Here is a 71519-nt window from a genome sequence, read left to right as displayed (position 1 = left end):
AAAAAAATGTACATAAAAATGCCCTCCATATTTATGGGATATTTATGAGTACTCCTATTTTTTCTCAGAGACGCGTTTATGTTATATATGCATTCTTCTAGAATTAGTAATATGACAAGGCATTGATGTTACATGCATTCTTCTAGAATTAGTGTGAGATAAAAAATAGTACTTCCTCCGTCCTAGTTTAAAAGTCACATTTTGTAATAAAAGTCCGTCTCAGTTTAAGAGTCATATTTAGAATTTTTCACATTTGGACATAAAATTTTATCTCATTATTCAACAAAATTACACCCAAATATCATTATTTACATAAAAATAAACCAAAAAAAATGAAAAATCTTTTAAATTCAAAAAGTCAAATCATCTCACTTTCCATCAATTCACTTCATGTATTACACACTTCATCAATTTCTTAAAACTCGTATTGTAACCAATTCTAACTCCTAAACTGGGACGGAGGGAGTGCAACTGCTAGTAATAATTAATTATGAAGTGCCAATTAGTAAATCTAAACTTATGCTTGCGAAGATCAGCCTACGTCAGAGTTGAAATGAAGGGTACATACCTCAGAGTTGAAATGAAGGGTACATACTTTAATTTTGATTCCTTTTCGCTTTTGACTCGTTTATTTGATTTCCACACCTATAGGTAGACATGTATGAGTATGACAATTTATTGTCTAATTATATTACTAGCTTCTACATTAAAGAGCAGTTGTGATAAAGTGTGGTGGTGAAAAAGTGAGAGAGGTGCGAAGCAAAATGAAAAGAAAAATGTATTTTTGGCAGTGTTTTAAAAACTGGATCGGATCGGCTGGTTTGACCGATTGACATGAATTGTATATATAGTTGACATGAATTGTACATATAGTTGATAAAAAAATTTAAAAAAATTTTTAAAAAAAAATTAAAAAAAAAACTTTAAAAAAAAACTTAAAAAAATAAAAAAATAAATTAAAATAAAATAAAATAAAGTATTTATTGAATAAAGTTGATGACATTTGATATGCAGGCTATTGACGATAATACCCCTAGTTGACATAAACTACATGCTTTTGACATTTCACAAATATTCTGGATGAGTGACTGAGATTGCATCTCAATTCTCAATTAGGTTCAAAAATCTCAACCTAACAAGACCTTATATATATATATATATATAGGGGCATGTTAGGGTGCCACCACCCCTTAAAATAACACCATACCACCATTTTTAGCCAATCATTTGTACACGTGGACGAATAATAAGCTGCCACGTGGCAAAAAAAATCTGGAAAAAGACGGGCAGCAATATGTTGGTCTTTGTACAACAATTTTTCTTGAACAGCAATATCCGACCACTATACAGCAATCTATAGATTGTTGTGTAGTGTTTGTAATATTGCTGTGTAACGTTTATAATGTTGTATAAGCGTTGTCACGTTGTCATTTTAAGAGGGGTTGTCATTTTAACACAAACTTATATATATATAGGGGTGTATTCAGATTAAAACCATAATGTATATTAAAACATCAAACCATGTAAAATAGTGTACATTATACACACTAATAATGTACATTTTATTCATGTATAATGTACTGTCAGCATAATGTACGGAATTCATATAATGTAAATGTACATTATTAGTGTGTACAATATTTAGAACAGTACATTATACATGAATAAAATGTACATTATTAGTGTGTATAATGTACATTATTTACATGGTTTGATGTTTTAATATACATTATGGTTTTCATCTGAATACACCCCTATATATATATATATGTGTGTGTATATATATATATATATATATATATAGTTGTAATCAATGTCGAACCCTTCTTAAAGACCGAACTAGAGAACAAATCTAGGCCATAAGATCTAGTTTTTTGATGAGATATGTTGTTGTGTAAAATTTTTTCGCTCTTCATTACAAGCCAATTTTACTTCATTGTATAGGTTTATTACTTCATTCTGTACGTAATGCATTGAAACTACAACATGTTTTTACTTGCTTCAAGTAGGTTTTGAAATGATTCAACATATGCTTCGTTCGAATTCATTGACATGAGTTTTTACTTTATTCACATTAAAAAATGCAATTTATTCAAGTGAATTTATTACTTCATTCAGAAACGTTATTACTTCATTAGATAAGGTTTTTACATCATTCCAGTAGGACTTCAAATGCTTCTACACATACTTCATTCATATAATTTATTATATTATTCCATGTGTTTATTACACCATATCAGCGTCGTAGCGGTGATGATAGATATTGTAGATAGAAAGAACGGCACGCGACGGCAAAACTGCATTTACGTACTAGAATGAAGTAATAATCCTATTATAATGAAGTAAAAACCTACCGGAATGAAGTAATATATTCTGGAATGAAGTTAAATATTCGTAACGTGTTAGTATGACTTATTTACCTTCGGATGAATAATAAAAGACTGGTGATGAAGGAGAAAATAATTTATAAATTTTTGAATCTCATCTGAAATGATTCGAAGCCTAATCGAGTTTTCAGAGATCTATCTAAGAGCTGCGAGAGGAAGGATTGATCGAGAGAATGGAGCGAAATCTTATTGATCAAAATCTGAGAGAGAAACTGTACAACTCTGTTTTTAATATGAAAACCGAAAGAGTAAAGGCAACAAAACAAAATAACAACTCTCTAACGGCTATCTAATCTGACGGCTCAGATACAAGCTCACTAACTAACGCAATCCAACGGTTGCTGAAACACTCGAGCTTGAGATTAGCTCAAGGCTGATTCCTCTCTTTGAATGTGCTGATATTGAGCCATCACAAGTCTAACAAACTCCACCTTGATTGTTCAATCATTAACCTTCTCCAGCTTGCACAAATTCATCATCCTCATGCACAACTGGAACTTTTCTTTTGATAAAGGCTTTGTAAGCATATCCGCAGGGTTCTCTGAAGTATGCACTTTAAACACCTTGACCTTCCCTTTCTCTATTTCTTCTCTGATGAAGTGCAAACGAACATCTATATGTTTACTCTTCTCATGATATACCTGATGCTTAGCCAAACTTAAAGCACTCTGGTTATCACACCCAATACTAACTGCCTCTTGCACCAGACCAAGATCTGCCAACATCCCTTTCAGCCAAAAGCTCTCCTTTACAGCAGAGGTGAGTGAGATATACTCAGCCTCCGTTGTAGATAAAGTCACCACGCTCTGAAGGTTGGACTTCCAACTCACAGCAGATCCAAACATAGTGAAGATATAGTCTGACTGAGACTTTCTGGTGTCTATGCTGCCAGCAAAATCTGAGTCATAGAACCCCATCAAAATATCTCCCTTGTAGCCATCTGCTTTGAATAGAATACCATAATCTGATGCTCCCTTAAGATATATTTAAATCTAGTGGGTGCGAATTCAGGGCCAGCCAAATCCTGGCCGTCCACTCCAACGTTAGCACCAATTGAATCTAAAATTACAATTAGCAAACGTCGTCGTCCCCCTGAATGTGGTTGTTGGCCGGCTTTCCAATCTGCAGACAATCGAGCGGCGGAACGGTGGGCGTGTATAGCTGCCCAAACGTCTGCCAGCAAAAGGGATCATACATATGGTATCCCTCCTGCTGCGGCTTCAGTTGTATGTTCATCAGCGTCACCTCCGTGCACGGCGCATTGTCGCTGCACGAGAAGTGCACCCTAATCATTTTGAGTTAGCCACAGCTTTCTCTTCTGTCTTTCCCTCAAAATATTCATACCCAGAATTTTTCTTGCTGGCCCCAAATCTTTCATCTCAAAGGCTGATCTTAGATCATCCTTCACATCCTGCACATCACACATCCTTTCCCCAGCCACTAACATATCATCAACATACAATAATAGATAGGCAATGGGAACACCTTTTCTTTTTCTGATGTACACACAACCATCATATTTAGATCTGACAAAGCCATTCTTTAACACATAGGCATCAAAAGTCTTATGCCATTGCCTACTAGCCTGCTTCAAACCATAGATACTCTTTTTAAGCATGCAGACCTTGCTCTCATCCCCTGGCTTTATAAAGCCCTCTGGTTGTGACATGTAGATTGTTTCCTCCAGATTTCCATGAAGGAATGCAGTCTTAACATCAAGCTGCTCTAATTCCCAATCTTTCTTAGCTACAAGAGCCAGCAGCATTCGAATTGAAGCATGCTTCACAACAGGTGAAAAAACCTCAGTAAAGTCAATGCCCTCTTCTTGTGTAAATCCTCTTGCCACTAATCTGGCCTTGAACCTTATATGATCAGCCTCATTAGGTGAAGACTCAATCTTCTTTTTGAAGATCCACTTGCTACTCACTACCTTTCTACCATCAGGTTTCTCAACAAGTACCCAAGTCCCATTTTTCAATAAAGACTCAATCTCATCTATCATGGCCTTCATCCAGCTTTCCCATTCCTTGCTGTTCATAGCATCTTTGTAAGTAGCTGGTTCAGAATACTCCACCTCCTCAGCTATACAAAGCGCATAAAAGAGCATTTCAGAATCAGAATACTTAGCAGCTTGCTTTGGGACTCTCCTGGCTCTGTCTCTGGTGAGCATATAGTTTCTCAGATCAACTGGGCTACCTTGAGATGTATCTTGAGATGGTGCTTCATGTTGTATTGGTTCAATATCATCATCTGACTCCCCTGACTCCACCTCGGCTTATTATTATCCATATTAACAGCTTCACTCTCCACTGCCACTTGTTGCCCTTTAAAGAATGGCATCTCAGTCTCTGTGAAAACTACATCTCTACTAACTATAATCTTGTGGTTTCCAGGCTCCACACACCACAGCCTGTACCCTTTAACTCCTGATTGATAGCCCAGCATTACACATCTTAATGCTCTAGCATCAAGCTTCCCTTGCTTCAGGTGGGCAAAAGCCTTGCAGCCAAAAATTCTCAAATGACTATACTTAGGATTTCTCCCATACCATCTCATATCAGGGGTGTCTCCATTGATGCTAGATGAAGGACACATATTTAATAGTTTTACTGCAGTGGAGGCTGCCTCAGCCCAGAACCTTCTTTCCAATCCAGAGGCCAACAACATGCATCGAACCCTCTCAAGAATTGTTCTATTGTACCTCTCTGCCACTCCATTTTGTTGTGGGTTGAGGGGTACAGTCCTATGTCTCTTGATTCCTCTATCTTTACAATAGTTTTCAAATTCTTTAGACAAAAATTCCAGCCCATTGTCTGTTCTAAGGCATTTAAGCTTAACACCTTTCTCCCTTTCCACCTCAACACACCAGTGATCAAAGCACTTAAAAGCCTCTGATTTCTCCTTTAATATGTAAATCCAACACTTTCTAGAGAAATCATCTATTATACTCATGTTATATCTACCTCCCCCTACGGAATTTACAGAGGATGGCCCCCAAAGATCACTATGAGCATAATCTAAAGGTGAGGTGGATGTATGCTTACCTGCTGGATAAGGCAGCTTCTTAGATTTCCCAAGGATACATTCATCACATGGAGTGCTGTGTGAATCATCAACTCCATGAATTATCCCTTTCTTTATCAGTTGCTTTACACTCCCTTCTGCTGGATGCCCAAGCCTCCTATGCCACAAGCTCACAGACTCTGACTTCACAATGTGAACTTCATCCATAGATGTCTTCATCACAGTAGCAGTTAGGTAGTATAAAGTTCCTCTTCTTTCACCAGTCAAGACCACCTTCTTATCCTTCATGACAGTCATGCTTCCATTTGCAGAGGAGAATGTGCAGCCCTTTCTTTCAAGAGATCCAAGGGACACTAAATTTCTTTTCACCTCTGGGATATATCTTACATCACGTAGTTTCTTGATTGACCCATCCTGCATCTTCAGCCTCACGGATCCAATCCCTTTAACATGACACACCACATTATTTCCCAGAATCACAGTGCATGTTCCCTCTTGAATTTCCTCAAACCAATCCAAATGAGGACACATATGGAAGCTGCAGCCAGAATCCATAATCCATGAGCTTCCATCCTTGACCTCCATTATGTTGAGAGCATCTGGAGAATCATTCTCCTCAACACAATCAGTGGAGTTGGCAGTGTTTCCACCACCATTTGCTTGCCTTTTCTTCCATGCATAGCAATCTTTCTTTAGGTGCCCTGGTTTTTTACACCAATGACATGATCTGGTTTCCTTTTGATCATTTGATGAAGATTTTGAGCTTTCTTGATTCTTCTTGGCAAACTTCTTCCCTTTGAACTTCTTGACATTGAGACTCTCTGAAGTAGGATCCTGCACTTTCTCATTTGACTTGTGCAAATCTTTAGCTCTCAAGGCAGACTGCACCTCAAGAAGTGTGATGTTCTTTTCACGTCCATACATGATTGCATCGCGAAGCTGATCATAGGCCTTTGGTAGCGCATTGAGAAGCAAGATTGCTTTGTCTTCATCACCAATTGAGACATCAATATTTTCTAGATCATCCACCGCTTTGTTGAAGTCTTCCAATTGCTCAAGAACACTCCTCTCCTCCAAGAAGCGATAGGAGTAGAGCCGCTGCTTCATATAGAGCCTATTGGCGAGCGACTTCGTCATATAGAGATCTTCCAATTTCTTAAGAATACCAGCCGCGGTGGTCTCCTTCGACACTTCCCGGAGCACCTTATCTCCCAGACTCAGCACAACAGCGCTATGCGCCTTCACCTCAATTTCCGCCTTCTTCACAGTCGCTTTCTCATCAAGAACGACCTTCGGTGTATCCTCGCTCTCAATTTCCAGAGCCGATGAAAGCCCCTGCTGAATTAACAACGCCTTCATCTTCACGCGCCATAAACCGAAGTCGTTCTTCCCTGTAAATTTTTCAGCTTCAAATCTAGAAGCCATTTTTTGATTCTTCGCGAAAAATCAAAATTCAGATCCCTAACCAAGATTCAATCGAATTCCCACAGACGGCGCCAATTGAAATGATTCGAAGCCTAATCGAGTTTTCAGAGATCTATCTAAGAGCTGCGAGAGGAAGGATTGATCGAGAGAATGGAGCGAAATCTTATTGATCAAAATCTGAGAGAGAAACTGTACAACTTTGTTTTTAATATGAAAACCGAAAGAGTAAAGGCAACAAAACAAAATAACAACTCTCTAACGGCTATCTAATCTGACGGCTCAGATACAAGCTCACTAACTAACGCAATCCAACGGTTGCTGAAACACTCGAGCTTGAGATTAGCTCAAGACTGATTCCTCTCTTTGAATGTGCTGATATTGAGCCATCACAAGTCTAACATCATCCATAAAAAACTAGATCTAAAAACCCTAATTTGGTATGGTTCGGTGGTTCGGTCTTTAAGAGTGGGTTTGTGGATAATGGGACTCGAGAGAGTTGTGATCAATGTCGAACCCTTCTTAAAGACCGAACTAGAGACCAAATCTGGGTCATAAGATCTAGTTTTTTGATGAGATATGTTGCTGTGTAAATTTTTTTCGCTCTTCATTACAAGCCAATTTTACTTCATTGTATAGGTTTATTACTTCATTCTGTACGTAATACATTGAAACTACAACATGTTTTTACTTGCTTCAAGTAGGTTTTGAAATGATTCAACATATGTTTCGTTCGAATTCATTGACATGAGTTTTTACTTTATTCACATTAAAAAATGCAATTTATTCAAGTGAATTTATTACTTCATTCAGAAACGTTATTACTTCATTGGATAAGGTTTTTACTTCATTCCAGTAGGACTTCAAATGCTTCTACACATACTTCGTTCATATAATTTATTATATTATTCCATGTGTTTATTACACCATATCAGCGTCGTAGCGGTGGTGATAGATATTGTAGAGAGAAAGAACGGCACACGACGACGAAACTGCATTTACGTACTAAAATGAAGTAATAATCCTATTAGAATGAAGTAAAAACCTACCGGAATGAAGTAATATATTCTGGAATGAAGTTAAATATTCGTAACGTGTTAGTATGACTTATTTACCTTCGGATGAATAAAAATAGACTGGTGATGAAGGAGAAATAATTTATAAATTTGTGAATCTCATCCATAAAAAACTAGAACTAAAAACCCTAATTTGGTATGGTTCGGTGGTTCGGTCTTTAAGAGTGGGTTTGTGGATAATGAGACTCTCTCTCTCTCTCTCTCTCTCTCTCTCTCTCTCTCTCTATATATATATATATATATATATAAACAGTATTCCGGTTCAACCAATGGTTCGACCAGTAAACTGGTTGAACCAGTGAACCAATAACGATGCTGGTTCGCCGGCCGATCCGATTTTTAAAACATTGATTTTTGGGATCCCTTTCCTCGATTTCTTAAAATCATAATTACTGGGGACACACATACGAACCCAAAATTGCATGGCAACTAATCAACTACTCTTTTTTCTTCCACCATAATCAAACTACTAATCTTTTTTAAAAAATTAGAATCTTGTAAATTTCTTTTCTACCCAAATTTACCTATAAATCCGCGTTCGGGCGTTCTCATATTTTTCTACATCCGCAGCCCTTGGACATGTAACATATAGTACTACTATATACGGGGTCATATTCTTATACTTACAGCACCCTAATCTAAAATCAATATCATATCTCCATCCTTAGATTTTAAAATGAGTGGATGAGATTAAATCTTACGAATCTCAATAAATAGTAGACAAAATATCAACGAAATGGTAATATCGTCATTATGTTATCATATGATAATTTTCGTGAATGTTTTTTTATATCAACATAGTGTATTACAAATATCAACAATATAACATAAGAATATCAACACTAGTACAAGAAAATATCAACACATATTTATTGAGATTTTTACATGGTTTTATTGAGATTTTTTATGTATTTATTGATAAAAATCTGGTTATCAACATTTACGGAAACTAAAATAAAAAATATCAAATTTCATCATTCTAACGTCGTCGAAACATATGCAATTGATATCTCGTTGGAATTCTTATAAAATTATCTTTAATTTGATATATTTTTTGCGAAAAAATAATTTAAATCGATAGAGTTACGTAAATTTAAAGTTTTAAGATGATTTTAATAAGAGGGAATTGACATTAATACCCTCTAATTTTATTTAATAATTTTTTTAATTAAAAATATAATTCATCTTGACATTATTCCAACCACCAGATATTCTAATCTAACGGATAAAATTTAGTATTAATTTAAAATTGCTAATAAATTAGCAATTGCACTATATATATACATACACATAATACTTAGTCTATATTAAACAAATGATCATATTGCGTCACTCATTTAAAATAATCACAGAGATAAATTAGTCGGCCATATAAAGAGGAGTCACAAGGAATCATTTTTCGTACTCTCCCAACCACACCACTCAGTTAGATAGAAATTGTAACGTGGTAGTAATTGAAAAAAATTAAAAACATTGTGCAATGATAACTATTTTTCATTCAAATAAGTGGACTGAATTTAGACAAAGAAAGAAAATCGTGACAGAGAATTTCTAAAGATTTTAATTTATTAGATTAGATCCCAAAAGAAAACACAAAATAAAAAAAGTTGATAACCTGTCTCGCCCACCTCCTACTCACCACAAGCCGCTCGCCGGGAGGAGTCGCTTAATAAGAGCATCTCCAATGTCGGCTAGCCAACCGGCTAGTCAATTCGCATCGCTAGCCGGTCGGCTAGCCGAACCATTGCAGCAAGCCAGCCCGAAATCGGCGAAAAAAGCAGCGTGGGCTAGCCGATCGCGTGGCGCTGGCCGATGCGCTGGCGCCATTGTGGCGTGCCGATCGACCAGCGCTATTTTTTAATTTTTTTTTAATTTTTGATGTATTTTTTTAAATGTATTTTTTTATGCATTTTTTTTTATTTATGGATTTTTTTTAATTATGTAATTTTTAAATAGGCACACAGACGACAGGCTAGACCCCCGTTCGGCTAGCGGCAAACTATAACGGATTCAAAGCATACTAACATTTTTTAATGTATTTTTTTAATAAATTAGTGAGGAGTAGAGTGGGGCGGTGGCTCGTGTGTGGAAGCCCGATTTTTTTTTTATGTAATTTTTTTTTTAGTTAATGTAATTTTTTATTTAAATAAAATTAACTAATTTTTCTCATATATGTGTCGTAAATTTAATTCCGTATTTTGTGTTTAATTTTGTAAATGTAGTATTTTTTGCATTATTTTTGTTGCGGCTAGCCCATATGGCTGGCCTAAATCTGATATGTCAGGTGGATTTTTAGTGCTGCTGACGTGGCAGAGAGAGAGAGTGGCTGGCCTATTTGCATTGGAGATGCTCTAATGTGAGAAAAAACTTAAACATACTAAATAGAAATTGTGAATATTCAATTAATATGCCTATAAAAATAAAATAGAGAATATACAATATAAATAGCAATAAAATATGCAAAAGGATGCATGTATTAAATTAGAGATATATGTCCCAAGCCACCAACTCTACCGTTACCATATGTACACGAGGGCCGAAAAACTTCATAACGTTTGGTCTTTCACACTCCCTCCGAGGCTCCGATCCCATGACAACACCGCACCGCTTCCGCCATCCCTCTTCTTTCTGCGGCACAAACTTTGGTGCTTTCAACATATCAAATGTGATTTTTTATGAGAGCTAAGGATGATATTGATTGTTTACATTACAATAATGTATGAATTATAATAAGAAAAATGAATATTTATAATGATGTAATATGTAAATATTAGTATAATATTGCATCGTTTATGATAATATAAACAAATAATCCTTATATGAAAATTTGGAGTATTAAATTTTACCATTAGAAGAATCGAAATTTGCGCTAAATTGCAAAATGAAGATGTTCCATAAATGGACAGCTGACCAATAAGTAAAATCTGTTACGTTTGCACATGCATCACACTACTTGTACATCTTAATAAACCGAGAAATTTTGGATGGTACTAGTTTTTATGCATTCAGTATTTGAAAAACGAAAAGAAAAGGGAGTAATGGAAATGTGGAAGAAAAACATGACAGGAAAGATAAACAAATAAATTGAACAGTTGAGAAAATATAAATTTTTGATATAATACTAATTAATTCTCTTAAAATGTTTTGATACGCATAGGATAAGCCAAGAATCACAATCAATCACGGCCGATCCAAAAGTACCGATATACCCTCCCTATGTCTATAAATAAAATAAAATAAACTCTCATTCTGAAACACCCTCCACAATATGGATTCAAAGCGAACGCTTGTCTCCTTACTCATATTCCTCTTCTTCCTCTTTTTCTTCTTCCTCATCATCATCAAAGAGGAGGCTGGAGTGCGGGTCAAGATGGTCCCCGAGAAAGACGACACCGCCATTGGCGGATGGAAGGCCGTCTCAGTCTTCACCCCCAACTACTTCCACGATGCAGACGACACGCCCCGTTAACCAGTGCCACCGCCGCGAAAGCAAGGTAATAATCGCATTATAATTTATGAAGAAAATGAGTTTTTAATGCTAATTTCCTCTCTAATCTACAGAGATGGTGTCCCATTATTCAAAATCTCCACCGCGGGTGACTGTTCAAGAACTGAATCCCCCGGACAAGCTCGACATGAACTGTTAGATTTGAATTGGTTGTTTTTTCAATTGGGTGTTTTTGTTCAAGTTCATGACTCTGCTCATGTTGTTGTCGTTCATCATGATGCTCGACTGGTTTTGGGAAACAAGGCAGCTGGGCCCCCATAAAAAGAGATGTTAGAAATATAAAACATGTATGTGGAATAGTGGTATATTTTCTATCAATATTGGAATATGTGATATTACTCTCTTTTACCTCCGTAACTTGGCCAAGGTTTACCGAATCCGCGGTTAAAAATGAAACCGTAACCACCGGTTACGGTTGGTTACGGTTTCGAATCGAAACCGTGAGAATTTTTCCGAACCGAAACCGTCGATTTCAGGTTAAAAAATTTTCGAACCGAAACCGTGCCGGAACCGCCAGTTCCGAGCGGTTCAGAACCGGAAACGCGAAAAACCGCCGGAAAACTCTGAAACCAAGTCGGAACCGCAAAAAATCAGCGGTTCGAAACCGTGAAAAACCGTAAAAAAACCGCCAGAAAAACCGCCGGTTTGGAACCGAAACCGGCGTTTTTGGAACCGGAACCGACGGTTCCGAACCGTAACCGTCGGTTCCTGAATCGTGGGCACCTCTACGGCTCCTTTCAATTGGTATACTTCTAATTCGTAAATGTAAAACTAAGTAAAGATTTGCTTGATCGAATTAATGTAATTTCTTAAGTACAACTTTTGAAATCGGCCAATTTGTGAAGATTTAATAGTATTTGCTTATATCACAACTAATGAACACGACGGTCGAATTGTGAAATGACAAATAAATTTGATGTACTAGAGATGAGATCTGAGAAACATATAGCATTATTAATGTTAATAAAATAAAATTTTATTTATCTCCTTATTACCCTTTTATGTAATCAATCATGTGTAGAATTAATTTTTTTTTTTTCAAATCGTCATTTTTTAAATATTATTTGTATATTTTAGAAGATTTTTTAAAAATATTACTTGCTGGATGTAATAGTCTCACATGAAATACTCCATAAGTCCGCAAATATGACAAATTCATATAATGAATTGAAGCCGAGTAGGGTACTGCAGTGGGACCACCAAAGTCCAATATGCCAAAATATATACATAAGTTTATCACTTCTAATTTTCAAATAAGAGAGAGTCTGAGCAAAACTGCTGAAAAAAAAAACTCATAGTTACCTTACCTGATTGAATCAGCGGCTGTAGATGCGGGTGGAAGGAGGAGGCGGGTGGAAGGAGACAAGGAGTTGAATCGTAGAAAAGAGAAAAGAAGGAAAAACGATTTGTGATCTTAACCCTAATTAAAAGTTAAAAACTAAAAAAGTATGTTTTGTAATATATTACTAATAAAAAATTACAATATGACATATTTAAGCCAGCACAGTCAGCAATTATTAAAATTAAAAATTATAAATTATAAAATATTAATATACATATCGGGTATTTCGGGACTATCGGAATTACCCGGTCGAGTATCGGGATACCCGTTACCCGCAAAATCAAATATAATTATACCCGACCCCGACCCCGACCCGTTACCCGATTCCGCCGGGTAACGGGTACCCGATACCCGTCGGATGTCGGGTCGGGTTCGGGATTACCCGTTACCCGCTACCCGTTTTGACACCCCTAGAATTGAATATGTACGAGTATTAATTACTCCAACTTCTTAAACAAGGATGACTTTGATTATGGAAATTATATGTGAAAAATATGGAAAATTAGAAAGGCTGGACCATATTTATCCCACATATTTATCACCTTTTTTCGTAACTAACTCAAATACTTTTGCAATGTGCAGAATGAAAAGCATAAAAAAAAGTTTCATCAATTTATTTTAAAACGAAAAAAATATTAAAAACATACAATTTTAAAATACTAGTTCTAATACTTTAATAAATTTATAGAAATATTAGTATTTTTTTAATTGTTAATTTTTTTTAATCGTCAATCAAACCTTGATAAAAAAAAACAATCATATGTTACAATCGAACCATAGTAAAAAATAATCACATGTTTTTAAATTATCTATTCAGTATTTTAGGGAAATATATTTAATATTTTATCTTTATATTAAAAAATATTAGAATTCTTAATTCAATTCAGTTAAATTATCTATTCAGTATTTTAGGAAAATATATTTAATATTTTATCTTTATATTAAAAAATATTAGAATTCTTAATTCAATTCAGTATATCATGTTACAAATTTAAATTTGATAAGAATATGATATCATAGTACTAATTGAGTTTATAATTTTCATTTTAAGAATTCAATATTTTATTTTAGTTTCCTATATTTCAAACTTTAATATTTTTTTTAGAACGTACGTCGAACCTCAATAAAAAAAATTGATTAATTACATATTTTTAACTCTATCATTTAATATTTTAAATATGTATAGTTAATGCTTAGTAGTATTTTTTTTCTAAAGCATTCACCTATCATGAAATAAATTAGTAGTAGAATACTTTAAAATATACTACTTTATTAATTTGTTGCATATATAGTGGATTGAGTTAATGAGGTCTAATTTTTATAAAGAAAATGAGAAAATTTTAACTGCATAACTTTTTAATATATCATGAAATAAATTAAAATATTAAATAAATAAATAATTGAAAACTAGTTTATTTGAAAAAAAAAAAAAGGTTTATTTATACATTTAATTAAAGTATATGGATGCATATATAGTACATGGAAAGTGTATAATATTGTGGTCATATATTTTTTATTTGTGTATAATTTTTTTATTTTTTTAGAACCATAAATGTAATTAGTGCATACTTTTACTCAAATTTTTAAAAAAATAGGAAGGAATTTCAAATATAAAAATAAAAAATGAGGTTAAAGGCTAATAAGTCTTTTTAACTTGTCCACTTACTATATTTATTATTTTAATATATAATTAATACATCAAATTATTAATAGCCTTATTTTGGTTGTTTATCATTATTATTTTGTAAAACCTAGAGAGAATAAATGAATAGAAAAATATATTTGAGGAAAATAAATATTATCAGAGGAGGAAAAAGATATGTGCTATGTGGATCAAGGAAAGAGACACTCAAAATAAGGCAAATGGCCGACGTGGGAATGAGGCGCTCACAGACGCTTAAATTGGTTGTGCAGCATATCTTTTCTCTCTAAATCACTACTCTTAAATTAAATAGGAGTATATATAAATGATTTTTACTATTTTCGAAAATCAAAACTTAGTAACTTACATTTGCTGAAAGAGAAAGCGCCCAATGATCAGCGGCGGGTCCAGGTGGGGTTGAGTGGGCCGACTCCACCACCGTCCCCGGAATGCCGCTGGGAAGCTCCTTTCATCAGCCTCCGATCCTACGGCATTCACGTCTCCGACCCCACCTCACCCAGTGTGAGATGATGAGACTGATCTGAGGAAAGGAAGAAAATGAGGGAGGGCGGCGATAGTCGAGAAAGAAGAGATGGAGTAAATTCAAAAGAGCCTTTTCCGTTTTTCTTTGAAGAGAGAGAAATGGAAATGAGTTAGTGGCGCATTGGGTGAAGAGAGATAAATAAAACGAAAAGTTTTATGTATTATCTTCCCCATGTAAACTAAAACTAAATAAATTAAAGAGTAAAGGCCAAAACTGGTCCTGAACATATGTCCATTTTACGTTTTTGGTCCTAAACATTATCTTTTGGATTTTGTGGTCCTGAACATATGGAAATTTGATCATTTTGGTCCCCCGTCAACATTTTCGTTAAAAACTAACGGTCAACAGGTTTAATATCGATTTTGACTAAATTAAACTTTTAATTCTAATTTTTTAATCCTTAATTAATTCTCTAGAGATCCGAGGTAACCCGGCGAAATTCGCCATGGAGGACTGGGAGGGCGTGCTGTCGGAGTCTCCCAGCCAGGAACAGGCATTCCTCCGTTATGTCATGGCTGATGTGGACGATCTTGCAATGGGGAATCTCACTAAGTTAGTCCAATTTGGCGGAGGCGCCGCCGCGGGTGTGGTGGATCAAGGGTTCGGCGGGGAGCAATTTGGGGGAAGCAGCTACGCCCTCGCTCCCAATTTTCCCAAATACCAACAGGTCCAGCGTTGAGAAGAATGGTTTGGTTCCCAATCCCATTTCTTCAAACCCTAATTTTAAATTTCCCCCAAATTTGATGAATTCATCTTCGGTTTCAAACAATCTTGGTGCAACAACGCTCCATCATCCGATTGCAGAAAGATGAGAGGAAGGAAGGAAGAAGATGAAATTGAAGTGTAAAAATAATTAGAGAATTAATTAGAGATTAAAAAATCAGAATTAAAAGTTTAATTTGGTCAAAATCGATATTAAACCTGTTGACTGTTAGTTTTTAACGGAAATGTTGACGGATGACCAAAATGATCAAATTTCCATATGTTCAGGACCACAAAATTCAAAAGATAATGTTTAGGACCAAAAACGTAAAATGACCATATGTTCAGAACCAATTTTAGCATTTACTCTAAATTAAAAGCATCAAAAAAGACTGCATAATTTATAAATTGAATTATCTTTGTAGAATGGGCTTTGAAATTTTCTTTCTTTCTTAATTTGTACTCTAGTATTTGTTCTTGAAGGACATTTAAATATATATTCATATCAAATTATATACTAGTATTAGTATGATGTTTGGTAACATTGATCTTCTATGTGTTACCCGGACGCCCATAGTCCGAATTAAATGTAAAGTGTCCATCCCCAATCCGAATCCCATCATGGTCCATGGACCCCCTTTCTTCTCGATAAAAGAGTAATGAGTCCATCCACGTCATGCACCCCCTATTTTTTAGTGGAGTATCTTTGTTGTCACATTTTAAAAGTTCGGACTTCTAATGCCGACCTCCAATCAAATCAACCGTAACTCTATAAACCAATCCCATCGTTACTCTCATTTCCTTCACCAAAGCCCAATAGAATGGCTTCCTTCTCGTCCGCCGTCTTCGCCGTTCTCCTCTTCCTCCTCCACGTCTCGTCCCTGGTCCACGGGCGTCTCATCCCGGCGGACGCCAAGATGTCCCTAGACGGCCGCGGCCATTTCATGCTCCACAAGAAATCAATGGACTACAATCCAGTCGCCAGAGGAAACGCCGTCTCCATCGCCGGCGGCCGCAGCTACATCCCCGGTGGAGACGAGTCCAAGATGTTCATGCTCCACAAGAAATCACTGCACTACAATCCAGTCGCCGGTGGAGACGACACGCTGGCGGCCTCCAAGATGTCCCTAGACGGCCGCGGCCCTTTCATGCACCCCGAGAAGCCACTGTTCTACAACCCCATCGTCGGATCCCCCCAGGGAGGAAACGCCGTCATCCCCAGTGGAGACGACACGTTGGCTGCCCGCTGGTCAGAATCACCACCGCCGCCGTCAGTTGTAATAGAATCAGAGCCTCCATCGAAACCCCGTCCACCAACTTGTTTACCCAGATGTTAATTTTCTAACGAGTATTTTTCGTTTTTACTATTTCTACCGTATTTCTTTGTTTGGTGTGGGAGTTAGTAGTCACCCAAAGCGTATCTGTGTTACGTGTAGGTGCTTATTTTGTGAAAGAATGTTGGACTTATATCTCTTTATTTTTTTTGTTGTAATGTTTTTTTTTTCTTCTTATTGTAATGTTTTGTGGTCCCGGCCCGGCCGTTTTGAGTATGATATATAAACCCAGTTGACCAATTCGTTCCCTCAGTACTACTGAAGATTCCGCCTCTCTCTTGTGTAATCTCTCTTTGATGCTTCACTTGTGTGGCTCAACTCAATTGGTGAGGATGTCGGATCCGAGCCTAAATCAGTCACCATCTCTCTCAGATCTTTAGATCCAGGCTTGATAAGCCGATGGTGCTTATTTGTGTTCTTAGATCTAGTGTTCTACTGCTTGATTTTTTGTTCTGTGACGGATCCAGTTAACCCGCGAGGCTCACGGCTGTGGAGAAGCTATCGGCTTGGATTTTCCCGTTGACGTGCTGGAACAGGTCCAGTGCTGATTCCGGAAACTCACCAGATTCGGCAGCAACTCAGTCTGACTCGGACACCTGTTGCACGGCAAAATCAGGAACGGGGTCAGGTGTGGAGAGATCGTCAGGTATACGGTATAGCCGTATACACTCGAAAATACCTGCTTATAATTAATTACAGTAGTTTTTTACTTTTACTTTTTTTTTACCACGCTTTCCGTCCGTCTTTCATTCACTGTTCTATCATAAAGGTAAAATCAATTCGTTGGAAGATTAGTAAATTATGATGTTTTTCATGAATTTTTATTTATTCGTGAAACTCTGAAGTTGTTCAGCCATTAAACTAGGATTATAAGATTACTTGATCAACCGATTATGATATGTTGTTGTTACTCTTGAAATTGCATTGGCATTTTTAATTACTTTTCGTTGAAATCGTGGCTTGATTCATTGTTTCATTGTGTAGTCGGATTCCGCTTTACTGAAATCTTTCAAATATCATGGTTGGAGATTAATTTTTGTGTCCACACACTAGTGGCTAGCGGGCCAGGTATCAGGGAATCTAAAATTCGGGGAAAATAATCGGGTGCGGTGCATGTTGTTACCTGTTTCGCTACACCTAATGTGATTGAGCATTCAAAATATTTAGGAAAGTTAGAATGAAGTAGTATAACATATGCAGTGATCATGTATGTAGTAAAGTTCATTCTTCCATTGACTATAATTTTTGAGACACTAACAAAAGATACCACATGGGCAGTTACGTGTGAAAGTTTGAAATGAAGTAGTATAACACACGTAGATGTTGTAAGAGCATTCCAAATAGAGCTGACTTGAGCCATCGAGTGGCCACAAAACAAGCCTCCGGAATGGCTGAAAGCCAGGCTGCGCAGCAGTTTTGGCGGCCCATTATTTTCCATTTTTTTCATATTTTTATTTTTATATATAGCTTACCATTTTTTCATATTTTCATCTATCTAGGGACGTGATCAAATGAAAACTCTAAATATTGTACAAACTCAAAACTATGATCTGGACCATTGAAAAATGTCAACAGATAAAAAAAAACATCAACAGTAAAATGTCAACAGAATTTCAACGATAGTCAATGATTGATGTTATGTTGATATTGTGTTGATGTTATGTTGATATTGTGTTGATACTGTGTTGACATTAAAATCTTGAAATTTTACACTGTGTTGATATTTTATTGAAACCGTGTTAAAGCTATGTTGAGGAATTTTGAGTTTATATAATATACAAGTTTGCATTTTATCACTACCCTTTTTATTTATATATATATCCCGTCACTTCTACACACATTCACAAACATAAAGACCTTGGATTTGAAGTGGTGGGGAGAATACATGTCCAAAATTTAGGTTTATGGTTGATAAATAACTTATATAGACACTGGATTTAAAGGCATGATCCCTATTCAGAAAAAAATTTGTATCCAACATCCGTCCTTGAGTTCAAGAAAAACAAAATTTAAAATCTTTTCTATCAATGTTATGACTAAATAGTGGTATAGTTCTAATTCACTGTAAAAGTCCACTAGTCCATGTTTTAGTCAAACGAAAAGGATGTATCAGACGCTTTTCTTTCAATTTTTGATTGACCAATTTGTCGAGATTTAATATTTGCTCAAATTACAACTAATTTGGATTTGTAAAATGACAAATAAATTTGATGTACTAGATGAGATCTGACTCTATAATGACAAACACATAGCATTATATTTTAATGTTAATAAAATAACAAACATTTACTTATCCCCTTTCAAAATCTCTCTTCGGATTATTTTGTGAGTTGAAGTTTTCTTGTTGAAAATTTGTCGTATAGCTCTCCAGTGGTGGTTAAAATGTCACATTTAGCATATACTGTAAAAACAAATAGTAGTACTATATAAATCCGATTTTTAAATTCGGTCATAAATAAAATAAATTAGTCCGCCAAAAAGGGTAACATTCTCCACGTAAACCTATTTTTCAACCAGTTGCGAGATATTTTGTCTATATTCGTTCATTTTCAGTATATAAAGATATTTTTAGCTAGCTGAATAGTACAACTTCACAATATTTATACTCCCCTTTAATGATTATACTACACCCTTTGCTTAATGAGTATACATCACCCTTTGCTTAATGATTATACATTACCCTTTGCCTAATGAGTATACTTTAATGACTACACCCTTTTCTCTACTCTTAATACAATCAACTATTTTACCAAAATTTGTATTGCTCATTTCTCAATTCTCGGACTATTTTATGCATGTATTTTCTCATCCCAACCTCTCTATACAATATATAGATCTCAACACAACTATATTTGAATATTCAATTGAACTCTGAATAAACACAACTATAACTATCATATAATATCCAAGAAGTAGCAATGTCATAAACGTTCGTGAATAGGGGTCTCATTTCTTTCCGGCACGGACTAAAAGAAAGTTAATGGAATAGGGACTTGTACATATTAGTTATAAATGATATGTGAGTTGAATGAGTTAGTGGAATGTGGAGTCTTTTTACCATTTATGATAATTATGAACCGGGACTCCTATTTGCGGACGGACTAAAATGAAAAAACGGGACTCCTATTCATGGACGGAGGAGTAATATACAATGGCGATGACAAGCGACACCGAAGAGATGTACTAGTATTAATTAGACCTAGTGGGATGGAGGGAGTGTAAAAATATCATAGTTTGTTACATATAGGGCCTAAAACTTTTCATTTGCCATTTTGTTCAGAAAACTCTCATTTCACTTTCCCATTTCAAAATTCAACTAGTACCATAATCTGCAAATGTAAAAACTTTCAATTTTTTATCACATCGCATTTAGGTATAAGATGACTAGATGAGAATAGCTTCACTAAGAGCATCCACAGCGGTGGGCTGTTCGTCCGTGCCGCTGAGCACGAGCTCGTCCGTCCGCCTCTGCGAGCTGTCTGTCTGTGCCAGTGGCACGGCACTGCTCTTAGCTAAGAGCACGTCCGTGCCGCTGAGCAGCCCTACGTGGCGTCTTCTTATTGGCCAACGGCATAGCTGTTGGCAAATTCAAATTTTTTTTTTTTTCAAAAATCCATAAATAATTCAAAATAATACCAAAAAAAAAAAAATTGGATTCCCAAAAAATAGAGCCGTTTATGGACGTTTTTTTTGGATTTTTGTGATTTTTTTTATTTTTTATTTTATCCCAAAATCATCTATAAATACACACATTCATCATCCACTTTTCACATCAAATTATCTCTCATTCATACTTTTTCATACTAAATCATCTATATCTTCCTCTCACCCAAACTCTCTCTAAAAAATTCAAAAATTGATATCACCAATCTCATTGCGGAAACGGAGCGCGAAGAACAAGAATATTATGAACAATATCGTGCCGCCTATGAAGCCTATGTCGCCGCCAATACCCCCGCCCCTCCTCCTCAACCAACTAGAGCAAAACGTCGCTACATCCCTTGTGATCGAGAGGGAGCCCATGAAAGGCTTGTTGCCGACTATTTTTCCGACCAACCGCGGTATCCAGAAGATTACTTTCGGCGCCGTTTTCGCATGTCAAAACGGTTGTTTATGCGTATTGTCAACACATTGTCCACCCGCGTTGAATACTTTCAATAAGGTGCAGACGCAACCGGTCGGCAAAGTCTCACGGCGTTGCAAAAGTGTACTTGTGCCATCCGACAACTTGCTACTAGGCAAACGGTTGACCTCTTCGACGAGTATTTGCATGTCGGTGAGTCAACTGAAATCCTATGCCTCAAGAGTTTTTGCGACGGCGTCCGTTCTGCTTTCGGCGAGGAATTCCTTCGGGCACCCACCACCGACGATTGTCAAAGGTTGTTTCATCTTCACGAAACAGTCCACGGTTTTCCCGGTATGCTAGGCAGCATTAACTGCATGCATTGGAAGTGGAAGAATTGCCCGACTGCTTGGAGGGGGAAACACTTAAGCGGCCACAAAGGTGGCGGCCCAACGCTTATCCTTGAAGCGGTCGCCGACTACCGCCTATGGATTTGGCATGCATATTTCGGTGTTGCCGGATCCAACAATGACTTGAACGTGCTATATTCTTCACCACTCTTCGATGATGTTTTGAATGGTGTAGCACCGGCGATCGACTTCACCGTCAACGGAAATGCATACCACATGGGTTACTATCTCGCCGATGGTATCTACCCAAGGTGGTCGACTTTCGTGAAGTCGTTCAGCAATCCACAAGAGCCGAGACGGATTCTTTTTGCGCAGCATCAAGAGTCTGCTCGGAAAGACGTCGAAAGAGCTTTTGGTGTCCTTCAAGGCCGATTCAACATTGTGAAGTCCCCTTCTCGGCTTTGGTACGTTAAGAATATCGCCCACATCATGTACACGTGCATTATCTTGCACAACATGATTATAGCTGACGAAGGACCGAGGGCGGCTAACTTTTACGACGAGGATGAAGCCGGAAGCTCAACCGCGAGGTCTCCCCCACGCCGAGGTGTGCATACGACGGTAACGAGAGGATCGAAAGAAGACACACAATGCGCGATACAAGAGCCCACACTGAGCTACAAAAAGATCTAATCAATCACATTTGGGCGAAATTCGGCAACGAGTAGTGGGTCTTTTTAATTTTATGGATTTTTATTATGTAATTTTTAATTTTTAGGATTTTAATTATGTAATTTTTAATTTTTAGTATTTTAATTATGTAATTTTTAATTTTTAGGATTTTAATTATATAATTTTTAATTATTATATAACTTATAATATTATTCCGGGTATTTTTAATGCATTTTAATATTGTGAAAATGTTTTTATTTAAATTGAATAATAGAATGGTGGGACCCTTGAGCTTGTCCTTAGCTAAGAGCACAACACCCATCCGTGCTCTTAGCTAAGGACAAAAAGTAAAAGTGGGTTCGGGCCCACCTCCGTGCTCTTAGCTAAGAGCACGGATGGGGATGCTCTAAGCATTAGTTGCGTGCGTGTGTGTGAGAGAGAGTGAGAGGGGGGGGGGGGGGTACGTTGAGTCAAAGCTAGCGGCATTTGAATAACAACACCTATCAATTTTATATATCGAGAAGTAATTAGTTTAGTAATTAGTCATAATCTGAAATATGCTTTGAAACATGCTTTCAACATGGATTGACTAAGAAGGCTAATTCGTCATGGATTGATGAAATCAAGGCTACATATATTTGATTAATTTCTTTGATCGTGACTAAGACATAATTTGTCATGATTATTATTTCATCCCCGACTCTATAAATTGCATTATTATAATGAGTGCCACCACCCATTTTACCAATATCCAGAGCACCTTATTGAGAATTTTACTTCCGTCGAAATCGAAGCGAATACTTTTATTTGCTCACATTTCCTCATATATTTTCTTTAGATATCCAATATTTGATTTAGTAAGGTGTGGAAATGTACCAATATATATTCTTTAGTGTTTGAGGCTTAAAAAAGTTTTAACTTTTTTTCAAAAGACCTGACATGTACAAATTCGTCGGAGATTGGCTTTTAAGTGTCGATAGCAGCGACAACAATTAAAATCACGGTTAGTTAAGATTAAGATGAGGAGGCCAAGTTAGAACTTATTTGTTTAGGGTCAAGATTTCTCATTTACATCATGGTAATTCAAATCCTCAATTTCTTAAATGAAAGAAAAATAACGTACTAACTGAGTTGTATTTAATTGTCAAGATAGAACAGATTTAAATGAGTATTAACTCCCCCTATTTTCATTTCGCATTGTTCTGATTAAGAAATGACAGCCAACACATTGAATTATGTGAAACGGCATAAATTTTATGAGCAAAGTTGGGCTATATAAAGACAAACACTTAATAAAATATAAAACTCTTTCTCTCTCATTTAGTTTCTCTCTTGGTAGTTGATGTCTAGTCCAAATTGGATCACTCTTTCGCACTCCACTCTCCATTCATAAATAAGTATGACATTAATCATATACTTAGTAAAAACCAAGCAGTGGATGTCGGAAATTTTTTTGACTTAAATTAACAAATTAAGGAATGCTAGATATCGATCAATAATGTTTTATTCAGACTAAATTGATCACTTGGTAGAGTCAAAATATACAATACTACTACTCCCTCCCTCGTCCCAAGATATTATACCCACTTCATTTAGGTATAGGAATTTAGGGTGTTGTTTAGTACTGTAAGTGGAGTTGATAGTAAAGTAAATTTTTCCATAAATAAAAATGACTCAAATATGTTGGGACACCCAAAATGGTATACGAGTCTAATATCTTGGGACGGAGGGATTACTTTTTATAAAAATCTTAATACTTACTCCATCATTTAAACCACGCAGCTTCCCACTTAGAGATCAACTATTTTTACTTAAATTTGCATTGAACCTTTCTTGGATTATTACTTTCATATGCACCGGAAAGTACATAATACATGTACTTTTCTCATCTTAAATATCACACTGCTGACAATTCTATCATCCCAAATATTTCTGTTTAATATGTTGGAATACAATATAATCAAATGACAAAAAATGTAAGGATCTTATTAGTCGTGTATTGTTGCATTAATTTGTTCGGATATAAATGGAGCCAGACAATACTTAATAATTTGTTTGACATTTGGAATATACATACTCTAAAATTTGAGTATGCTTATTGAACTCTGATTCCACACAACTATCACAAAAATATAAAATCCAAGATTTATATGTCAGAAATTAGACCTGAAAAAGTACAACTACAACAAGAAAGAGTAGAAAGAGACCATGAAGAGTTGTGACAAGAATACATGAGAGTGGAGAGAAATTAGGTAAGAATATACAATGGCAATGACAATCGACACCGAAGAGATGTACTATTAATCAGACCTAGTTGCTAAAAGATCACCAAGCCACTGTGTGTCGACCGCTAAAGAATATGCTACACATACACACATATCACACACCCATGCCAATAATCCCATCTCATACTAACCTATAACAAAATTGTACCCGTTCCCGGCTGGGAAAGAGATGCTCAGCTTGGTGGCTCAGCAAGGAGAAGGGTGTGCCACCACCCGCATGCCACGTTTCTCGCCACATATCCATCCATCGCTACTTGAGAGGGAGTATTCCGATCAATCACGTCACCCAAACCAAGCTGCCCCAACCAAAAACTTAATTAGTATCAAGAATTCAATAGTTTGGAAGATAATGGACAAAATAAGTATGTATACGATAGGTACCTGCCCATATTTGTTCCATCCCCAGCAAAATGTTTTGCCATCCTCTTCATCAACAAAGAGAATGAAACCAATTAGCTTAGCATAAACCAAACCACTTTTTTTGTTGAAAACCATACCAATGCAGAAAATGACTATCAAGTAGCACAACTACTTTACTATATTATTTTGATATCAAACCAATTACTACAAGCCAAGTCCTTTCTGAGTACCCTACTAGATTACTTTGCAATTGACTACTGAGAAACAAAGATTTTCACTAACTCAAGACAACTTTTTGTATTCATCCATGTTGCTGCTATGATGATGACTAAGGACTCTTTCAGTTCCATAAAATGCTTGATAATATACTTCTGCCCTAAAAAGAAAGGAAGAAAATAATGTTTCATCCAAGAGAACTCTTAGTTGTGATGCAAAGATTGACGCACCTGTGACAACTGCACTGTGGCGAGCCCCACAGGACACTGCTTTTACGTTGACGTTTTCCAGACTTGTAGCATCAAGGAGTCGAGGCAACGTCTGTTAGCAATTCCCCAAGAACACAATGTTATCAAGGGGTGTAATTTCTATTTACGTAGGCTATAGAGCACAAGCAGATCTTAACTTCCAGCCACCAAATCATTCTTATTTCATTCCGAAAAAATATCAAAACCCCAGCAATTGAAAAGTGAAAATTAATGTGCATACCTCAGCTTGATCACCACCAGTTCCCAACTGACCGAACTGGTTTCCGCCAAAAGCATAAACATCACCATCAGCAGAAATGCAGATTGTATGCCAAAGTCCCGCTGCTACACCATCTATCTTGATTCCAAGTAAAGAAGACACACAAGTAGGACTAAGCTCATCGTCTGTACTTCCTTGGCCACACTAGTCAAGGATTAGAGAAGATTATGAGGTTCTTACTCAGATAGAGAAACAGTAGACGGTGGTATATAAACTACAGCACAACAGAGAAACATCCATATGAGCCAACGAGACACTACAGTCAAAAGTCTAGTACCCTGGCCAGTGCCTAGCCAAGGATCCAAATTCATCACTATTTGATTCATCACTAGCCAAGGATGCCAGTAACTTATTTGTGAGGGATGGAGAAGATAAAATTCAAGGAATTTTCACTATGGAACTCGAGAAAGTAGAATGTCTATAGTTTTCAGTACCGACTGGAGAGAGGCAGAACAGTTTGGATGAAATGCATTTATTTGGTTTAACCTGCTTCTGGTTCCATTTTATCAAGGTCAAGAAAAGCACGTTGGCCAGGGGGAGCAAAAGTAGAAGGCTTGGTGCTGACAAAAGAAAATGCATCAAACTAGTATACACATTTATTGGAAATCATGATGGAAGACCCAAGTTTAGAGGTAAACAAATTATACTAACTTGTAAGCTTTGTTCTAAGGAATGGATGCAGATAATTAATATATCACCAATTAAATGGTCTTCCTTAACATTTACTTGAAGAATCTTGGTTAAGCAAAGGCTAATATATATTAACATCGAAATCTAACACTCAAGAACAAGCATAATTTACTTATTCTCAAGTCTCACCTGCCCATATAATCCCCAACCAAAAGTTAGCAGTGCACCAGCATCTGTTGAAACAACAATTTACATCAGATAACCAATTTTGATGTTAATACTACAGCTAAATATTCTCTATAAAGTACATCACACAATTGATTGGAAAATGCAGAAAACTGAGGAAATAGGGAGTATCTAGTATTTGAAATACCTGTGATGACTGCACTATGTCTACCTCCACAAGCGATTGCTTTTACATAGTTTCCAGGAACTCGAAATCCCTGGCTATCTGAGCCCATGTTTCCACCAGAGAGGCCTAGAGAACGACCCTTGTTGAAAGATGAATCAATGCAAGGTACAGGATGAGGAGAGGATACCATTCTAATTCGTGATCCCAAACCCAACTGCCCCTCCCCTCCATAGCCCCAACCCCACACTTGTCCCACATCTGCAACTTCGACAAGCAATACAAAATAATAGCTCTGCTGATAAAGGAGCACAATATTGAAATCAAACAATGAACAAAGTGTGTACCTGACAATGCTAAGGTGTGTCGACCACCAGCAGCAACAGATGCAATCCTTACACCTGGGTTAAGAGCTACTAAACAAGGGAAAGCTGAAAGAGTTTCATCACCAGATGAGCTCTCAGCTGAATGCCTGGCTGGTGAAACACGTCTTCTTTTAGAAGTTTCATCAGCCCCTCTACCATCACTGGATTTCGGTCCATGAGAGCGAGGACTTACTGTAATACAGTACTCTGCAATAAGTCAGTATGTGTAACTTGAATTCGGGAATTTGTACATCACTGGCCCAGAGACCATAAAGCAATACCTTGATCAGTCATTTGTGAATCCTTCTCTGTGTTTAAACCAGTGGAAGGATCCCCAATGACCTTGCCAGAAGGTACACATTCTTTCCATCCCCAAGTGTAAACATCCCCAATGACTGCAGTCAACCATTCAATCATCAATGAATTGATAAAAAAAAAAAGTAAAAGTACACGGCTTACAAAACATCTGAATCATGAATATGCCATACTCTAGGAATAGGTATCCGTTTCTATTTACAACTGAGTAAAAAAAATTTAACATCCACTACTATATAACTGCATTTGCTAGCTCAATAAGCTAAGGCTCATATAGGACACTCAATCTCCCTAAGTAGGCTAGTCAAGTTCCTTTTAGTTCAAATTTACTTGATACCTATTTTGCACATGCTTTTATGTGTAAAATAGTTATCAAGTTCTCTTTTTACATAAACGCTTCATCTATACCTGTTGCAGAAACACAATGCGCCCAACCAGCAGCCGCTTTTGCTATTATGGCCTCTTCAGGAAGTGGAAAAGGCTCTGGCATTTCCTTAACAATATCGATGAAAAGAGCAGGTTATAGACAAGGTAATTGCAAAAGCCAAACAGCAAGTAGAAAAAAGTATGTAACTTTCCATTACCCCATGCTTCCCAGATGTCACATAGCTCTGTCCCAAGTCATCAGTCGATCCCCATGTAATGAGCTTCCCTGAGTCTGGAAAAGGCAATGAACTTATAAGTGCTTAAATCTCTCTCAAGTTAAACTCGAAACATAGCAAAATGCACCATATTTCACATTCTTTTAATCACTAATGCATTATGAATAAGACAACTTGGCTCAAGAAGCATAACAAATCTTCAGTAATGTTTTTCCAAAGATAAAAATTAGCATAATTTCACCAAGGAGTACAAAATTACCAAGAATTGAGAATTTCATCTATTTGAAAAAGAAAACAAGAGTGAAAAATAACAGAGCTCTCAAGCAAAAGTCAACCAATAGACCATAAAGCTTTCGATGCAAAATTAACTCATGAGATTAGGAAGAAAACTTCAAATCCAGAATTCCAAAAGGAGAAAGTTGAAGTTTTTTGCAGAAACAAAAGCTCCAAATCACCTGAAATAGCCATTGCGAAACCACAGCCACCGCCACAAACATCCTTCCACGCATTCTCGCCGGGGGGAAGCCGGACCACCACCGGCGACAAAATAGGCGCTCTCTGCGGCAATGCTCCGGGCAAATACCCCCACATATACACCAACTTCTCCTCCATTTTCATACCTTCTTCACCTCCTTCCCCATCAACATTCATTCCTTTACAGCTTTTACTTCTTGGGACTTGAAATTGAATAAATTAATCTTCCTAATTTCAGCAAACAACAAAGAAGAAGGGAAAACCAAAATCGTTGAGACTACAGAGAAATGACAAAGCAGAGCTAAGTTGAGAGGGAAAAGTGCCCTAAAGCAATGGAGAAAAAAAAAAGGGAAAACAGAAAAGAAAAAAGAAAAATGGAGCATATCAATTTCGGGCAGGCAATGGTGACACGTCGGATACTAACGTGGCCTACATTCCACGTGGCTGACTGTGAGCCGCGAGATGCCTGAGCCATTCTCCTCCAGGAGTTGCAGGAAGTTTCTGGAAGGTTGGAACTTGGAAAGGTTTTCATCTTTCAAATATAAAAATGTTATCACAACGTTAATAAAATTAAATTTATAAGCGACCACTTTATGAGATTAATTTATCATTCCATATTAAATACTACTCTTTTATCTCCTACTACTTAATAGATTGACACACTGGATAATGACATATAAATTTAAGAGATGTTGTTTGTGTTGAATGGAGAGAGAGTAAGAGATGGAGTAGTTTTTTATAAAAATTGGAAATGTGACATCTTTTATGAACAAATTAAATGGAAGAAATGTTTTTTTTTCATAAAAGCATTTCATTTATCTGAAAAATGTAAAAAAAATAAATAATTTTAAAATCTAATTTAAGTATGTGTTAATAGGGTTGTTTAATTATTCAATGTTATCCCGTTCATCATTAATCGTTCAAATTTACTACTCTTGTTTGTTTGTAAATAATTGTCTCATTTATTTTTTATTTAGTACTACTATTTTTTACAATGAACCTTGTCAACTAATTTCATTTTATTATAAAATTAATAATATTATGAATAAGATTGCCTTCTTCTAGTTTTTTTGTTCACTTTTTTATTTATTTCTTAAATTTTATTATAAAATTAATAATATTATAGATAAGATCGCCTTCTTCTAGTTTTTATTCACTTTTTTATTTATTTCTTAAAAATGGAGCTAGCTCTAGTGAGCCTCTTGTTTGAAGGATCAAGGATGGAAGGAGTAGTTTATTTACTTAAAACATATGCGCCCCTACTTCAATCACATCTTAGAAATATGAACACAGTTAGCTACAAGCTACTACAACCACTACAACCAATAACATCATGTTATAAAGATCCTTCGATATCAATATTCAATGAGATCAAATTAATTTTAGGGCACTTGTCAACATTATGTGGTGACACATTATATATCTAGTATAATATTCACATTACCAACTTACACTGGTGTTGACTAACATTTTTATCAATTAATGAAAGGAATCTATTTAAGAATTTCCACGACATAGAAGATCGATATAGTTCTCCACCTAACCCACGAGAGAGAATGCATTCTCTCTTTTTTTTAAATCATCCTCTAATAATCTGTATTTTTTAATTTTAAAAAGTTTTTTTCTCCATTAAGATAAAATTCATTTTTCACTAACAATACTTTATTTATTTTTCTTTCTATATCTCTCTTATTTTAGTAATTGTTATAAAATTTGTACCCAACCAAAAGTGCATATTTTTATTGGACGGAAAATTATATATTATTGAATTAAATAGCCAATTAAGATTTTTTAAACTTGTGCAACATAATTAAATTGCAAGGATAATGTGTGGAATATTATTCACATGTATTATTAGCAGCCTGAAAACCATACAATTTACGTGCCTAAAATTAAGCAAGGTCTAAATTCTAATATTAACAAAATGAGTAGAAAAAAAATTGAATTTGGCAACCGTCACTGCCATGTGGCATTGCCTCATTGGACGAGACTGCACATCCTAATCGCTCTGTAAGTCTTGCAGATGGACTATGCAGCAAGATCTGGCTCTCCGTTGCCAATTGCGTCTAATCCTTGGTTTATGGACTGGTTCTCTGCCTACATCGCCACACCTTGGTATGTGCCTTCCTCCTAACTCAAAATCCCAGTGATAAACTAAATTTAAGATCAAATAACATACTAATACTAGTAATCTAAATATTCAGATTTTCATTTGAATAGTCCAAAATAAAAAAGCTTTCATGTTAATAACTTTTTAAAATGTTAGGTGTTTTTTTCAATATATAATCACGTCTAATTGTATATATATACTCTTAAGTCTTAACAAACAATGTAATAGTCATATTTTTTCATTTTGATTTATTAAAAAGATAATCATCTTCCATTTTTTATAACATGCCCACCATTTTTCTCACATTTCTGTCTCTCTTTTCTATTTATTTATTTTCGACTAGTAAAATATTCAACAATCTTTTATATTTCTCTCCTATTTTATCGATTTTGAACTTAAATCGGGCCAGTTTCTCTCCTATTTTATCGATTTTGAACTTAAATCAGGCCAGTTTCCACCAAAATTAGTTAGAGTATAGTAAAACGATGTGACAAATACAAAACAAATTATGTAAATTTACTATTAGAGGACATGAAATTTGTTATGGGCCAACAAAATGATTGGGTCCGATGATATTTTATCGTGGGTCACCCATTTTTGGACGGGTTTACCCGAATCAATCATTAAACCCGTTTCTTAACCACTCAATATTCAAGTGGCTTTCCGGGTACGGATCCGTATAACCACATGTTTAATTTTCAATTATTATCATAAGCTTCCCCAATATATTATTGACACTTCTTGTTATTTAATTTAATGTTATGCCCCCACTAATTAACTAATGTGTTAACTATTTTGGGTTTTTTGTCAAATGTGTTAGGCACCAAGTGCTCTTGTTCTTGCATTGAGAAAAGTGTTACTACTATTTAGTAAATTTGTGGTATTCTTTTTCTCCGTAAAAGAAACGATATATGAATCACAATTTGTTATGGACGAAATCGAATTCTCATAAGGTCAAATATTATTATATTGTGCCCACTTGTGATTGTGGGTGCAATTATTTTCTTTTGAAAAATATGATATGAAGTGGTATTTCATTATGTATGATTCGAAGGTGGGAAGTTATGAAAAGTAGAGTTTTTGAACATGTTGCGTTGTTATTTATTTGATTTAATATGATCAATCCTTATATTTCGGCACTTTTAACTTGTGTTAGTTTTTGCGCCAAAGAAAGAATATTCGGGCAGTGATATAATACCGAAATATGTCGAATATTAGAAGATGTAAAGATTAATTGACAGGTGCAATAAAATACAGAGAAGATAGTATTATGAAAGTGGCGTGTGTTGTGGTCATAATATTCACATTTCGACAATTCCAAAATTGAAAAAATAATTTGATGTTGAAATTATGCCCAATCGAGTAATATCTACTACTATTACACTTTTTAACGTGAGTGATAGTGTGTCACGAATTCAAGAAGTAAATAAAGGCATTGAAAATTTAGGTGTGTATATAATAAAGTTAGGGTGAGGATGTCAATGAGGCCTAGCTCAAGTCACAAACACTAGAAATCGAGCACGAAACACTAAGCATCTATAGCCATCAATATTTTCTGAGCGAAAATCGAAAATATCGATTATTTAAAAAGTACATAAAGAACAGTCGTAACTTCGGAAAATGATATTAATCAGCGACCAATTTCTATCACGACTAAATTCAACATAAATCATTATAAAAAGCACAATATCGTGCTTGGCAAATTACATAATTTCAAGCACAATATGTACTCAGAAAGTTATACGTGAACATGATCCATGCGGTGTTGGTTATTTAACGAGTACCACTATGTTCTTAGAACCTCACTGTGTAGCGCTCCAAAAGTACTCAAAATTTACCAACGAACCTAATATAAAGCATTTTTGCCTACACGCGACTATTTATGTACTTAATAAACACGTCTTTTTTAGTCAGAATCGAGCATAATAGACTCTCCAAAGTGAAAGGTTTTGATCAAAATATATGTTTATAGTATTACATTACAGACTTCTCATCTAGCGTGCGATATAATTACTTAATTCATATGATACATATCATATAAATATATAACAATTGAAGTGAACTATAGATAAAAGAATGAAGTTAAATTAAGTTGCATATTATAAGCTACACCAAAATCAGCATTAGTGTATTATCAACTTTATTATACATTAAGTTATGTGGCTGACAGATGCAATAAATCGTATGGTTGTTAAATCGACAACAAGTAGTTATGATCATTGAATGGCTCCCACCTCAATGTTGGAGAGGAGGTTACACTAAATACGATGGACCCTCCCGCATGGAATTATGCATGACGTCCTCGAGGCTTTATAATACTCCAATGAAATAATCCCTCCATTCATACATCATTTTTGACAATCTCCTAAATTTAAAAAATTATTAATTATACTAAATTTTATATATATTGTCTCATAATTTTAAATTTAGAAAAAAATATGCGTAATATCACATACGTATATACTATATGTACAAAACGTTTGACTATTTAAATGATGTCATAACACATCAAATTAACCAGGTCTTTAGTTTTTACACATTTACATATTATGTTAATAAATCCAGACGTATAAAGTGTCACAAGTTTTCACTGTAAAACAATTAAAAAATGAATTGATCAAATTTGTTGAGCATTAGCTTTTATCTTATTGTCCCATTGACACTTCAAATTTACAATTTTTTTGTATATTTGTTCCCATATCACTTTATTTTATTTGGAAAAGACACTTTTTGTGGACAAACAAAGTAAATCTTTTATCTGCTTGAAATCAATAATTGAGTGGGCCACTATAAAAAGGTTTATTCGTATACAGGCCCATTATCTTTGAAATAAAAGGGCCACGAGGGCCCATCTAAAATGTCAGGAGACGTGATAACTTTGCAAATGGTTTCTGAAAAAAATAAAATCAAACTTTCAGTGTTGAAATATTTTCAAGTTACTAAATTCGAAAAAAATGTTGGTCCTGTAATACCGAAAGAAAGTAGACTATCAATAAAGGGAAAAAAAATTACTATTACACAATATGTTTAAAATATTTTGTGAACAAAAATAACATTTCTATATAAGAATTTCTTAATTATAATTAAAGTTATCCTACAACACACCAAAACTGTAATAACTACCAAACCACTAAACATGTTAAATAATTAATTTCAAGAACACTAAACATGTTTTTAAGTATTTAGATCATGTAAACGTGGTAAAATTCTAATTTTTGTCTTTTTACCATTGAGCTTCCTGATCTAGAAAGTGTTTTTATAAATTTCAGTGTTGTGAAAGACATATGAGACTCATGTGTTTCTCATTTGCTTCTTCTTCACGATCAATTCATGTGAAAGATGTGAGAGACGTATGAGACTCATGTGTTTCTCATTTGCTTCTTCTTCCCAATCAATTCAAGTGAAAAATGCATGAGGCTCATATGTTTCATTAAAGTGAAATCATGTGAGAGTTTTGGTCTTTCTACCATTGAGCTTCTTGATCTAGAAAGTTTTGTTTATAAATTTTAAAGTTGTGAAACACATGAGACTAGTGTTGTTTCTCATTTTCTTCTTCTTCTCCGTCAATTCATGTGAAAGACATATAAGACTAATGTGTTTCTCAGTTGCTTCTTCTTCTCGATCAGTTAAAGTGAAAAACACATGGACTGATGCGTTTCATTTAAGTGAAATCATGCATGTGTCTCTCACAAAGCTAGCATTTATAAAAAAAAATCTCAATATGGAAAGCTCTGTCGTATATTTAACCAGAAATTCACATGTCAAAAACCATCTAACACCTTTTATTATATAAGTTCATCATTTCAATTTCATCCCTCCAAACTCAAAATCTCTATGGTTATGCAACCAAGATTAAATTCTTGAAGCCAAACTCATAATCTCAATAGTTATGCAAAGAAAATAACTATATGCACCATACAAAATCATCACTCCAACTCCAAATTATCATAGTTATATTATAAAATTCACTTAGTTTTTAGTACAAAATCTCTTAATCTCTTCTAATAAAACACAATTAATTAGAAGGGAGGAGGAGGGCATGTTTGAGGAGCCCAAACAACATCATTTGACACCTCCGAGTTGTACAAAGCCGCCGCCGGCTTTGATTGATCCGCCGCCGGAGCCCCCCCTTCGCCGTCCTCGAGGGGCAGCCTCTCGTACACCGCATTCGTGAACGAGGCCGCGATCACCGTCACCGGCACTGATGCCACCAGCGCCCCGACCACCGCACCACCGAGGACCTGCCCCTGCCCGCTGGCAAGGAACACCGTGAGCCGGGTGGCCCCCGGCGGCGACGGCTCGGGCAGGAACGTCCCCGACAACGACAGTATCTCGAACCGCCCCGGCAGGCTTATCACGCCGTCCGGGGCGGCCGGCTGCCGCAGCGTGACGTCCCTGACGGCCCCGCTGCCGCAGACGACCGACACGCCGCAGCGGCGGCGGCGCACGAAGCCCGCGAGGCACTCGTAGACGTCCCTGCCGCTAGCGATCTCGAGGACGTGGCTGCGGAGGGCATTGGGGCTCTCCTTGGCGATGACGACCGGGGCCTTCGGCCGGTTTTTCGACCCCGGGGGCCGCCCGCGAGGGCGGCGTCCGGCGCTCGACGAGGGCTCGCCGGAGACATCAACGCGGCGATCATCGTCGGTTTCTTGGTGGTCGTCTTCGTCGGGGTTGTGATCGCCGGCATTGTCATCTTCGCCGGAGTTTCTGTGGTGGAGAGAAGGCTGCTGCATCGGATTCGCCATTTCTTCCCACCATCTACTGCCCATATCCCTTTTCCTTCAACCCAAAAAATTTTCTCACCTTCCAAGAAAAAAATTAAATTAAAAAAAACCTCAATCAACATTCAACATTCAACATTTATCTCTCTCTCTCCTAATTTGTTGAACTAACAAGCAAATAATTCTTGAATACACCAACATCTACATTGGGCGAAACAACAAATTCTTCAAATTTAATTTTTTCAAATAGAAAAAAGGCTTGAAACCCTTTTTCTTCTATGCTGAGATCTAAAAGAAGAACAATAAAAACTTCAAAACTACCCAAAAACTTCTCAAATCATCCACTACAAAACCCAGAAAGTATTACCAAAAATGGCGAAAGTGAGAGAAAAGAGAAGAAACAGAGAGGCCCACCTCAAGAAATGGAGATCTAAGCCCCAAATAAAGAAACCCCTTTTCAGATAAACACAGAGAACAAACCCTAATGTTTGACTAGCAAAATAGTAACTCAAACTGGCAGTTTAATCGACTAAACAGTGTAAGAGAAAAGGTACCTCAAGAGATTCAGTTGGTACGAAGCTAGGGTTTGGATCAGATCCTTTGCTTCTTTGCTCCTCTCTTTCTATCTCTGAGAATTGGACAGGGAGTACCGTACGGTGTGAGTTCTGAAGTCGAGGTTTTTAACGAATTGATGTACAGTAATAAATTTTTCTGAGGATTTGGTGAATTTCTCCCACTCTCTGGTTTATCTATTTTAACGTCAAAGTGAAGCTTGAACACAAACAAAAACAAGCATCTTAAATAGAGAAAATTTGTTCCACAATGTTTTGTGGGATTCTTTCTAGACACGGTCCAATATAAATGTATGTACATTTCGATTATAGTTATAACTAATAAATTTAAATTCTAACTAATTTGTTAAGAGCCGTTCAGTTAAATAGATTATTTTTCTATTTATGTGGGTTATGCTTATATTTTCTTTCAATTTTGTTGGATGTCATTAAAGGAAGTGTTATGTTGGATAGATAATAAATTAAATAGATTTAGTGTTATGAATATTGTTTGGTTGACTGAATCTAACTAGCTATTTAATTTTAGGATTGTGCCGAATAGTTATGATTTATGAGTACGTGGAAAAATTGGAGTATTAGAGCATCTCCAACCATTTCATTAAACTCAAACCCATTTTAGTGTAAATTTCACATTAAATATTGATCTTACTCCAATCATTTATATTAAATTCAAACCTAAAAGAATATTTTCTATATTATGCTTTTTTACTCACAAAATTTGAGAATTTTTTAGGTTTTGGTTTAGTGTAAACCTAAAGATATGTATTTTTTTCTCAAAAACCAAAAATAGGATTGGTTTTTGAGTACTATTGGAGCTAAATACCTATCCCATTTTAGGTTTTAGTGTACCATTGGAGATGGTCTTAGAACATCTCTAACCATTTCACTAAACTCAAACCTATTTTAGTGTAAATGTTATACTAAATATTGATTTTACTCCAACCATTTACACTAAACTCAACCCAAAAGAATATTCCTCACCCACTAACTTTTTATACTTTTCAATCATGCCTATATAGTTTACCTAAATTACATACTAACCCCATGACACTTTGTCAATATCTTAAATTAAATTAAATAATACAAGATAAGATTTATTAATTAATATAACTAAATATGAAATGCATAGTATCATTTTAATTACTAATATTTAACTATTTTTTGTTATATTTAATAGCATATTTGGTTTGAATAATATTAATTAATTAATAAATAATTGATTCCATGTATTTAATTAGTAATGTACGTATAATATTTAACTACCTAATAAAATAATTGATTCCATAGATTTATATATAACATCAGTCATTTAATCTATCTAATAAGTATCTAAAAACATTTGATTAGGTTAGTAAAATAAATAACGGCTCATGTTAGTAAAATAATTAAAAATAAATTAATTATTTCGAATAATCTATGACTAATATGGGTCAGCCCACTATTTAATAACTAATCAAATATTAATAAGATAAGATTAGGTTATTATTTCACATCTTCTTCTTCACGCCGCTGCATTGTAAGTTTTTCAATCTCTGTATTTTAATTTCTCTTTCTTCTCTTCTTCTATTTTGATAAATATGAATTGATTTGGACTTAAATGCAATAACTCAAACTATAAAAAGTGTTTTTGGTATACTTTTAGTGCAAACCTAAAGATATGTATTTTTTCTTCAAAAACCTATTATAGGATTGGTTTTGCAGTACTGTTTGAAACAAAGATTGTCTTAGGTAATTTCAAATAAGAATTTAAAGTCAATTAATTTGCCCATAAGTAATCGAACTCTTTTCCTCAAAGATTGAAACAACTTAAGGCATGATTTGGTTTTATTGTTATACTCTATGATTTATGTATACAACAAGTTGCAAATTTCAGCTTAGTACAGTGGAAATTCTTAATTGATTTTTTAAGTAGTTAGACCACTATGAAGTGAACTCAAGCTAACATACATGTATTGTTAACAAATCAGATTTCAGATAATCGATTATGGCCTTTCCGCCAATCAAACGGTGGATTAATGGGAGCAAACTTTTTTAGAATGAAGTGGATTAATATGTGTCTGTATATAGTCAATTTCTCCAAATAATAAAGTGTAGATAGGGATGTCAATTCAACCCGAGATCTATGGGCCGGCCCGAACAACCCGGTAAAATGAGCGGGTTAGGGTTGTAATTTTATTGTCCGAATACAAAACGGGCTAAACGGGTTGGCCCGAATGGGTTGGCGGGTTTAACAGGTTGGCCCGAACGGGTTGCGGGTCAGCCCGATGGGTTGTAACTTTAATTAAAAATTATTAAGTTTTAGGGTTTTTTTTTTATATTTTTGAATCCTCAATATTTCTACATAATCATTAGTTTTATTCAATTTTCATTCTATATTTTTCCACTCGATTCCACAATATCAGCTTTCAAGTTCCACCTCAACTCATTATTCCACCGTCCCATCATTTGCCACTAGTGTCTTACCATCACCAAAGCCAATCAAGACAAAATTAAGAAATAACTCATCAAAATCTTAATATATTTATCATTTTAATAATGATTCATGTAAGATATGATTTGTAATTTTCACAAAGAATAAGTTACGAACAATGTCAAAATAATGACACGAACACAAGTTTTAATTTATGTAGTAGTTGATCGAGACGAAATGCTTCTCTCCAAGTATTATTATAGAATATTATGAAAATATGAAGATTTTATATGATTCTAACTAAAAAGAAAAAAAGTATTTAAAATTTTAAATCATTTTATAGAAGAAAATTTCGATACAAGAAATTATTTTCGGAAGCTTTTAGGCCGAATAGCGCGATGGGTTAGCCCAAAACCCAGCGGTTTAGGGTTAGGGTTGAAAACTTATAACCCGAAAAATCCATAACCCGAATAGCCCGCACCCAAATAGCCCGGCAACCCGAGTGGGTTGGCCCAAACCCGAACGGGTTAACCCGATTGACATCCCTAAGTGTAGGTATTCAATTAATTGTAATTTCGTTTATCTTATTCATTTGCACTTTATGTACTTATATTAGTACTGATTTATAGTATATGATATTTGAGAGATTCTCAATTTGGTGCTTTTCATGTGGGTATTTATTTGTTTAATTTGGTAAGGTATATGTCATGTATGTATAATGTATGAATGTTTGTTCTCACTAAATCACATTTTTAGAGCATTTTTTATTCAACTTTTGAATGTTTTGACTTCGTGCCAAGCCTAATCCACTCACCAGAATATCAACTTTAAGCCTATTTAGTTTTTAGGGTTCCCATACACTTCATAAACAAACAACAACTTGATTTTATTTATGTTAACTTTTGGTTCATTGTTAACTATTAATATTATAAGTAGCTAGTAGTATAACTTAATCAATTGTGATTAAAAGCAGTGGCGATTTTGGTCTCATGGAATGTTTTTATTGTTTAAAATTTGTGTGCTTAGTATTAATTAACTAACATATATACTGGCTTCTGTGCTTATGTTTTCCAGAGTTGAACTCATAAAATATTATTAAAAAAAAAGTCTCTAATAATTTTGTCTTTTATAAATAATATTTTTCAAAAATGTTACGAACTTACGAATACCAGTACTCCATTAAGTATCTTTAATGGAGTGACCGACCATATTGTATGGATTGTATCAATATATTGAACCATTTAATTGGCTTCATAGTTAGTTATATAGGGGTGCGTTAAAATGATCACACATTTTAAATTAACATCATACCACCATTTTTAGCCAATTATTTGTACATGTGGACGAATAATCAACTGTCATGTGACAATCATAGAAAATGCAAGTAAATTTTCTCGCTCAGCAATATCCAATACGCTAGACAGCAATTTACAATAATTTTTTCTCGGCTAGCAATCTCTAACACGCTAGACAATAATCTATAGATTGTTGTCTTGCGTTTATACTATCGTTGTGCAGCATTTATAATATTGTTGGATACGTGATGGTGTCATAATGTCACTTTAATACAAACCTAGTTATTTATCAATAAAAAGCAAAATTTCTAACCCAAGACAGCCGGTTCATTTCTTATTTTATGAAATTTATTTCATTTTATTTATTTATTTTCTATTTTGCTCTATGGTAATCGGAAATATGCTACTAATAAAATCAAGAAAATTCTTTTAAATTGTTATACAAGTAATTAATTACGAACCAATAACGATCATCGTCACTTAAGAATCAAAAAAATAAAAGGTTGAATTCAGCATGTCCTCGTTATAAACATTTAAGAGAGGGGACACTTTTAAGCCTTTACCAATATTTTTCTATATTATATTTGTGAAGTTACTTCAAAATGTTCATTATCTAACTCTTGTCGAATCGATGCCTACAAAATTACAAAAATAATGGAGCTTCTGAGATCTGACCTAACCAAAACCAAAATATATTGGAAAATACTAATTATGATTTCATTAAATCTCATCAAACTGTATTAGCATAAAAAATAAACCCCAATATGGGTGTGTAGTTTAATTTACAATAAGATTGTTAATTGTATAAGTATGTTAGATCCTCAAATACAAAATAAATCCCCTCTGCTACACTATCATTCAGTCAAAAGGTGTGTGGCCCAATATAGTCTTCCAAGTTCCAATTATCTACAGATCTAGGTGTGAAAGTAATATATTTTGGAAGCTAAGCTAACCTCAAATTGTTATAGTCTCCGAATTTCCACACCTCCGAATCCTAATTCTCATCGTTCGATGTCTTAAATTTCCATCTATGTCACAACAATGTCTCCTTGGGCTCTGCATATTCACAATTTGCATCATCAGCAACTAAATCAAATAGCAAAAGTGCAACACACACACAAACCAAACTAAGATGCTCACTAAATTTATGACAATTAGAGTTTCAAACACAAGTTTTCAAGCTTCAAATCACTCCCAGCAAATGTAAACATAGCATAGCCGGCTCGACTCAGAATGATAAGTTAACCTTTCATCCGGGTGATATGCTAGCTTACACGATAAATTAGTACATAGAGCCGGTAAAGCGCGTCTTTTTTGTAGTGTAACTATTTTTAAAATGATTAGTTAATTAACAATTTAACAAATCAACTAATAGACCATAGTTATGGTGCAATTTTCCATTATCAAAATATAAGTACTAACCTGATCCCACTCTTGCTGCTCCATTTTGGGCGCCAAGACTGTCACATTTTCGATTGCCATCGCACGGTTGAAGTCCTTGTTACATCCACTACTCATCACCCGATCCCCGGCCTTTCTGTAAGCCGTGATCGTCCCCTCACTTCCCTCCTCCTCAGCTGAGCTGAGAAAGAAGACAGCGGGCCGTTTGCAGGGATCGCTGCTCAGAGGCCGCGTGTTGAACGTGAAGGGCCCGCTGCTGAAAGTCCTCCATGTCTTGAATGTCTGCTGAGGCATCTCGAGCTCCTTGGCTGTCAACAAAGCGGGGAATATCTGCACCGCGTAGCCCCATGAGACGGAGACGGACCAATTGTGGTTGCGGTGGTAGCAGAAGCATTGCTGGAGAGTTCTGGGAGGATCGGCCTCGTAGGCTTTCATCAGGGCGGTCACGGACTCAAACTGGGTGTGGTTCGGGAGCAACGGCTGGATGGAGTCGAGATGGTGGAGGGAGACGAGAGGCGCCAGGGGATGTGCTGCTAGGAACCCGAAAGGATCCCCTCTTATGTCGGTCTGAATGAATTAGAAACCAATGATTTAAAAACTGGACCGGTAAGTAAACATACAAGCTACTAGTTTATGGTTCAACCGATCTGACTACTTGTCGGGTTAAAATAGTGTAGAAAAGATATAACTAAAACATATATATATGGGTCTTGAATCTTAATATCAAAATGCAACTAGTCAGGTTTACGAATAAGTTCAAATATGAAACAATAAACAAACACATTTATGAATGTGGAACCTACATTCCACTAACTTTTTCCACTTACTTTTCTTCACATTTCTTAAAGTCCGTGCCAAGTCAAACTTAGACAATATTCCGTGGACGGAAGGAGTAGAGAGTAACAAATTTAGTAAACAAAATAAGTTCAAATATGAAACAATAAACAAAAACTTTTATCAAGCATTAAATTGAAATTATGATATCAAAAAATATGATTTTCTTGCTCTATGCCGAGGGCTTGCAACTAAGAGGAGGACAATGCACATGAAAGAGTAGGATATAGAACATTTAGAGAGCACTAATTAAGATGTTCAACTGCGGCATGTTCATGATTGAACCGGGTCGATTTTTCCGGTTCATAGTGGTTAAACAATCCGAAGGTTTTTATGTGTAAATTGGATCCAACAATGCGGCGATTCATGGCTAAACCAATAGAATCCATGCCAAAATTTTATAACAGTACTAGTCCAAGCATTTTTAACTATGATATAGTAGGGTTGTTCACTGATCAAAGTTAATATGACAAAGATATGGATTTAGGCCATGATATATGAGACACAAGTTTTCATTTTTCTATTCAAGGGTAAAAACATAGTACTACTATCTTGCATAAAATATACTCCAAGACATTCCAACCATGTAGACTAATTGAACCTTTTATTCACAATCATTTGGTTTCGCATTTAGGCTACACTAGTGGATATGAAAAAGTGGTTTTCTAGTCAGAGAGAGATCATCATTATATTTGCTAAATATTCGTTTAATTTATTGTCTGGAATAAGAACAAACCAACTTCAAGAAAACACTTGTTTTAAGAATTTTTAATTAACAGAGACAAATACATCAATTTTCGACACGTCTCCGAAATTAATACTCTCTCTGTCCCGGCTAAGATGACACATTGCTTAGCCGGCACGGGATTTTAGTAGTTATTGGTTAAAATGTTTAATTGGAGAGAGAGAATGTGGGTGTAGGTATTAAAGTAGAGAAATGAAGATAGATGAATATTTTAATAGGAGTGAGAAAAAGTGGTTGAGTGTATTAATTGGAGAGAGAAAGTTTAAAAAGGAAATGTGTCGTCTTAGTTGGGACAAACTAAAAAGGAAAACGTGTCATCTTAAGCGGGTCGAAGGGAGGGAGTAGTATTGAATTAATAATCCAATTTAAATTCCCACCGCTCTCTACCATATCACTACCTAATTATTGAAAACTTTCGAATTAGAATACCTTTTTAAAATATTTTTTCATACACTATTCATAACTTCTTGTTTAAATAACAAACAACAAAATCAAGCCGAAAGAAGCCGGCCGGTTAAAGAAATGGGAATACACGTGGCGGTAGCCCAGATGAGTTGGATTTTACAGCCATGTGACGGCAGCAAAACCCACCACCAGCTGCCATTGATCCCGCCACGTGTCCTCCTACAGTTGAGACACCAAACACACGACCAATCGAAAGCAACCAAGTTTATTTCCTAGGCATCTTAAAAGCTGCTCGTGAGTCTTGATAATTTGACCCACCGATCAACAATTAATATTTCTGGTCAAAAATCATGCCTTTAAAATATTCTAATTAAATCCACCTAAGCATAACAAATTCATTTAACAAAAATAAAGAAACGCACCTGATGAAAACCGGGTTCGCGGGTCAGCCCGACTCCGAGCTCCCCTACGCACGCCCAAACCCGCTGATCCGACCCGTAAAAGTAATGGTACCGGTCGAGGCACCCGTCCATAGCCGCGGCGAGCTCCGCCGCCAGCGGATAGCTCACGGCGAACCCCCCGCCGCCGAACGCCATTTCGTACGAATGCTCCACGTCCTGCTCCACGCTCTCCGAGTTCCCCCCGACGTACACCATCCGCCGGTGATCGTGCCTCCCTAGCACCGCCGCCAGATTCTCCGGAAAAAACACCGTGTCGTCGTCCCCCATCACGAACCACCTCACCCCGGGCAACCCGACCCGGTAAAGATCCGCCACGACCCGGGCCATCCTCACCGCCGACTCCGGCCCCTTCGTCCGCCGGAACCGCCGCCACTCCGACGAGACCCGGCGCTCTACACCCGACCCGGCCGACCCGGCCGGGTCCCTCTCTAGGAAGACGTAGCCGCGGGTCGAGCCGGGTTTCCACCAGAGATCCGAGTAGCGCGCCCGGTTCGCCCAGGTGGCGGTCGACCCGCCAATGCCGAAGGCGAGGTGGGAGACGTTGGTGGGGGTGTCGTCGGAGCCGAATTGGGCCGGGTCGGGTCGGGCGAACAATTCGGGTTGGGTCGGGTCGTGGATCGCGGAGTATGCGGCGAGGGAGATGGAGAGGATTGAGATTACGGCCACCGCGGCCTTTAACGACGTCGTTAGAGCATCACCGGTCTTCTCTTTAGGTATCAATTTGAGAGCTTTAAATGGATCTTGACCCGGTTTGACGGACGCCGGGCACATTTCTATAGTTAGAAAGTGTGGTTTTGAGAGAGAGAGTTAAGGAGGATTTATTGATGGAGAGGTAAGAAAAACGTATGGTTGCAATGGAAATTAATGGTTTTTAAAGAGGGGAGATTTGACATGTGTATTTGTTAATCTTGAAAGAACAAATGATGCAAATTCGTAGGGGATGATTCACATAACAACGTGACTAAATTTTGTGTATATTGTGTCAAGAAAAAGTTATGTGACTAAATTTTGTGTATATTGTGTCAAGAAAAAGTTTGATGGATTAAGAGGATCAAATTTGAATTCGTGGGTCATGGTCATAGATTTGGGACTTGGATTCACAATATATGAATTTCCATATGTGTGTATTAACTTATTATTCTCATTATTATGTACATTGACATGTACATAATGCATTTATTCATATTTTTCCTCCTTGTATACATATTCTTATGTAATTTAGGACTCATAGTCATTATTTTCATTGTAGAATATGAACTGGAGGTGAAATCAGAGATTGGACGAAGAAATCAAACGAAAAACAGAGTTAGAAGTTGTAATTGTATTGAGCAATTGAGAAATATACAAATATTGTGATTTAATTAACTACTTTTAAAAGTTAGGATTGATGCCAATTAAACATTATGATTTAAAACTAAATAACAATTATCCCTTTTAATTTATCTCATTCTTTGGCTCAAATAATTTATTGTATAAAAAAAGAATTTACTTTTCCTTAATTAAATAGCAAAAGACCAAGTGAGAATGATTCGTGTAATGGTTTAAAGGGTTTGGAAGTAACTGCTCACCAAAACTTACCTGTCTCAAATTTAATTGGTACTAATGTCCTTGAAACATCCAAGTAAACTAAACAAGATTTTAGCTGTCATTTTGTCATGGAAGATATCTTGTCTAAGTCACTATGTCAACAAAAAATATAGTTGAGTCGTCAAATAGCATATAAACATAAGTACATAGAAAAACACAAAATTTACATAATACATGCTCTTTCTGTCCCATAAAAATATGTGAGTTTTTCATTTCCGTCCGTCCAATAAAAATATATGCATTTCATTTTTGAAAAGTTATATCAATTTAATAATATAGGTCTCACTATCCACTAACACTACTTTAACTATCATTCTCCTCTTCTTTCTTACTTTATCATTATCGTTCTCCCCCACTCTCTTACTTTAACTACCATTCCCCTCATCTCTCGTGCCATATCTAATGTTTATATTTTTATGGGACGAAGGGAGTACGGTACATTTTTGTCTTGATATGGTACAACATCAAATTTCAATCTACGTATGATTATGCAAATGTATTCCTTAATAAATTTTAGGATTATTGAAAGTTTTTGAATCGTCGTGTATTTAATATGGATTTTTTTTAAAATGCAAAAATTATTGCAATTTAATTTGTGAGATGGTGGTAACCTGTGTGTGCGTAATTTTGTAATTTAATTAGGGTTTATTCGGCTCAAATCAATAATTAGAAATATACTCTCAAATGTACTCAATTTTAATATTACTTCCATCCGTGGAGCAAAAAAGAACTGATTTGGGCCAACAATATATATAATTATATACTGGATCACACTTTGTTAAAAATATGAAGGACCTGAGGCCCAAAACACAACCACTTCTTAAGGATTAAAGAAGGAATAAATTATTTTATTTTAGTTACATTATAAATATTACTCCCTCCATCCCATAGTAGATGTCACACTTGAAAGATGACATGAAATTTTAAGAGATATTATTTTGTGTGTTAAGTGGTGAGGGAAAAATATAATTTTATAATTGATTTGAGAAGGAATTTTTTTTTTCAAAAGAGGAAATATGACATCTTTTATGAAACAAACTAAAAAAAAAAGGTGACGTCTACTATGTAACGGAGGGAGTATGTACTATTCAATTTTTTCTCACTACCATTCCACATTTGAAGTCTAAGGACGTCTTCTTCTTGTGATAGGAGATTTTATTCCACGGACGAAAACTATATACAAAATTGACTATTGTTCGGAAACTCAAAACTAGTATAGTAGGGTAGCGTTCAATTTTCCAGATAAAATAATTTCAAGATATAATCTAGAATTGAGTTATGAGATTATTTTAGTCATAAGAGATTAGTTATGACTAATTATCTCATGATTATCCATCTATCATTGAATTGTGAAATGAATCTTATTAACTAAACATACTATATATATAATCCCGGAATACAATCTTGCAGACCATACACCCCATTGGTAAACTTAGATTTTGTCAAATGGATTGAGCCGAATTAATCTGGCCCTTACCAGACTCGGGTCAGACAGCTTGGGACAATCTTGGCCCAAGCCCACTATCAAAACGGGCTAGAATTGTGTTATGCATGTAGGCATGTACAGTTGAGAGAGAGAAGAGAGAAGATGCAGCTTAAGATCCACGTCACGAAGAGACGCGTGTCGAGTGATATTCTCAAGACCGTCCAACGACGTTGACATGTGGTCCCTTACGTGTCTCAATCTCCACACCCTACGTACTCTCTCTCTCTACCTTACATCTTCCCACTCTCTCACCAATCAATTCCTTCCTTTTTCATGTCCTTTTTTATTTTAATTTGGAAATCAACTATAACTTCGATTAAACTCATTTCTATTTTTTCAAATCTAGTGTTTTTTTCCAGGATAGTACTATTAATTAATAAGCTAAATTTCGACGTTTTCTATATCAAACAATATAACTTGAACTGGTCAATAGCCACTGAATTCAATTCATACACAATTTAAAAATCACACAACAAATAAGGATACTAAAATAGCAGTAACAAGATCTCGCCACGTGTTGACAATCCTCGTAGAAAGGAAACACCTTTTCCCCCAAATAAAGAAAATTTGCCAAAAATATAAATTAAAAGAAAAGTGAATAAACAAACCACGGGCCGTGCTTCGACCCACATGCGTGTCAGTAAAGAAAGGGCCCCCACCTCTCCCCTACGTGCTCCCCTCCCATTCGCCCACGTGTATCAGCATCTCAAATCCGCTACACGTGTCTCCTTGATCGACGGCCCAGATCTCTCCTCTCGCATTCAGCGTCTCTACGTCACACCAACTGTGAGTGTCGGATCATTCATTTTCCCTCTCCTGCCCTAGACGGTGACGGGCAGCTGCCCGCCCAATCAACTACTTGTATAATGTGCTTCCCTCTCTCTCTCTCGTCTCCTTTTATGCTTCTCTTTGCTCTCTTCTCCAATTCCAATTTTTTTTTATAATCTTCGATCTCGATTTCTATCAATTTTGTGATTTTCCAGTGTTGAGCTTTTAGGAATATTGATTTTATTTAATTTGTGATTTGTGATTTGGATGGATGGCTGGTATGTGCTGTGAAGTGAATTTAGCTGAGACGGAGACGACCGCCCCGGTGCAACCGGCCTCGAGGTCTGCGAGGCGGAGGGGGGTGGAAATCCATCAATTTAAGTTCGATTCCGCGGTGGCGCCGCCGCTCGCCGGCGCTGGAAAGAGAAAGCGTCAGAAATTCGATGCTGTTGTTCCGGTTTTGCCACCTAGAGAGTGTGAGATTCGGAGTGATCAGCTCGCCGGCGAGGCGGAGCCGGAGGCGAAGCAGCTGCGTGTATCGGTGAAGCCGACGGCAGCGGCGATTGAGACGGAGGTGGCTCCGGATTATCCGAAGTTCGGGATGACGTCCGTTTGTGGACGGAGACGAGATATGGAAGACGCTGTCGCGATTCACCCCTCTTTTAGCGGTCCAAACCCTAATTTCCCCGACGGAATGCATTTCTTCGGCGTCTACGACGGCCACGGCTGCTCGCATGTGAGTTTCAACTTTCAATCAACTCACGCTTTAGATTCGTTGATTTTGGTTGATTACTGAATCGGATTCGTTTGGTTGCAGGTGGCCACAACGTGCCGAGATCGGATGCACGAGATCGTGAAGGAGGAGCTCGAGGCCGCAGGCTCGTCGTCGTGGGAGCGAACCATGAGCGAAAGCTTCTTAAAAATGGACAAGGAAGTCGGTAGCTGCAGCAGCGGACGAGACGGCGCCTGCTGCGCCTCCGCCTGCCGCTGCGAGCTCCAGACTCCGCAGTGCGACGCCGTCGGATCCACCGCCGTGGTCGCCGTCGTCACTCCGGATAAGATCGTCGTTTCGAACTGCGGCGACTCCCGCGCCGTGCTCTGCCGCAACGGCGTCGCGATTCCTCTCTCCGTCGATCATAAGGTTCGATTATCCCCAAATCTAAATTCAATACACTCAATTAATCAAATTCGTAACTAATTTCTGTAATTACTTCTCTTTCAGCCGGATCGGCCAGATGAACTCAACCGGATCCAGGAAGCCGGCGGCCGCGTCATTTTCTGGGATGGACCTCGAGTTCTCGGAGTTTTAGCCATGTCTCGCGCAATAGGTACTAAAACACACAACATCAAACCCTAATTACTCAAATCGGATAATTAATCTCGAATAAATCCGTTAATTCGCTTTGATTTTGTGTTCAGGTGATAATTATCTGAAGCCGTTCGTGATATCGGAGCCGGAGGTGACGATCACGGAGAGGACGGCGGAGGACGAGTGCCTGATTCTGGCGAGCGACGGGCTGTGGGATGTGGTGTCGAACGAGACGGCGTGCGGGGTGGCGCGTATGTGCCTGCAGTCGCGGAAGCCGCCGTCGCCGCCGAGGTCGCCGGGGAGCGATATGACCGTTACGGCGGCGGGGGAGAGCTCCGATAAAGGCTGCTCCGACGCGTCAATTCTGTTGACGAAACTGGCCCTGGCCCGCCACAGCACTGATAACGTGAGCGTGGTGGTGGTGGACTTGAGGAAAAGCTGTTGAAAAATAATGGCGATGGGCTTTTTCGTAATTTCATCTCCCATTGGATGAAGCTAGTGGCATATAAGTAGGTGACGTTGCTGTATACGTGGTATAATGATAATCAAAGGGCGTTATTATATGGAATATTATGATATTAATATATGATTTTCAAGGATTAGTTTTTAGTAAATAGCTATTTTATTTGAGTTGTTTCAAGAATGTAATGATCCAGCTGATCAAATTCAGCTTTTCTCGAAATGATACTGTAATATTTTACTGCATCTTATTCAAGTTGTGACTAGATAATTTTTAATAATGTGCTTGTTTTCCTAGTATTGAGCATGACAGCTGGGAAATGTATAAAGTATTATAGTCGTATGATTCTTCGGGATTTTTATTCGGATTTGGATTTGTGAAGAAAAACAGAAGATATTTTTTAGAATTAAACGTATCATTTTCCTATTAAATTCTTGACAGCATATAATTATTTGAAAACGAAGGCATTCATGTACTAAGTTTAAATCTATTTAATAGAGGATTGATACAAATACTAGTATATTTCGTAGAGATCTATCTTCATGGAATTATTATTTCGATATTGCATTGATTAAATGTTAAATGGATATCAACTTGGATGTGAATATTGCGTGTGGATAAAATCATGAATTATTATGTCAAATCACAATAATTCCGACATAAGTTGTCTTCACCAAGCAAATAAACAAAATGTGTTGGTGTAAATGGAAATCGAACACTCAATGTGAATTTCTAGATTTATAATCATGATTTTAGTTTCACATTTAGTCGATTGCTCACAAAGTTCCTGTTTGGAATAATTTTTTTAGTGACTAAGACCTGTATAAAAGATATAGAGACTCATTACAATTGATGTTATTCAACCATATTTTAATTTGTCATAATTTAATTCGAATAAAATCAATTCATTTGTTAATGATTTAGTAAATACTACTCCCTCCCTCCTGCAATTGAAGTCATATTTGATTATAGGCTGAGTTTTGAAAAATGGCAAGAAAGTAGATTGAATAAATTAGTGGAATATAAGGTCCACTTATATACTAGTTTTATAATAAAATGTGAGTAAAATAAGTTAATAGAATATGTGACCTACTTACCCTTTATAGTAAAGGTGAAATCTTACTCTTATTTTATGATGCACCAAAATGGCAAAACGAGATTCTTATTGTGGAACGAGCAGTGGCGGATGGAGGTCGTAACAAGAGGGTTCGAATGACCCCCCATTTTTTTTTATTTAGTACTATTATGTGTATATATATATATATATATATATATATATATTTATATATATATATATATAATTTTAATTTTATATTAAAATGTACCCCTATTTCTAGGGTGGCGAAACGGGTAGCAGGTAATTCCCGATACCGATAAAAGCGGGTATCAGGGCGGGTGCGGGTAGTATAATCTTAGAATTGCGGGCATCGGGTATACCTGATACACCCGCAATACTCGATAATTTTGTAAATTAGGATTCATTTTAGATTTTAGAAGCACACACATGACACATACATACATACATATGCGTTTGTAGTTTGTTGATCTATAGCAGTTGGGCGCTTGGATTCACAGCAAACACACTTATACATATATTCGTTGTACCACAACATTCGTAGTACATACAAAAAATGGCAGTTTCGGGTCGGGTACTCTCTGCGTTAAGTGCGAGATACATGACTCGGGTATCGGGACAAGGTATGTGGCTGAAATCGGGTGTGGGTACCCGCAAATTCCGGTGCGGATACCCGCGGGTACCCGTTTCGCCACCCCTACCTACTCATATTCGACTACTCCTATTCAGCTATGAAAGGAGTTAATAAAAGCTAAAAAATCAATTTAATTCTAACTAAAATTCCAAAAACCTAGCCGCTTAGCCGCCCATTCCCAATTAGCTTCTGTTGGAATAAATCCTCTCACCGGCAGGCACCGCTAAGCCGCTGACGCACCGCACCGCACCACCCCGCTTCTGTTATATAATGATTTATCATATGACTCGTACCTATGAATAAAAATTCTTGGATCGGCCACTGGGAACGAGGGGAGTATAATTTATGCAAATTTTCATAATTATTATACTTGAGTCAAATTATCATCTCTCATTGAATAATTTTCTTATCTATTTGAAATAAACATAAAGTTGTAATCATATAGAGGTTTAAAAAGTCAATAAGATCATTTATTCTAATTAATTCAAATTAAAATTCATGAAATTATTATTTTATGGATGATACCGTATAAAAACATCTTTATTCTTTTAATATATTAGAATAGGTGAGCACTAGGACGCATCCTTAATTAAAATGTTAACATATATTTAATCATATACTGCCATGTGGCACGAAAAATGCAATATTGTATAACAAAAAATGCAACACACATTTGTCAAGTTGTACATGCATTTCCGCATATTGCATTTTAGTTATAGGCAAATTGCATTTTATATTGTTAAGTTTTGCATTTTCACATAAATTGCATTTTATATTGTTAAGTTTTGCATTTTCATATATATAAATGCAATCCGTCTAGATATAAAATACAAATTAAACAGTCAATATCTAAAATGCAAAACTCAATAATAAAAAATGCAATTTGCATATAAAAAAAATACAATATGCCGAAATTCATTTATAGCTTCTACAAATTTGTATTGCATTTTTCTGTATACAATATTGTATTTTTCATGCCACGTGACAGCACGTAGCACTTTAAAATTAGTTAGCATATTATTATATTCCTATTACAGTTATTTTTCTTATCATTATACTCCAAATCCTGAAATAGAAGCACCCATTTTACTAAACTTTTCAACTAGTTAAGGAAAAAACTACTCCATAATATAATGATAAATAATGCAAGAGACAAATTAGGAGTATTAAAATCAACCAATAGCATTAGCCCAACAATCACAAACTTTCGACAATAAACTAATTAGTCAAAATCGCTGCACAATGAGGCCAAATCTCCCCATCCTAAATAAATTAGCAAGAAAAGATGCATCTAATGGTGGGTTAGTAGTGATGCCACGTGTTAATCAAACAATACCGACCATTTTGTGTCTTAATTTATTAATCAGCCTTAGCTTCCCATGTTTAATCAACTTTGTAATATTGTTTAGTAGAAGCTCAAAGTCGAGGTGTCGGAAAAAAATAATATTATTACTTTGTCATTATTTAATAGAAAAGCGTTGTACGATAGTCCAACTTTTAGTTAGGCAACAACCAAAATATATTCATTCCTAATCAATTGATGGCGACAAAACAGCTAAGCGATTCATTGTTTATTTCATTTAGGGTGTATTAGGTCCGGATTAGTGTGTTAATCTCAGCCCAACAGTGTTAATATGACTATAAATATGATGGACGTGATTATTTTGAAAGGAAGTTTGGAATAGTAAAATTTATCTCACTCCAGTTGTACGTGATTTCACACTTTTTGGAGTATCTTTCTTCCTCGATCAATCTGAAACATGGTGGTGACGATCGGCTAAACCCTAGTCGCATCATCCCTTCTCTCTTCCTCACCATTTCTTCCCCGATTAATCTAAAATGTGGTGGATTGTTGAATTGTGGATTGATTTGGGATTATGGTGGATGGTATGATATATTGGTTGGATATTTGAAATTATACTCCACCAAACAGTCCCTATTGTTATTATATTGATTATGATTTTTTAATTATGTATGAAAAAAAACTATGAAGAAATTTAAATTAAAAATTAAAATACACATAGGCGAGCAGGCGAGCTGATAATTTATAATCTTCTATCTGAAGCCTTTTAAATAATTGCCTCCAAAGTTTTAGGTTCCAGACGATCTAAGTAGGGCAGCACAAATATTTCACGTATGATCGATGATAATTACTTCTGCATATTACTCCCTTTGTTCCTTTATAGTTGAGATGAAACTTTTCGATACGTAGTTTAAGAAAGAAATATTGAATGTGTTAAATAAATTGATAAAAAAATAAGAAAGATAAAAAAGGTAGAGAGAATAGAGTAAAAAAAAGAATAGGTAGAGAAAATAAAGTGAAAGAGAGTAAAATAAGAAAGATGAAAATGTTACTACTATATATAGAAATGACTCAACTACTATGAGAGAACTTCTTAAAATGGAAAAATGACTCAACTACTATGAGAGAACTTCTTAAAATGGAAAAATGACTCAACTACGAGTGAACGGAGGGAAACAGAGGGAGTACTGTTTTGTAGTCGAATTATGTCAAACTTATTTAAGTATCGGAGAAGTTAAGCACTACTATTATGGATGATTCATGATTATATATATGTTTGATTAGAAAGTAATTTCTGATTTACGGAACTAAAATTATGTTTATTAAATGTATTCAACAATTTAAACATAGTATAATAGTATGATATTAGCCGTTAAGTATAAAATATCATTTCAGAGAAGTGCAATAATGTGAGTAGTAGCTCGGTCAAAAATAGCTAATTACGTAGTAGTATAAGAGTGATTTTAAATATCTATCGCCCTATATTAACAACCATCCAAAATAACACCCAACTGTTAGTATTTAATTTTGTTAGGTCAACAAGAATGCACATTTTAGTGATAAATATCCAAATGATTAGATTTTTCTATTCCGTTCGTCCCAAAATAAGCAATTCACATTCTTTTTTTGGGGCGTCCCAAAATAAATGAGTCATTTACTTATTTGGCATTCTTTCTCTTACTTTTTCTATCTACTTTATTAACTCTCTTAGAGCATCCACAATAGCGGCTAGCCGATTCGCGTCGCTAGCCGGTTGGCTAGCCGAACTATTGCAACCGGCCAACTAAGAATCGGCGAGAAAATCGGCGTGGGCTAGCCGATTTGAGGGCGCTGGCCGATGCAATGGCCGCCATTGTGGCGTGCCGATCGACCAGCGATCGGCCACCGATCGGCCGCCATTGTGGCAGGGAGGGATGCAGCCCGGGATGCAGGGGCCACCGGGGGGGGCACGGTCTATCGTCCCTCTCTTGATTTTTTGACGGCTTCATCTCACACGTCGACCCAAGTGGAGACACAGTTCACTGGCGATGACCTTTTGTCATTGCATGAGATGGAGATCGATCTCGGGGAGCCGAACACTCCCGTTCCAATGGGTCGGGCTGCGCCGAAGAAGAAGAAGGCCAAGGGGAAGGGCAAGGTGGTCGGCGAGTCGTCGCAGCCCGCTGTTGACGACACTCCCACGCGGAGGAAGTGGACGGAGGATGAGTACGCCGGCGTGGCCAAGGGATGGTTTTCGGTTTGCGACGATCCGGTGGTTGCGAACAACCAGCGGGTCGTCAACATGTGGGCGAAGATTAGAGCAGCCTACAGGAGGAACTGCCCACACGGGAAGGACTACAGCGGGGAGAAGTGCCGGAAGGGGTGGGAACGATCAGGGCCGCGATCGGCCGATTTTCGGGGTTGTACGCCAACGCCCTCCGCCAGCTGACTAGTGGGCAGAATGAGGAGGACGCCCGGAGGATAGCGGAGAGTCAGTTCCCCTTGCCGGGGAAGTATAAGGAGTTCACCTTCTGGGAATGCTATGTGTTGCTGAAGGACTCCGAGAAGTTCCGGGCGGGGTGCGACGCTGGGTGGCCGAAGAAGCAGAGGCTGAACTATTCCGGCGACTACAGCGGCAGCAGCGGCAGATCCCACGACCTCCCCCCGGATGCTGAGGAGTTTCCGTCCCCTCCATCCTCTATTCGTCGCCCTCGCCCGGTTGGCCAAAGGCGGGCGCAACGGGCAGCGAGGAGAGGATCCCCCCTATCGCCCCAGGAGGTCATCTCGGCACTCGCCCCCCACGCGCGTACACCTTACTCTCGCGTGCAAAAACGGAGGAACGGATGTTCGCGGTCTTCCAAGAGTGGAAGGCCGCAACCGACCCCACGGAGAAGAGGTTTCTCTACTCGATGCTCGAGAACATGCGGGTGGATTTGGATACCTCGAGGGCACTGGTGGGGGGTTCAGACGCGGGCTCAGATACCCCACGTGGCGGCGGCGAAAATAAAAAAAGGCTTCCACACACGAGCCCCGCCACTCTCTACTCCTCGTCGTTGCCGCCGCCATCCTCGCCGCCGCCACGCGGGGTATCTGAGCCCGCGTCTGAACCCCCCACCAGTGCCCTCGAGGTATCCAAATCCACCCGCATGTTCTCGAGCATCGAGTAGAGAAACCTCTTCTCCGTGGGGTTTTATTTTAATGAAATGAATGATTTTTCCTGTATACGTCTCGTAAATTTCATTCCGTAATTTAATCGTAAATTTAATTCCGTAAATGTAGTTGTTTTTGAATTATTTTTATTGCGGCTGGCCTATTTGAGTAAATGCTGACGTGGCAGGTGGAATTTTAGTGCTGCTGACATGGCAGGGAGAGAGAGTGGCTGGCCTATGGCTGACCTATTCTTATTGGATGCTCTTACTTATAATTCACTTTCTATTTTACTAATAAAATTTCATTTCTTAAATTCCGTGCTGAAAAGTTTTAGTTCACTTATCTTGGGACGGAGGGAGTATGATGTTTTCCGATTAGTGAACTTTTACATCATAATATGTGACCAATTAATAAAACTGTGCTTTCATTAAGAAAAGAAAAGACATACAAGAAAGTATAAGTTTCTACCAAAATTATTTTTCATTTGTAAACCTACATGAGAATAACCTTGGTCCTATTTCTGTTGGACATAATGAGTATTATTAATAGAGAATATATATTTATTTTCAATTTTTAGAATTGCATGTGGTACACAATAATAAAAATATCAAAACCTTATATCGTACGCATGCGGGACATGCATTTGCACTGCATCTCGCCGTGATTAAATCAAGTCCTTATGTATAAAATTCGATTTAAATAAATTTTATAATTAAATTAGTTTAATTTTTAATAAATGGAATAAAAAAATTTGATTTTACAAAATATTCCCACTGTAACTGAGTCAATTCATTTTTGGATTGTCTTACTCCAATTGAGTCATTTTTTTGGCAAAAGTAACACATCTCATTTCTCTTACTTTATTATTTCATCCGTTCGCCATTAGGAGTCTCATTTCTTGGCGGCACGGGATTTAAGAAATGTTAGAAAAGTGGGTGAAAAAAGTCCGTGGAATGGGGGTCTCACTTGTATATATATTAATTTTAAATGAAATATATGAGTGAAATGAGTTAGAAGAAGGTAAGACCATATTACCATTTATGATAAAAGTGAACCGGGACTCCTATTCGCGGACGGACTAAAATGGAAAAACATGACTTCCATTCGCGGACGGGGGGAGTATATCTCTTAACCTCTCCACTTTATTCTATTTCCATTTTATTTTCTCTCTATTTAATCCAATTAACTCAATTTTTTTAATTTTCAAGCTCAAAAGAAATATCTCTACTACAAATGAACTCTATTTCCATTTTATTTTCTCTATATTTAATCCAATTAATTCAATTTTCTTAATTTTCAAGCTCAAAAAAATGTCTCTGCTACAAATGAACGAAAAAAATATTATTAAAGAAAAACACAGCCAAAATATTTTGGCAACTCGCATGTAACGTGAATGGCAACCACAAATTGGACGAGAAGGTGAAGGCAAGTGGCGACCCAGTTCGCCCTCTTTCGATACGTCATGCACCGCCCGCTCGTCACATCATGCTCCCGCCACTCGCAACGGATCCTCCTTGTAGCCTCGTCCCATCAAAAAATGCCCTCCCACTGTGCATTGATGATGCTCTTTTACTTTTGTAGAAACTCACATGTTTCAGGCGTACGTCAACACCTGAGGGCACTTATGAGAATTTACACGCCAGTGCACACAAGCACGGCGTGCTCCGCCAACACTTGAGGGCACCTATGAGAATTTACACGCCAGTGCACATAAGCACGGCGTGCTCCGCCGTCTACTTAGGCGGCGATCGTGCACCACGTGGCGCGTTGCGGATGCTCTAACGTGGAAATGCGGTTGATGCTTGGGTTGACAAAGAGACGTATAAAAATATATTTGGGACCCATTTTGATACGAAATCCATTTCTCCAACTTTAGCTGGCAGCGACAACTCATAATCATCAAAACTAGAACAACCAACATAGGTCATTAGGTGGGTGCGCCCTCATCTTTAGCTATTTGGTGCACCGCGATTGCGACCTCTCTCATCGCGCCACGTCGCCGTGTTCCATAGTGACGAGATTGCCCCTGTCGCTCTCCTTAGCTGTTACGGATCGCGACGCCTAATTTTGGATTAGAAGATTTGAATATTTCCTAATTCGGATATTTTAATCATTATATAATGGAAAAAGAAAAAGAAAAAATAGAAGTCCAACTTCCTTTTTTTAATACGAGTTTGATCACGTGATTTTTAATTTCATCTCTCTTATAATAGAATTGCTTGATTGGATTTGAGGAGATATGTGGTTGTACCTAAATACGTATGACAATTTATACAATTATAAAGTTTCTTTATTCATGACTCGAAACAATAGCCAAGTGTATTGATTTTAGGTTTTTATTGTATAAAGACTCAACAATAAAACTTTTTTCAAGCACTTTATTAGTTTTAAGTCATTGTAAATATAAACTAAAATACAATGAAGTGAAACGTTTTTTTTAAGTGGAACAATCAGAGTGTTAGAAGTGATTATTCTTATGCTTTAAAGTGAGATTAATCGACTCAAATCACTCGGATTTGGACCAATTCGCTTGGCTATCGAGCTATCCAGGTTGATTTTTTTTTTCATATTAAAATTATCAATCTCTAACTATAAATTTTTGGATTGTCGGTTAATCCATACAGACAACTAAGTTAGAAAGTAGAAAAAAAAATTATTATATATATATTTTTTATCATTCTATATTTATAGCACGAGAGTATTTGATGCTTCACCAATTCAATCAGAATCCTCTAGTTTTTAATTTATTGAAGTCAATCCGAATTTTTGACATCAATCGATATCCCTATAATGCAATCTTGATAGGGATTGTAGTTAAAATAACTCACAATTTATGTGAACATAAAAAATGATTAATCCTCTACCTAGCTATTAAAATAGAATTTCCAAGTCGAGGAGATATTTTTGGTTGGCTTTCAATCTTTAAATGAATATTATTTGACATTGACACGTGTAAAAAAGACTTAATCAAGAACAAATGAAATGGATGCTGATTCAAAAAGAAGTCGCCAACACGTGGCGTCAATACACGTAATTGGATTGGTAAGATGAACCTACCTCACAACTCCCTTTGAATTTCTTAATTTAACGGCCAACTTCATGCACTCTATAATTTAAATATATTGAATTGAAAATAATTTTAAAATAATTTTAAATTAGTACTCTTTCAAACCTATTAAGTTATAGTACTAGTAACATATTTATACACCATACAACACAAATATAATACACAAACGGCACACACTACACGCAGGCGCACACAAAACACAATACATACACCACTTCATGCGCACCGAACTCAAAATAAATACTCCCTCCATCCCTTAAAAGAATGAGTTATTTCTATTTTAGTCAGTCCCTAAAATATAGTATAAACTTTTAAATTTTGGGACTCCAACTACACTATTGATAATGTAAACCTTACTCTCCATTAACACTATTTACATTATTATTTCTCTTATCTCTTTTACTTGATCAATTATGCATTAAAACTCGTACATAACTAATGTTTATAATTTTCAAAAACGAAGAAAGTAGAAATTAATATTGAGTTGGATAACGTATGGTATAAATTAAAAAATTATCATTTCACGTCTTAGTCATTTTTTTTATTCATGAAACAAAAATTGAAACTGAAATACACAATATTTCACTTTCGTAACATTGCAACTAAAACACAATTCAATTCTAAACACAACTTACAATCCAATAATCAAAATACAAGAGCTGCATGGGCCAATGTGAATGGCCCAATAGCCTCAACGTAGCTATATGGGCCTTCGAATAATGATCAATCAATACAACTTGGCCCACTAACACTTACTATAATATTTAAATGATTACTACTACTAACTTTCATTTTTATCGTATTATGAACTATGAATTAATCATGTTCAGTACATTAAAAGGATTAGGAAAACTTCGGTTTTTTTCCAAAATAAAATGGCCGAAAATATATCATTAGGTGCGACAAATCTAGACAAAATGTACACCTTATTAAATGAAATTTCTAACAATAGACATAAAGATAAACAAAAATTTTATATTTAATGCGCCCATAATTACTTTGAAACACTAATTGGAGTGATAATAATTAAAGTTAAGGGAATACAAGAACCAAATAACAGCAACAAATTAAATTTAAAAAATAAAAAAAGGAAAAATGAAACCACAGACTTTTTAGCTATATGTTACAAAGGAGTTGAGCTATGCATATTGCAATATTACTGATTCTGAAGAAAAAAGCAACCGCTTATACCATTCCTTGATGCTCGCAGAGTAACTTCTTTGCAGACGATACCTTTAGTTACTGCGGCCGTGGACCGGTCCCGGAATGTACAACCACTACCTATGATGCCCTGCTTCCTCAGGCGCGTAGGAGGCGCTTATCACATGTCAAGATCCTATAACTGGCATGAGGTCCTTCGGAGGTGTCCCTCATCGATACGTGCCAACCCAGAGCTTTTCCAGTCTCTTGAAGTTCATCCATAATACCGAGGGAATCGCGAATGTACACGTGCCCACCAGGCCTCAGAATTCGGTCCATCTCTAGCATGATGGTTGAGACATTGCATCTGCTCAAAAGAACCACAAAAACTCATGTGACAAGCTAAAGGAAATTAAGTGTCTAGCTAAAGTCCCGTTCTCTACGAAAACCTACGATTCTAAATCAAGAAAGAACCACCCACTTGAGCAGCCAGAAGAATATTAGTATCATAACTAAAGCAGAAGTGTGAAGGAGTACCTTTTTCGTTCAACTGAGAAAAGTCCAGCAGCGTGAATTAAGTCGTAGGTTCTTGGGTATGTGTCAAATGGTTCGCACCTGAAAAGTTGTGTTTTGGTCATGCATTGTTTTTTCCGGTGTACACAAGATACAAGAAGCTTCTAGATACAACAATCCATCCATTCCTCAGAAAATTTGCATTTATAGGCATATCATGTGTTAAGATAACATTGTTGAGTTCATACCAGTCATGCATAACTCCAATAAGACCACGGTCATATATGACGGGCAATGTATTAGGTCCACTAACAGGAATAACATTGAGCACCCAGCAATCCAGTTTGTTTTCAATCAGTGCTGCTGCGAAACTACATTAAAGAGAGGAATTAGCTTTGTGTTGGATTTTATAATGGACATCACAATATATACATTGCTACTTCAGTATTCTAGTTATCAAGTCAGAAACAGCACCACAAAACAAATAGCTAGAAAATACAAGTGCATAAAACTCACCCTCCAAAGCCGGCCCTCATGTCTAGTACATTCCTAAGTTTGAACTTGCCCCAATGCAAAGCGCGTACATAACCCTGAATTATTTCTTTCCAATATCTTGATTCTGCCCTGAAAAGTTCTTTCCTGGATATATAAGCATCAATTTGTACGCTCTGAAGCCTGTCCGGAGGAGTCTGTAAGCGTTCCGGCCAGGCTGTGATGTTTGACCCATATCCTTCCTCAGGTAAACGTGATATGCATGCCTTCAAATCAACGTACCTACAATGATATTTAGAAGGAAAACTCTTGAGATCCAAAGATAAATTCCCCTTACAGCTCTTCTAAAAAGCAAATTAGTACTAGTATATTACTATCAACCACATCTAACTAGTAAATGCTCAAATAAGTAAAACATAATTTGTAATCGTATTGCAATGTCTGAAGTGGACCTTGTGGTGTAACTAACAATCGAATCTCAAGAACATCAGCCTTTCTTCATCTAATTGCTGCAAATTTCAGTCACTTGATTTCACATAGACAAATAACAGAAATATGATGCTTCTCACTAGTGGCTTCACATCAAGATGAAACCATGTGCACTCCCATTTTCGTAACTCATATCAATATTCACACATCAGCTACTCAATCAGACTGTGAAACTACTAAAAATACAGCATGATCTCAACATGCTCCATTAAATCAGCAAACTACTCAGAAATGCATCACATGATTAAGCTATCGATATAACCAGCATAACATGTGAACCTATAACAGTCAGTTACATTGACCGTTGTCGGATGATAAAATTTCTTGGACAGATGTGTACAAAAAAAATAAAAAAAATCGACTAAAGAAGACGCCTACCAAACTTTATCGGGATCATCATCGGGAGCACACAATGGTGGCAGTGTTCCTTCTTCACGGCTCAAATAGCAGCTGTTATTTAATGGTTTCTGCCATATGGCAATGTAACCCTCCTTCTTCACAAGTGTCCAACAAAGTCGAGTTGTAAGATTAACCATCTCTGAAAGTAACAAAAGACAAATTTTAATTACTTAATAAATTGTTTCCAGAGGTCTTGCTTATATTTAGGTGGCCAGAACATTATAAAATGAACTGCAGAGCCTCTCTCCAACACTCTTAGTAATCAACCACAGTTACAAGAAACAAAACACTATTTAAGCAAAATATTTGGAAACCAAGTGTTCTAAGCTTATTTAAAAGAAATTACCTTCCCATTGTTCTTCAAGGGCTGCTTCATGTTTATAAACGGGTTGTGCGGCCCAAGCAAAATAACCACCTGCTCGGAGCATTCTATTGATCTCAAGTAGCAGAATCCCATCTATAGAGCGGCATAACGCAAGAGAAGGTAACCATGATTTAGCAAGGGTCATCTATCAGAGAAAGTTCTGATTTTCACAGACTAATCAAATAAAAGTAAATATTTAGAAAGACAAATGTCTGATATAGATAAGTAGATGTAGTAGTACAAGTGCAACATCAAGTTTTTAAGTAGTGTAGTGCTAAAGAAAGTATCACAAATAATTCACCAGAGGCCCAAACTTAACACTTTTCACCATTAGGACTGTTAATTATTCACATGAAATCAAAATAAATTACTACAAAATTTTCAGATTTCATGGACAATATACATAACTTTCCTGTGGAGTTCCTAAAATTAGATTTTATAATTTGAAAACTCATAAACACCTTTTGCAATTCAAATATGTAAAGATGAGAACTTGAAAAGAGTTAATTAAAGCAACGGCATAGTTTTTTAGATATAAAATCATACCATCCCGAGTCCAGTTGATTCTACACCTTGAACAGTGTATCAGATCAAATGCTTGACTTGGATAAAGCAAGCGCCTTGTTGCAAATGCTGCAACCATTGCTGGCACTCCACGTTCAAGTGCAAATTGTATCTGGTTCTCATGAACATCTTTTGGGGCCACAGAGAGGGTGAGAACATTCCGTGAGAGTAAATAAGCACCAAAGCTCGCAACACCACAACCAACATCCAGAGCAACCCGAGTATGTCGACCAAATGCAATTTCAGGGAGCATCTACACAGTTTTAGTCTCACGTAAGATACCAAAACGCACCACATATTCCCTTTTAATTCAAAAGCTACATTTAAAGACGGTAACAACAGAAACCTTTTCGAATTGATCCAAATATTGATCAGCTCCGTGAATGAACTGCGTCCCACCTCCAGGAAACTTGAATTTGTCCTTGTCAATGGCGATCCAATTCTGGCCTCCTTTATCCTCAGCTAAACGAGCATGTGGAACATTGCTAAACCAAACCTGCATAATATACACCAATATATGATCCACCAAATGTTCATGACTGTGTTTCAAACTTGTAAACTTTTGACATGCTCTAACATGAACTCGCCAATGCCAACTCCGCCCAACCAATCGTAAAAGGCAAAAGAAATAGGAGCTTGATAAAACTGATCAAGAATCACGCTTTCACAACAGAATTACAACCCAATCATATAACTATGGTTAGCTTAACTTCAAAAACATGATGACAATGCCATTACCCAAAAGCCAACACCAAAATATCAAAATCTGATGCTATAAACCGAAACAGCTGATTCAAGCAACGGAAAATGTTACCTCATCACGGCTTCTGGGCCATGGGATTGGAGTTCTGTAGCCTTTAGGAGCAGGGACAATACAATTCAAGCCCTTCCCCTCTTCAGGGCAATGCCGCTCAAATCTCTCCCCTTTCTCCGTCGAATCCAGCTGCTTAATCGCCTCCTCATTGTCCAAACAAGGTATATACTCCCTCATACTCGCCGCACACAGCGGGAACTTCTTCACCCTAACCCTAACCTCATCCCCTTTCCCATCGCTCTCCAAACCCTCACTCTCATTCTTCTTCGACCAATTCTCCACCAATTCCGGGTCATACTCCCCCACCTCAAAATCATCCGTCATCTTACCATTCTCATCCACCACCCCCATCTTCTCCACCGCCGGCGGAGGCGGAGGAGGATCCGCGGCCGCTTGCTGCGGCTCAATCTGGCTATTCTCCGTCGGCGGCGATGATGAGGCGGTTTCATTCACAACTGAAGAGACATCGAAGGCTTTGCCGAGGTTGGGAGAGAGTCCAACCGCGGCGGAGCCTGAATCCTGCTGAGGGGTGAAGAAAAGGAGCTGCTGCGCTGAGCCGTCGGAGAAATGCTTGCCTACGTAGAAGAAAACGACTGAAATGAGTAGAAACCCTGAGATTCGGATCAGCGCGGCGGATTTGCAGAGATCGGAAATTCCGCCGCCGCCGCTGGCAGTAATCCCCTTCATTGTGAGGAAATCGCTAGATCCCAAAGCTGTGTGAAATTGTGTCGGTGTGAGTGTGTGAGAGAGAGTGAGAGTTAGTATATCAACAAGGAAATGCGGCTAATTATGTGTGGATTGGAAATTGGAAAGAGGAAGAGTGAGGAGGAAGTGAAGTGAGAGAAGCGGCGCTCTGGCATCAATGCCGCCGGAGCTTCGCGATTTCTGATTTGATTTCTGTGGCAAATCGATATTCAATTTCGAGATTTTATATTATGCATGAATAAATTCATTCTCATATAATTACGTCTTAATATAAATATAATTAGGTCGCTTTAGCCAAATTATTGCCATTGTTGAATGCTTTCTCATTCTCTTAATCTTTATTTTTTTTCCTTTTACTCCGCAAAATTATGGTCAAACTCTCAAACTACTAAGTAATTTACCGCTAAATTCATAAAATCTTGCAAATTATCGAAATTTTATTGTGATTTTATAATCAAACTATTCACTTATTCTGATTTTACAATCAAAATTAAGCCATATAGTTTAGTACTAGTACTAATTTATAGGTGAATTTGAAAGTTGTTACGCAAATATTTTTATATAAAACTGATATTCACGTTTCCACTATTTTTTTTTTACCCGATTTTATTTATAAAGTAAAATAATTCTTAAAACCTGTGTTAAATTGAAAATGGATCATTAAATTATGGATGGGGAAAATATTCCATATCATAAAACAAAAAATAATTCCATCGAGCATATAAAATAAAATCTTCTGGTCTTTTTATTAAGTAACAAACAAGTTTGAGGAGCTCATTAGCTCTAAGTATGCTTATAAGTTTTCACAAAATGTTGTAATAGTAATCTCTTGAATTTTTTTTTATAGGGAAAATTAATATTTAATCTTATATGTGGATCTCTAATTTTCATTAGAGCACTTAAATGGAATAATGTATTTATATAAGTATAATTTAATCCAGCATTTAAATGGAGAATATTTTATTGTGTCCCCCCAATTAATTTAGATAGATTCTTTTGGTTTAAGAACAACTATATGCATAATTTGACAATACACATTTCTCTACATTTTACTATGAGAAACGCAAATTTATTTTCTTAAGAAACATATATTATTGGTATATTTACTCAAACTAGTATTCTCATAGCTGTACTGCTGTATCAATTACAAATAACCAAACAAATGGCACAAACTCAACAAGATTAAAAAAAGAGGTTCGCTGAAGTAGACAGCTCCCAATTTTGTTAAAGATATGCTTAATAACAGAAGCAGTATCAAAGAATTTATATAATAAATAGTAAGACAGTATTTCCCCCAAATAAAGTAATAGTATTCCCCTTGAATTTTGCTTATTTCAAGCAAGAAAATAATTTTAATTGGGAGCTAAAAAGCATAAAATAAAGGCAGAATAGCATCGTAGATCATACTATAAAATAGAAGAAAAAAGATCACCATTAATTAACAAAAACACATTTCACTGTTCAAAGCTCCTTCATGTAACAATGGAGAAACTCAGTGTGTATACATTCAAATATTGAAAAACAAACGTACTTCCATCCAAGTTCTTCCACATCAAAATTTCCTCCTCCTGTAGAAAATAATAAGAACTTATAAATTCACAAGTTCAGCTATCTTTGAAAGACGGAAAACTACATCGGAGGGAGGAATCAGTGCACAGCGAGTATTAAGGGGATAACTGCGTGAGTGAATTCTTGACCAAAGCAAACCCAGACAGCAATATAAGAAACAGACGGAAAACAGAATCACACGAGGGAACACGAGAAATTTCATGACTATCAATTCGAGGCTCCTTACACTTTGTTAAAATAACCTTAAACAGTACAAACATCTTACTTTAAAAGCTCACAAACTACCTGAGATTCAAATGTACTGACAATTAAACTCAATTCTTTCGATTTCCTTCCCAAGGGAAGTGTTTGAGTAAACTCGATTCTTCCAGGAAGAATATTGAAACCACAGAATTCGCATTTCATTCATAGCACAGAGAGATGAATACTCAAACAACTATGTTTCTAAACAGAAGAAGCACACTTACAACATCTCTCAGGCAGCTAGAAAGAAAGATCTCATGCATAGATTCATTCAAGTAATTGGTCATTTAGAAACAGAGTACGAGACGATTTAGCCAACTGCATACCTTCCATTAAGTCAGAATTCGGCTCCAAAATAATCGTCTCAACACAGGTGCAACATTTCCAGCGAAAGACCTGTCAACAAATCAATGAAAAACTGAATCAAAATCGTATATACAGCAAATGAGTATTCCATCATTTGAGGAACAGGAAGTCAACTAACCTCATGAACACCACTCCCGGGCATTCTGGAACATGCGTAGCCACGGGCTTGGGCCTTTCTTGTCCACGTTCCAGCTCTTGGGATACCAAGGATACTGCCACATCAAGAAGCAGCGTTCTGGATGAGGCATCATTGCAAGATGCCTGCCATCTGGGGAACAAATTGCTGCCACGCCTAAAGGAGAACCATTCACGTTGAAAGGATACACTTCCGTGGGCTTCCCATTGTCGTCACAATATTTCACGGGGACCAGGCTTGATTCAAGTACACTGTTAAAAATGTCATCATCCGGGAAATAAGCTCTTCCCTCCCCATGAGCAGCCCATACACCTAATGTACTGCCCTCCATTCCTTTGAACATCAAAGCTGGTGAATTCTCAATCTTCACACTTGAGAAACGACATTCAAACCGTCCTGATTCATTGTGTATGAACCTCGGTTGTGATGGATCCCCATTCTCCCCAAGAACACCTCCAACTTTGGGCCCTGGAACCCACCCTAAAAGTGCCATGAGCTGACACCCATTGCAAACACCTAAACTGAAAGTGTCTGGCCGCTCATAGAATTCTTGAAATTGAGCAAGTAGAGGCTTGTTGAATCTTATAGAAGCTGCCCAACCTTTTGCCGAATCTAGTACATCGGCGTAGCTAAATCCTCCAACAAAGGCAATACCTCGGAAATCATTCAATGAGATGCCTCCATTAAGAAGGTCAGACATAGTGACATCCCAAGGTTCAAAACCTGAGGCATGGAAAGCAGCAGACATTTCCCTGTCACCATTGCTCCCTTCTTCACGAATGATAGCTACCTTTGGTTTTGAAGTAGCATTCATGTATTTCTCATCTGTATATGATGGAGTGAAGGACAGACGCCATGAAGGCTCATGGCGACTTTTGAGGCCTTCTTTCTCAAGTTCCACACAAGATGCCAATCTTTGCAATTTTTCTAACTCGAAGCTGGTTTCTTCCCACAAGTCCCGAAGCTCGGACGTTTTTTCAGTCAACTGAGAGATACCATCAATCTTTAGCTCAACTATGGGTGAGGATGTGACTTCACCAATGATCACAGAAGATACTCCAGCACCCGCAAGTTTTTCCGTCACCACACCTACACTTGTTTTGCTGACCTCAATTATGACGCCAAGCTCTTCGGCGAAGAGTGTTTCAAATACACTACAACTCTCAGGAGTAGTCAAATCCAAGTAAATGCCACAGTTCCCAGCAAATGCCATCTCAAGAACACTTACTAGCAATCCTCCATCACTGATATCATGACCAGCCGAAATCAAGCCTTCCTCAATCAAGTTTTGCACTGCATTGAACACACTTTTGAGGTAAGGGACATCATCAAGATCGGGGCACTCATCCCCAACTTGGCCATATACTTGTGCCAGAGCTGACCCACCGAGGCGCCGCTTTCCTTTTGCCAAATCAATGTGGAGGAGAAGACCATCATCACCAAGCTTCAAATCTGGTGTCACAGTTTTAGTTATGTCTGGACAAGTGACATAAGTACTGATAACTAGATTTCCAGGAGCCTTAACAACTTCTTCAGATGAACGGGCTGCCATAGAAAGACTATCCTTTCCACCATCAATAGCAATGCCAAGTTCAATCATTGCTTCTTCAAGAGCTATGGCAGCATCATACATGGCTGCCCCTTCACCGTCCAACTTAGCTGCATACATCCAATTGCCACTCGCCTTCACATCAGAGAGAGAAGTGACCTTAGCCCAAACAAGATTTGTCAAAGCTTCTCCAACGGCTAGCCTTGCCATAGCTCCTGGATTAAGAAGACCTTTGATTGGCTGCTCCCCAATTGAACAAGCACCTCCTGTAATGCCAGTATAGCTCTGAGAAATTACTGCAACGTCAGAAAGTGTAATCTGAAGTGGACCCACAGTTTGCTGCTGTGCAACAAGGCCTGTCACACACCTATCAACTTTGGTAGTCAGGAATCGTTTCGAAGCAATAGAAGGAAGCCTTAATACCCTTTTCAAAGAATCCATAACAGCTATCCCTGGAGCAATATCAAGTGGCTCGAGAGCATTAGCAACTCGGTGAAATTCAAAAGTTTTCTGGGGCATGTCACCAAGCACCTTCTCGAGCTCAAGATCCACAGCAGGGGGTGGAGAAGGTAGTCCATTTGAGTTGCATTTTTCCATAGCTAAACCATCCACAAGGGTGATCCGCCCTTCACCACTAATTGATCCAAGGACTGCCATTGATACTCTCTCTCTTTTACATATAGACTGTAAAAGGTCACGGCTCTCAGGATTCACCAAAATAGCATCTTGCTCCTGGTACTCAGCACCCCATATCTCCAAAACTGACATAGTGTAATCACCTACTACCACTGCCCTGATATCGATGGTAGCACCCTTTGGATATATAATTTCTTTGACGACATTACAATTTCCCCCGGCACCCTGATCATGAATGCTAATGATAGGATTGTCCTCTCCCATTTCAATACAAGCACGGACAACTCGATATAACTTTTGTGCCATCTCTGCATCTCCACGTTGCACAGCATTGAAATCCAGCTCAGCATCATTTTGGCCACTAACCATGCTGGATGCAGCACCACCACCCATTCCAATACGGTAGGCTGGCCCTCCAATCTTGACAACTAGCATACCGATTTCAGGCTCCCCCTTGGTGATGTGGCTGTGATCAATCTGCCCAATGCCTGCACTGAACATTATTGGCTTCAACCATTCTCGTCTTTCCCCATTTGGCAGCCTCATTCCAAAAGTCCTGGTATAACCCTGAATCAATGGTTCACCAAACTTGTTACCATAATCCGAAGCACCATTACTGGCATCAATGAGAATCTTCAGCGGGGAAGCCAAGTTTGATGGATATGTGAATGATGAATCCTCCCATGGAGCATATGAGCCTTCAATATTCAGATTCCCAACACAGTAACCAGCTGTAGATGCCACAACATATGAGCCCCTCCCAGTTGCATGCGTATCTCTAATCCTGCCTCCAGCACCTGTCTCGGCACCAGGGTAAGGAGCCACGGCACATGGGAAGTTGTGGGTCTCAGCAGTAAACAGGATATCAAGGTCACGAGCACTCATGTCCAGCGGGCATGTCAAACCTGGGTGGATTGGCCGCAACTGATTCACAGGAAACCCTCTGATTGCACTGGAGTTGTCCTTGAAGCCAATAACTGAATTGTTCGGGTTCGCTTTCAAAGTGCTCTTAACAATTTGCATAAGAGTCCTATCCACTGGTTGCCCATCTATAACAATCTTTCCAGTAAAGAACCAATGCCTGCTATGTTCACTGTTAGACTGAGCAATATCAAATAACTCAACATTCGTCGGATTTCGCTTGATGTCATCCATGAAGAGCTTGGTGTAATACTGCAAATCTTGCTCATCAAAGGCCAAACCCATTTCTTCATTTATTTCCTCCAATGCCTTCCGCCCCTTCTCCATCACAGGTATATAACAGATTTCCTCAGGGGCCACTCCTCTTTCAAAAGATGTGAGCTTTTGATCATAAATACACTCCGTCATTCTGTCATGCACCAATGCAGCAACTTCATTAATCTGACTCTCTACCAACGAAGCACCAGGGGCGAGGTACAGCAAGTATCTCCTTGATCTCTCCAATCTGCTTATTTCTGTCAAACCGCAAGCTCGGCAAATTGAAACGGCGTTGGAAGACCATGCAGTGGTGAAAGACAACCGAGGGCCAACTTCTACAATAACAGCACTTGCATTTGTTCTGGTCTCTTCATCAAGAAAACTCTGAGTCCCCAAATTCTCAGGCTCATAGGTTTCCCCCAAGAGCCATCTCAGAACTGAATGCTTGTCACTGGGAAGATCTCCTTCTACACCAATATTATAACACTGCTCTGTTTTCAGCCCTACAATTTGGTTCGAAACTTTCGTCTGAATCAATTTCAGAAGCTCAGCAGCCTCATTATCCTGTAGTAAAGGAACTCGGTAGAAATGCACAACCTTCGCAGCAACCCTCTGAACCTTTTCCAGTTCTGCGCTCACTGAATTGTCTACATCCCTTGAGATCACTGCTTTGACCTTCACTTGCCTTGACACACGGGAAATTCTAACAGAAGGAGGCTGCTTTCCCGGAAACCTTCCCCAGAGTAAGCAGTTTGCTTGCCTAAAGGAATGTTTAGGCAAAACCAATTTCTGCCTGTATGCACCCTGCCGAGATAAAACACATGCACTTGTAACTAATCAGTCAAAAAAACAAGTAAATTTAGCTAAAACTTATGAGTAATATTGAAGTGAACAAACATACCTGTGCAAATCCGGCTGCTGTAATTTCAAAAGCGGCAGCCATTGCTCCTGTCCCGGAACTATAATCACAAGAAACAAAAAAAAAAAAAAAAAAATTGCTATTAAATCCACCAAACACCTTACACAACCCTAAACTAAGCAAAGACGATATTAATTAGTAAACAAGCTCCTGAGACCATACCTTTTTCACAGTTTCCAGCAGTGCAACGACCGAAATATGAGCGACGGCGGCAGACTGCCCCTAAAAGGGAGGCGGCGGCGGCGTTGGGAGCAACAGAGGGCAGCGGCTATGCTAAAGAAAAAAGAAGACAAGAGTGCGGCGTCAACACAACAGACACATTATTTATACAAAAAGAAAAAGGTAATGTTCTCTATTGATTATTAAAACATTATTTCCACTAATCCATCAATCTATCAATAAATGAAACACAAGTTTTGGAAAAATTTAGCTGCCATTCAGGCGGGAAATCTTTTTCTGGTGAATGAAGAAACAAAATTTGATGTGTTAGCAAAAGAGTGAAAAACTAACTTATTTAGATTTTTTTCAAAAATTGAGCTAGAGTGTTCCAAATTTTTATCTTTTTAGTATTCAGTTGCAGACGAGAAGAAGAGCTCTGCAAACAGCCAATCACTAGTTATAGGTCATAACTATTTGGACTTTGTGAATTGTAAGCTTCACGTAATCCACTCCAGTTCCAGCTCATAATATTTGGAGAAGTCTCCAAATTACTATGAAATACCCCAAATTACTTTAATCTTTCAGTTCAAATTAAGCATACAAGAGGAATGACATATAGTATATGAAATTTTACCAGTTTTTCGGAATGGATGTGAAGCTTCAAGCTTTTCAATATTCTTCAATGGAGGATGGAGAAGGAGGGCTGAAGGGAAGAGAGAGTGGCGTGAACGCTGGAGAGGGAGAAGGTAAGTGTGACGGAGAATTAAGAATGGAGAAATTCTAGGGTTTTTTTGTTTTTCATTACTTTTTATTTCTTTTCAGATTAGTACTAGGACTATATCATATCAATAAATTTATTAATATTAAAATGCGGCTGATGATTTTTGTTAAACACTACTACATCCGTTCCATAGTAGTGGAGAAAACTTTTCGGCACAAAGATTAAGAAAAATTGTGTTAGGTGAGTTAAGTAAAGAGATAATAAAGTGGAAAATGAAAAAGATAGAGAGATGAAGAGAGAAAAAAAAGTAAGAGAGAGTAAAGTAAGTGTGGATAAATGTGTTGATTTTTACTGAAAAAGAAAATGACTCTATTAGTACTATGGAATGGACGAAAATGGAAAAACGCCCATATGAGAACGGAGGGAGTACTAAAATTAACTATAGTTAAAAACTTTTAAAAATGAAGTACTCAGCAGATTTTGAAGTCTGCTCCAAGTCATGGAGAGGGGTGGGCAAAAATTGAATCTTTTATAGGCAACCTTTTTCATGTACAGTTTATTTCTAAAGAAAATTCAAGAATAAAAATGGTTATTACGAAC

The 71519-nt window shown here is 37.1% G+C and overlaps 5 protein-coding genes and 1 pseudogene across 10 annotated transcripts; 1 reads left to right on the top strand and 5 right to left on the bottom strand.

The window, feature by feature from the left end:
- Positions 1-24197: 24197 nt before the first annotated feature.
- LOC125201609 (Regulator of chromosome condensation (RCC1) family protein) lies at positions 24198-28546 on the bottom strand. Of its 3 annotated transcripts, none has more exons than XM_048099787.2 (11): positions 28172-28546; positions 27699-27772; positions 27523-27607; positions 27081-27194; positions 26782-27006; positions 26459-26701; positions 26275-26318; positions 25417-25599; positions 25158-25248; positions 24733-24776; positions 24198-24647 (listed from the first exon to the last, which is right to left on the bottom strand). In XM_048099787.2, the coding sequence occupies exons 1-11, from the start codon at positions 28365-28367 to the stop codon at positions 24525-24527; spliced, it is 1422 nt and encodes a 473-aa protein (XP_047955744.1). In that variant the 5' UTR covers positions 28368-28546; the 3' UTR covers positions 24198-24524. The 3 variants fall into 3 exon arrangements, with proteins under 3 accessions (XP_047955744.1, XP_047955746.1, XP_047955747.1); XM_048099789.2 differs by having other exon boundaries at positions 26782-26991; positions 28172-28545; XM_048099790.2 differs by having other exon boundaries at positions 26459-26695; positions 26782-26991; positions 28172-28545.
- A 5680-nt stretch (positions 28547-34226) lies between these two features.
- Positions 34227-35830, bottom strand: LOC148932087 (AT-hook motif nuclear-localized protein 23 pseudogene; annotated as a pseudogene). 2 transcript variants are annotated; one of them, XR_016135522.1, is made up of 2 exons: positions 35576-35830; positions 34227-35103 (listed from the first exon to the last, which is right to left on the bottom strand). The product of XR_016135522.1 is annotated as an AT-hook motif nuclear-localized protein 23 pseudogene, transcript variant X1 (transcript). The 2 variants fall into 2 exon arrangements; XR_016135523.1 differs by having other exon boundaries at positions 34227-35079.
- A 4208-nt stretch (positions 35831-40038) lies between these two features.
- LOC125213132 (uncharacterized) lies at positions 40039-44225 on the bottom strand. The gene is made up of 3 exons (XM_048113506.2): positions 43106-44225; positions 40721-41266; positions 40039-40354 (listed from the first exon to the last, which is right to left on the bottom strand). Exons 1-3 carry the CDS (start codon positions 43913-43915, stop codon positions 40253-40255), a joined length of 1458 nt encoding a protein of 485 aa, XP_047969463.1. The 5' UTR covers positions 43916-44225; the 3' UTR covers positions 40039-40252.
- Positions 44226-47097: 2872 nt separating this feature from the next.
- PP2CA (protein phosphatase 2CA) lies at positions 47098-48999 on the top strand. Its single transcript, XM_048098649.2, has 4 exons — positions 47098-47721; positions 47803-48126; positions 48208-48313; positions 48405-48999. Exons 1-4 carry the CDS (start codon positions 47257-47259, stop codon positions 48737-48739), a joined length of 1230 nt encoding a protein of 409 aa, XP_047954606.1. The 5' UTR covers positions 47098-47256; the 3' UTR covers positions 48740-48999.
- A 9918-nt stretch (positions 49000-58917) lies between these two features.
- On the bottom strand, positions 58918-63650 carry LOC125200992 (putative methyltransferase PMT11). The gene is made up of 9 exons (XM_048098849.2): positions 62738-63650; positions 62270-62419; positions 61906-62176; positions 61342-61452; positions 60975-61134; positions 60132-60389; positions 59864-59986; positions 59640-59717; positions 58918-59469 (listed from the first exon to the last, which is right to left on the bottom strand). Exons 1-9 carry the CDS (start codon positions 63422-63424, stop codon positions 59262-59264), a joined length of 2046 nt encoding a protein of 681 aa, XP_047954806.1. The 5' UTR covers positions 63425-63650; the 3' UTR covers positions 58918-59261.
- Positions 63651-64856: 1206 nt separating this feature from the next.
- Positions 64857-71003, bottom strand: LOC125202714 (putative phosphoribosylformylglycinamidine synthase, chloroplastic/mitochondrial). 2 transcript variants are annotated; one of them, XM_048101160.2, is made up of 6 exons: positions 70833-71003; positions 70202-70312; positions 70022-70079; positions 65739-69924; positions 65581-65650; positions 64857-65010 (listed from the first exon to the last, which is right to left on the bottom strand). In XM_048101160.2, the coding sequence occupies exons 3-4, from the start codon at positions 70061-70063 to the stop codon at positions 65740-65742; spliced, it is 4227 nt and encodes a 1408-aa protein (XP_047957117.1). In that variant the 5' UTR covers positions 70064-70079; positions 70202-70312; positions 70833-71003; the 3' UTR covers positions 64857-65010; positions 65581-65650; position 65739. The 2 variants fall into 2 exon arrangements, with proteins under 2 accessions (XP_047957117.1, XP_088920543.1); XM_089064417.1 differs by having other exon boundaries at positions 70202-70307.
- Positions 71004-71519: the final 516 nt, after the last annotated feature.

Source organism: Salvia hispanica, chromosome 2, assembly GCF_029641045.1.
Source record: "Salvia hispanica isolate PSC_SH4W2 chromosome 2, Shi_PSC_v1, whole genome shotgun sequence".
NCBI classification, from domain to species: domain Eukaryota; kingdom Viridiplantae; phylum Streptophyta; class Magnoliopsida; order Lamiales; family Lamiaceae; genus Salvia; species Salvia hispanica.
The sequence above is the reverse complement of the archived record's forward strand: the minus strand, read 5'-3'. Positions and strand labels throughout refer to the sequence as shown.

What these genes read in the sequence shown, in the direction of transcription:
- LOC125201609 (XM_048099787.2), bottom strand. Translation starts at nt 28,367, where the DNA reads ATGAATGTTGATGGGGAAGGAGGTGAAGAAGGTATGAAAATGGAGGAG. An exon ending in TGACATCTGGGAAGCATGGG is followed by an intron (nt 27,608 to 27,698) that starts GTAATGGAAAGT and finishes GATATTGTTAAG; the next exon opens with GAAATGCCAGAGCCTTTTCC. An exon ending in TTCACAAATGACTGATCAAG is followed by an intron (nt 27,007 to 27,080) that starts GTATTGCTTTAT and finishes GACTTATTGCAG; the next exon opens with AGTACTGTATTACAGTAAGT.
- LOC125213132 (XM_048113506.2), bottom strand. Translation starts at nt 43,915, where the DNA reads ATGTGCCCGGCGTCCGTCAAACCGGGTCAAGATCCATTTAAAGCTCTC. An exon ending in GCGAACCCGGTTTTCATCAG is followed by an intron (nt 41,267 to 43,105) that starts GTGCGTTTCTTT and finishes TAATTCATTCAG; the next exon opens with ACCGACATAAGAGGGGATCC. An exon ending in AGCAGCAAGAGTGGGATCAG is followed by an intron (nt 40,355 to 40,720) that starts GTTAGTACTTAT and finishes GTGAATATGCAG; the next exon opens with AGCCCAAGGAGACATTGTTG.
- PP2CA (XM_048098649.2), top strand. Translation starts at nt 47,257, where the DNA reads ATGGCTGGTATGTGCTGTGAAGTGAATTTAGCTGAGACGGAGACGACC. An exon ending in ACGGCCACGGCTGCTCGCAT is followed by an intron (nt 47,722 to 47,802) that starts GTGAGTTTCAAC and finishes GTTTGGTTGCAG; the next exon opens with GTGGCCACAACGTGCCGAGA. An exon ending in CTCTCTCCGTCGATCATAAG is followed by an intron (nt 48,127 to 48,207) that starts GTTCGATTATCC and finishes CTTCTCTTTCAG; the next exon opens with CCGGATCGGCCAGATGAACT.
- LOC125200992 (XM_048098849.2), bottom strand. Translation starts at nt 63,424, where the DNA reads ATGAAGGGGATTACTGCCAGCGGCGGCGGCGGAATTTCCGATCTCTGC. An exon ending in AATCAACTGGACTCGGGATG is followed by an intron (nt 61,453 to 61,905) that starts GTATGATTTTAT and finishes GCCGCTCTATAG; the next exon opens with ATGGGATTCTGCTACTTGAG. An exon ending in GATGATCCCGATAAAGTTTG is followed by an intron (nt 60,390 to 60,974) that starts GTAGGCGTCTTC and finishes ATATCATTGTAG; the next exon opens with GTACGTTGATTTGAAGGCAT.
- LOC125202714 (XM_048101160.2), bottom strand. Translation starts at nt 70,063, where the DNA reads ATGGCTGCCGCTTTTGAAATTACAGCAGCCGGATTTGCACAG. An exon ending in CAGCAGCCGGATTTGCACAG is followed by an intron (nt 69,925 to 70,021) that starts GTATGTTTGTTC and finishes TTATCTCGGCAG; the next exon opens with GGTGCATACAGGCAGAAATT.